At 45.5% G+C, this 72089-nt stretch overlaps 3 protein-coding genes across 3 annotated transcripts; all 3 read right to left on the bottom strand.

Moving 5' to 3' along the window:
• Positions 1-35163: 35163 nt before the first annotated feature.
• On the bottom strand, positions 35164-35982 carry LOC124263963 (leucine-rich repeat extensin-like protein 3). The gene has a single exon (XM_046698690.1). The coding sequence runs from the start codon at positions 35980-35982 to the stop codon at positions 35164-35166; it is 819 nt and encodes a 272-aa protein (XP_046554646.1).
• An 18479-nt stretch (positions 35983-54461) lies between these two features.
• LOC124263962 (splicing factor 3A subunit 2-like) lies at positions 54462-55094 on the bottom strand. The gene has a single exon (XM_046698689.1). The coding sequence runs from the start codon at positions 55092-55094 to the stop codon at positions 54462-54464; it is 633 nt and encodes a 210-aa protein (XP_046554645.1).
• A 1630-nt stretch (positions 55095-56724) lies between these two features.
• Positions 56725-58388, bottom strand: LOC124263961 (vegetative cell wall protein gp1-like). The gene is made up of 2 exons (XM_046698688.1): positions 58383-58388; positions 56725-58008 (listed from the first exon to the last, which is right to left on the bottom strand). The coding sequence occupies exons 1-2, from the start codon at positions 58386-58388 to the stop codon at positions 56725-56727; spliced, it is 1290 nt and encodes a 429-aa protein (XP_046554644.1).
• Between the last annotated feature and the right edge of the window lie 13701 nt (positions 58389-72089).

The raw sequence follows: 72089 nt of genomic DNA, 5'->3' as shown, positions 1-72089 counted from the left end.
CAAAACTTCATCAGACACAGTACATCAGTCTCTACACTTCATCACGTACAGTACATCAGTCTCCACACTTCATCACGTACAGTACATCAGTTTCCACACTTCATCACGTACAGTACATCAGTCTCCACACTTCATCACGTACAGTACATCAGTCTCCACACTTCATCACGTACAGTACATCAGTCTCCACACTTCATCACGTACAGTACATCAGTCTCCACACTTCATCACGTACAGTACATCAGTCTCCACACTTCATCACGTACGTACAGTACATCAGTCTCATCAGTCTCCACACTTCATCACGTACAGTACATCAGTCTCCACACTTCATCACGTACAGTACATCAGTCTCCACACTTCATCACGTACAGTACATCAGTCTCCACACTTCATCACGTACAGTACATCAGTCTCCACACTTCATCACGTACAGTACATCAGTCTCCACACTTCATCACGTACAGTACATCAGTCTCCAGTACAGTCATCAGTCTCCACACTTCATCACGTACAGTACATCAGTCTCCACACTTCATCACGTACAGTACATCAGTCTCACTTCACACTTACATCATCATCACGTACAGTACATCAGTCTCCACACTTCATCACGTACAGTACATCAGTCTCCCACACTTCATCACGTACAGTACATCAGTCTCCACACTTCATCACGTACAGTACATCAGTCTCCACACTTCATCACAGTTTCCACACTATCACACAGTACATCAGTCTCCACACTTCATCACGTACAGTACATCAGTCTCCACACTTCATCACGTACAGTACATCAGTTCATCACGTACACTTCATCACGTACAGTACATCAGTCTCTACACTTCATCACGTACAGTACATCAGTCTCCACACTTCATCACGTACAGTACATCCAGTCTCATCACGTACAGTACACACTTCATCATCGTATCACAGTACATCAGTACTCCACACTTCATCACGTCACGTCATCACCACACTTCATCACGTACAGTACATCAGTCTCCACACTTCATCACGTACAGTACATCAGTCTCCACACTTCATCACGTACAGTACATCAGTCTCCACACTTCATCACGTACAGTACATCAGTCTCCACACTTCATCACGTACAGTACATCAGTCTCCACACTTCATCACGTACAGTACATCAGTTTCCACACTTCATCACGTACAGTACATCAGTCTCCACACTTCATCACGTACAGTACATCAGTCTCCACACTTCATCACGTACAGTACATCAGTCTCCACTTCATCACGTACAGTACATCAGTCTCTACACTTCATCACGTACAGTACATCAGTCTCCACACTTCATCACGTACAGTACATCAGTCTCCACACTTCATCACGTACAGTACATCAGTCTCCACACTTCATCACGTACAGTACATCAGTCTCCACACTTCATCACGTACAGTACATCAGTCTCCACACTTCATCACGTACAGTACATCAGTCTCCACACTTCATCACGTACAGTACATCAGTCTCTTTACGTCTACATCACTTATTACTATCCCAATCCCAGTAGCGTAAATCGATGCTAATGCAGTTGATCACAGGGTTGTCTGGTCCAGGCTCGATTATTTACGAGACAACAGCCACATATGGAATATTGCTGAGTGCGGCGTTAAACAACAAACAAACAAACAAATAATACGTCCCTTATATCTTATTACATTTACATTCTATCACCTTACATCACTTCATCACCTATAGTGTGTCGGTCCCCATACATCACACCATGACTTACCTACCCACGGTAAGGTGTACAGTACATATAAAAGCACAACAGGTGCCCAATTTCACACTGTGTTGGCCCCAACACGTCAGGAAAGTGCCGAATCAGTTAAATTTCTCTATTTAAATGAAGACGGTTGTATACATTGTGTGCCTGGATGGTACACGTGCTTGACATACATCATTCATATCTCGTATAACTGTTTATTTGCACGGTGTGCACACAATGGTATAGATGTGTGACCTCGCATGTATGCAAACAAACAGAAGCAAACAATTAAACAAGTGCACTCGACACCTTGCTTCCACTGTGCATGCTTTCTCATAGCAGAATTCAAAAATGCTAGAATAAGAATTCACATACTCTACACTTCCCGGCATGTGCCTAGTAACATCTGCATGTAATATGGACACGAGGAGAAACTAACAACTGACAAGTTGTCAGATGACTTCTGTTTAGTTTACTCATGTTTTCCTGACAACAAGACAAAATAAAGCATTATTAGCGGACCTGAGGTGGACACCGAGCGTGCCCCATATATGGAGAGGACTGCAATACACTTGACGTTGTAAGTCGTGGCAGACAGGTGCTGAGTCATCAGATTCCATACCCAGTTCTCTCAGATGTTAATAATGGATTACTTGGGTGTGAGAATTCTTCTGCATATAACTTTAAACAAGTTGTGGAGCACATTGTAATGATTTCTGTCCGGGCACACCGCCATGCCCCCGTCCTGCACCTAGTGGTGATTGATACAACTTGACTTGTCACGGGCAGCCAGGAACCATTGGAAACAGCTGGTCAGCACGGTGTTTAGCAATGATAATGCAACACTCTAATGGTGGTGAAATGTGAGGCGATTGACGCAAATTATGCTTGCATTAGTTTGTGACTTGTTGACTTTAAATTTGAAGGGGGTTCTGTGGCTCATACGGGCCAGTCTATGACAACAGATGTGGTAAAGACAAGCATATGATTCCAGCTTGTCAAAAGTCTGCCTGTCGGTAGCGGTGACCCGTTCCCAGAACGGGCTCACCATAGAGCCATGAAGTTAATCAAAAACACAGGCTCTTGTTTGCTTTCAATAAAGACGGTGATACAAGATTAGCTATATCAAAAAGAATGATATCTTAATGCATATTAAACACAAAAGTCATGTATCCTACAGCAAAAACACAATAGCCGCATGTTTACACAGATATTGGAGTGATTTGTGTACAGACAAGGCACGTTGTGTAACGAGTGATGATGTGTCAATGGGTGCACTGGAACACGTATTTTTCAAATTAAAAAAAAGTTTAAATGAACAGACACCTTAGAGATCATACTGCTTCAACGTAAGGATAACGGACCAGTGGAAAGATGATTAGAATTATTGTAGTCAGTGAATACGCTTTAAGTAGAAAAGAGTTAATAAAATGAAACAAACTCTTGCACAACCTCACTATATAAACACCCATGTGGTAACTCAGACGGACCTCCCGATAGTTGTTCGCGAAGTGAGTGAGTGAGCGGGTGGGTTTAAGACCACTAGTTTGGCCTGTCGTCCAGTTATTGACGGCCTGACAGGTTCGTGTAGGGGGAAAGCCCCAGGTGATGTGTGTATTAGAGGGTACCACTTTGGTGAAAGCAACGATCTCTGTTTTGATGCTGGTAAACCTATACGGTAAGTAATCAGGGCGATAGAAGATTTAACACACAGTGATACTACTCTGAAAACACGTTTGTGGCGCCTACGGCTTGGTCTAGTACACGTTGTGCCATCAGCTCAGCTGTGAAGAGACTGCTCAAATGAGGTGTATTTGCAAAACATTAAGTAAAAATATTAGTGGCTTCTATACTCCACACAGTCGTTATTACGAGCGACGTACCTAGAGTGTGTGCTACTCGGGTCGTACTGGGACGGAAGTGTCTAAGGTCTTGCTCACAGGCACCTCTCTGCCTACACACACTCAAGCCTTTTACAAATTTATTGAGTCAGATATAAATAGCAATGAAAAAACATACACCTGGTATCAATTTCATGGGGTCTTATCTCAATATACACCGGTTCCTTACATTTCCCTGCCCTTAGGTGCGGTCCTTGCTTTTTTGTTGCCGTTTGAAAACTGGGGCCAAATTTCACCCGAACATAAGAAACCAATGCCATCGCTTCCTGAGTTGACCGGAAATGTCGTGACGTCACAACCTCTTTTCCTGAAAGCGAGGCTGGGGTTAATGTCTGTGTTGGCAATTGTTATGAATGCAAACAATGTTTTGTGTCGAAACAATTGTGCACTTTCAGGCATAGAAAGTTAAACTTACTGTTTTTATTGCTAGATTGTTAGAACAAATATTTCATAGGCTACTTCAGAAAGCAAGATGGAACATGGCACCTAATGTGTTTCAGAAGTTGTATGCATCTCAACACAGTTCCCAGAAAATCGGGCAGGATGACTTTATCCCGCAGTCTGGGACAGTCGCTCAGTGTTTCAAGTGTTTTATATAACATGATGCAATATTGAGAAGGACCATTTTCTAGCGTCACAGCTTCATTAAAATAATAATTTAAGTTTATCAACACACAGGCATTATTGAAAAACATGTGATACATGTGTTTAGCTTCACGACTTTGACTCTGCCGTTGTTTCGATTAGAGTTTCAGTTGTATCACTGTGTGTCAGTTAGGTATCATTGTGTCAGTTAGGTATTACTGTGTGTCAGTTAGATATCACCGTGTGTCAGTTAGATATCATTGTGTCAGTTAGGTATTACTGTGTGTCAGTTAGATATCGCCGTTTGTCAGTTAGATATCATTGTGTCAGTTAGATATCACCGTGTGTCAGTTAGGTATTACTGTGTGTCAGTTAGGTATTACTGTGTGTCAGTTAGATATCACCGTGTGTCAGTTAGATATCATTGTGTCAGTTAGGTATTACTGTGTGTCAGTTAGGTATTACTGTGTGTCAGTTAGATATCACCGTGTGTCAGTTAGATATCATTGTGTCAGTTAGGTATTACTGTGTGTCAGTTAGATATCACCGTTTGTCAGTTAGATATCATTGTGTCAGTTAGATATCACCGTTTGTCAGTTAGATATCATTGTGTCAGTTAGGTATTACTGTGTGTCAGTTAGATATCACCGTTTGTCAGTTAGATATCATTGTGTCAGTTAGATATCACCGTTTGTCAGTTAGATATCATTGTGTCAGTTAGGTATTACTGTGTGTCAGTTAGATATCACCGTTTGTCAGTTAGATATCATTGTGTCAGTTAGGTATTACTGTGTGTCAGTTAGGTATCACCGTTTGTCAGTTAGATATCATTGTGTCAGGTATTACTGTGTGTCAGTTAGATATCACCGTGTGTCAGTTAGATATCACCGTGTGCCAGTTAGATATGGAAGGAAAGCTTGTAACCTGTGGTGTGTGTCGTCGTCAAGTTGTTTGATATGTACTTGTTTCACCATTTTGTAACCTCACACGTTGTGGTGAGCATCTCGCACCTTCATGTGTCATTTACTAATCTTGTATTTTGTGACAGCAGTTTGTGTGGCACTGACCAATGTCCCCTTGTCACAGCTACACTGCTCAGTAATAGGTATAGGAGTTGAGATAGTATATGTGTACAATGTGACGGTACACACAACTGATAAACTATTGTGGCTTAAATGGACCAGCCGCTTAAGAGTGTAATAACAGTGTCGGGATAAATTGTTAATCTTTGCGATGAGAAATTGCAGATCAGCTAAAGGTTTTCGCCATATTGTATATTGAGAATGGTATTGCAGAAAGGGTGGTGTTTTCTCGTAACCTGAGCAATTTTGCGTACACATTTAACATACGAAGAGAATTATGTAAATCTTACTGTACCTAGACTAACAACTAATCTCTGAAATGAACATTTTTTCAAAAAAAAGCTCATAGTTAAAAAATGAAATATAATGAAAAGGAGCCCTGAGACTTTTTTCATTTTCAGAAGCTGTGGAAATCTAGACTTGCCACATTTGCCTCGTCTTTCTTGGATATATTTGCTATACTGTTCCCTGTGGGATTATTTACGTATCCCTTAGGTTTCAAAACTCGATTGTCTTTCACTCTTTGTGATAACGTCTCTCCTTAGGATGGAATGGCTTACCGATTATTTCATCATTAACATTTCCTTCTTTCTGATTATGTGACGTGTCGATCTACCGTAATATATTCCGTGTTGATGCTGAGCACTGGTCTCAGGTTAAAGGAAGGATAATATTTATGGTGTGATTACTGCTACGCGTTGATTTTAAAATTGAAATAATTCATCCACAAAGGATACATCCACAAAGGATACATCCTCAAAGGATGCATCCACAAAGGATTTCATTGCGATAGCAACAAACAACATTACATCGTATACAAAAACTGCTATGTAATTAAAACGACATTACAACTAGAGCTGTAGGGGAGAACCAGACCAGGACTAGATATCAAGGGTGAAAGTAACGATCTATACACAGCAGCTCAACTAGACTTCGAGCTTGTCCCCTAGTGAAAATACCTTCCAAAATGTTACATCCTATTGTGAATTTGCCTATAGTTGTTTTAGAACATTCTTGATTAAACACTTATGGTGTCTTCATAATCATTAATAACTTCCACATCACCTCCTTTATCAAATAGTAATACATTCGTGAAAACGAATTATTGTACCGAGCATTGACTAAAACAATGAAAGGCATTACAACATCGTTTGGTAATACATTAGACAGCCATATAACACATGTAGTTGTCTTAAACTTAAGATATTCTGGCTTACGATGTGTTATGACTGACTGAAGGTATCCTAGTACACCTGGTGAACAGTTCTCAGCAAGACAACATTAAAGTCTCCCGTAGTGAAGAAGACATGGCGATACATAGGTGTCGCCACCCAGTGGACTTTATTGAATTAATGATAATCGAAACGAAGTGTCTGTTTTATTCGTCGTCAGGTTGATACACCAGCCGATCCTGACACGCTGGTGTCAGTCGAGTTTCCCCATGGACACCATGCCTCAATAGTCAGCTCTAGGCCCAGCTATGGTAGTGAAAGTCTGTGATAAGCCGCTATGGTTGTGAAAGTCAGTGACAAGCTGCTATGGTAGTGAATGTCTGCAATAAGCAGCTATGGTAGTGAAAGTCTGCAATAAGCCGCTGTGTTAGTGAAAGTCAGTGACAAGCAGCTATGGTAGTGAAAGTCAGTGACAAGCAGCTATGGTAGGGAAAGTATCCTGATCCGCTGTTATCTGCTCCCCTCCCTACACACACATGCACACGCACGCACGCACGCACCCACACACACATTGTGCCTACAGGCACAGGTGAATGAGCATACGTGTTATTCAACATATGTTATCAAAACGACATTCCACACAACTGGTCCACAGCAATCAATAAACTCCGTGTCCTGCTCAGTAGTAAATATGTAATCAGTCTTATTCCATTTAAGTTACAGGCGAGACTTTGCCACGAGTAAATTCCATCGAAAGTGCTGGCAATATATTACACGTGTTTATAGAGGATGTGCGTAGCTTCCGGGACGTCACGTGGTACACATTCAGAGCGCTGGGCCAGCCGATTAATTGTCTCCTTATACTTGTTGCTTGGGTTGGAATTCTCGAATCACTCGGGTCAAATGAGCAGACTGATTGCTTTCATATGAACCGGAATAATAGCTGCATGTGGCGTGTAACTTGGGCTGTTATAACACTGCTCACAGCGCTACGTGGAACAATGTCAAGAATTTCCGATAAAGTGCTGATTTGCCGTTCTAGGAAAACTTTTAGTCATAAATTGCTATAAATTGTAAATTCGGAAGGGTGATAAGTTAGATTTACACGTGAAGCGGAAAGTATTGTTGAGTTAAACTTGATCATGATAAGTATAGCGTTAAAACATGTGCCGAGGGTGTTCGGGAAACATCAGAAATTCATGCAGTTGCTTCTGTCGCTGTTCCCAAATAAAGCATCGTGTTGCCACGAGGACAGCACACACACAGCCATGGGAATGTCACCCATTTGTTTTCTAAGGGGGTAGTTAGTGCTTGAAGGGGTAGTTAGTGCAGGCAGGATGGGGTACACCTCCGGGAGTAATCGATACTTGAGGAGATAGTCAGTGCCTGAAAGGGTAGTTAACGTTTGAGATGGTAGCTAGTGCCCGAGGAAGTAGAATGTGCCTTCTCAAATGGGGTGTCTCAAAGGAAGCGCTGCCCAGAACCACCATAAGTTTCCGAGTAAGTACTATGGTAAAGACGTCGTCAGTCGTAGTTGTTGTTACACCATTGCAAGGATATGTCCCTTCACCGTAACTGCCCACATGGTGTCAATGGATACCTGGCAGGACCAATATACGATATACGCATCCAGCAGGTGATAGCTGGGTCAAAACAGCCTGAGGAGGTTGCTAGAGCCTAAGGGGGTAGCTGTGCCTGAGAGAGTAGCTCGAGCCCGAGAGGGTAGCTGTGCCTGAGAGAGTAGCCTGTGTTTGAGGGGGTAGCTGTGCCTGAGAGAGTAGCCTGTGCCTAAGGGGGTAGCTGTGCCTGAGAGAGTAGCTCGAGCCCGAGAGAGTAACTAGTGCCTGAGGGGGTAGCTGTGCCTGAGAGAGTAGCTCGAGCCCGAGAGAGTAACTAGTGCCTAAGGGGGTAGCTGTGTGCCTGAGAGAGTAGCCTGGGGGGTGGCTGTGCCTGAGAGAGTAACTAGAGCCTGAGGGGTAGCTGTGCCTGAGAGAGTAGCTCGAGCCCGAGAGAGTAACTAGTGCCTAAGGGGTAGCTGTGCCTGAGAGAGTAGCTCGAGCCCGAGAGAGAGTAACTAGAGCCCAAGGGGGTAGCTCTACCTGAGAGAGTGGCTCGAGCCCGGAGGTAACTGTGCCTAAGGGGGGTAGCTGTGCCTGAGAGAGTGGCTCGAGCCCGAGAGAGTAACTAGAGCCTAAGGGGGTAGCTGTGCCTGAGAGGTAGCTCGAGCCCGAGAGGTAACTAGAGCCTGAGGGGTAGCTCTGCCTGAGAGAGTGGCTCGAGCCCGAGAGAGTAACCTGAGGTGCTTAAGGGGTAGCTGTGCCTGAGAGAGTAGCTCGAGCCCGAGAGAGGTAACTAGAGCCCTAAGGGGGTAGCTGTGCCTGAGAGAGTAGCTCGAGCCCGAGAGGAGTAACTGGTGCCTAAGGGGTAGCTGTGCCTGAGAGGTAGCTCGAGGCCCGAGAGAGTAACTAGAGCCTAAGGGGTAGCTGTGCCTGAGGAGAGTAGCTCGAGCCCGAGAGAGAGTAACTAGAGCCTGAGGGGTAGCTGTGCCTGAGAGAGAGCCTGGCTAGAGCCCTAAAGGGGGTAGCTGGTGCCTGAGAGAGTAGCTCGAGGCCCGAGAGAGTAACTAGTGCCTAAGGGGGTAGCTGTGCCTGAGAGTAGCTCGAGCCCGAGAGAGTAACTAGAGCCTAAGGGGGTAGCTGTGCCTGAGAGAGTAGCTCGAGCCCGAGAGAGTAACTAGAGCCTGAGGGGGTAGCTGTGCCTGAGAGAGTAGCTCGAGCCTAAAGGGGTAGCTGTGCCTGAGAGAGTAGCTCGAGCCCGAGAGAGTAACTAGAGCCTAAGGGGGTAGCTGTGCCTGAGAGAGTAGCTCGAGCTCGAGCCCTAAGGGGTAGCTGTGCCTGAGAGAACTCGAGCCCGAGCCTAAGGGGGTAGCTGTGCCTGAGAGAGTAGCTCGAGCCCGAGAGAGTAACTAGAGCCTAAGGGGGTAGCTGTGCCTGAGAGAGTAGCTCGAGCCCGAGAGAGTAACTAGAGCCTAAGGGGGTAGCTGTGCCTGAGAGAGTAGCTCGAGCCCGAGAGAGTAACTAGAGCCTGAGGGGGTAGCTGTGCCTGAGAGAGTAGCTCGAGCCCGAGAGAGTAACTAGAGCCTAAGGGGGTAGCTGTGCCTGAGAGAGTAGCTCGAGCCCGAGAGAGTAACTAGAGCCTAAGGGGGCTAGCTGTGCCTGAGAGAGTAGCTCGAGCCCGAGAGAGTAACTAGAGCCTGGGGGTAGCTGTGCCTGAGAGAGTAGCTCGAGCCCGAGAGGTAACTGGGAGCCTAAGGGGTGTAGCTGTGCCTGAGAGGAGTAGCTCGAGCCCGAGAGGTAACTAGAGCCCTAAGGGGTAGCTGTGCCTGAGAGAGTAGCTCGAGCCCGAGAGGTAACTGGAGCCCTAAGGGGGTAGCTGTGCCTGGGAGAGTAGCTCGAGCTGAGAGTAGTAGCCCTAAGGGGTGGCTGTGCCTGAGAGAGTAGCTCGAGCCCGAGAGAGTAACTAGAGCCTAAGGGGGGTAGCTGTGCCTGAGAGGGGTAGCTGTGCCTGAGCTCGAGCCTAAAGGGGTAGCTGTGCCTGAGAGAGTAGCTCGAGCCCGAGAGAGTAACTAGAGCCTAAGGGGGTAGCTGTGCCTGAGAGAGTAGCTCGAGCCCGAGAGAGTAACTAGAGCCTAAGGGGGTAGCTGTGCCTGAGAGAGTAGCTCGAGCCCGAGAGAGTAACTAGTGCCTAAGGGGGTAGCTGTGCCTGAGAGAGTAGCTCGAGCCCGAGAGAGTAACTAGAGCCTAAGGGGGTAGCTGTGCCTGAGAGAGTAGCTCGAGCCCGAGAGAGTAACTAGTGCCTAAGGGGGTAGCTGTGCCTGAGAGAGTAGCTCGAGCCCGAGAGAGTAACTAGTGCCTGAGGAGGTAGCTGGTGTCTGAGAAAAGAAAGTCGATAGTTTCTGAGCGAGAAGCCAATGCCTGGGAGAGTAGATCGAGCCCGAGAGAGTAGCCAGTGCCTGAGGGGGTAACTGGTGCCTGAGAGGGTAGCCTGTGTCTGAGGGGGTAGCTGGTGCCCGAGAGAGTAGCCAGTGTATGAGGGGGTAGCTGGTGCCTGAGAGGGTAGCCTGTGTCTGAGGGGGTAACTGGTGCCTGAGAGGGTAGCCTGTGTCTGAGGGTGTAGCTAGTGCCCGAGAGAGTAGCCTGTGTCTGAGGGGGTAACTGGTGCCTGAGAGGGTAGCCTGTGTCTGAGGGTGTAGCTAGTGCCCGAGAGAGTAGCCAGTGTCTGAGGGGGTAGCTGGTGTCTGAGAGGGTAGCCTGTGTCTGAGGGGGTAGCTAGTGCCCGAGAGGGTAGCCTGTGTCTGAGGGGGTAGATAGTGCCCGAGAGGGTAGCCTGTGTCTGAGGGGGTAGATAGTGCCCGAGAGAGTAGCAAGAGCCTGAAGGGGTAGCTAGTGGCTGAGATAGTGGCTAGCCCCTGAAAAGTAGCTAGTGCCCGAGAGAGTATCTAGTGCCCCAGGAGCTAGTGCCCTTCAGGGTGACCAGTGCCTGAGGAAGTAGCTATCGGGAATTCCCGTAGTTAGGCCCACGCGAAATTTAGACCATGGGCTAAAATACGGGATTTTTTTCCGTATTTAAGCCCATGGGCTTAAATTTGGATTTAATTCTTTGATGTTTAGAGTGACGTCCCCATTAGTAGTGCCTCTGCGAGGTTATCACGTTTACAGAACATTTGGACACGGTTACAGGGCAGTTATTAGAGACAAATTGATCATCTTAACCCTTATGATGTACATGCAGTTGCAGTTAAACTGAACCATGTGGTCATTCAATTTTGAATGAATAGACCAGTTTCCTGATAAAATAGTTTTTAAAAAACACGATTCTTTATATTGTAGCCCTGGGCTTAAATATGGTTAAAATATTTCATCACTAGAACAGTGATTTTCCGTATTTAAGCCCCAGGCTTAAATATGGGAATTCCCGGTAGTGCGTAAGGTGGTAGCCAGTTAATCTCTTGGCTGAACCACCAGCACGGAAGTCTTTCTTATTCGTTGGCTGAACCTCCAACACTGCACGGAAGTCTTTCTTATTCTCGTTGGCTGAACCTCCGATACTGCACGGAAGTCTTTCTTATTCTCGTCTGAAACTCCAATACTGTACGGAAGTCTTTCTTATTCTCGTTGTCTGAAACTCCAACACTGCACGGAAGTCTTTCTTATTCTCGTTGGCTGAACCTCCGATACTGCACGGAAGTCTTTCTTATTCTCGTTGTCTGAAACTCCAACACCGCACGGAAGTCTTTCTTATTCTCGTTGGCTGAACCTCCGATGCTGCACGGAAGTCTTTCTTATTCTCGTTGTCTGAACCTCCGATACTGCACGGAAGTCTTTCTTATTCTCGTTGTCTGAACCTCCAATACTGTACGGAAGTCTTTCTTATTCTCGTTGTCTGAAACTCCAATACTGTACGGAAGCCTTTCTTATTCTCGTTGTCTGAAACTCCAATACTGCACAGAAGTCTTACTTATTCTCGTTGTCTGAAACTCCAATACTGCACGGAAGCCTTTCTTATTCTCGTTGTCTGAAACTCCAATACTGCACGGAAGTCTTACTTATTCTCGTTGTCTGAAACTTCAATACTGCACGGAAGCCTTTCTTATTCTCGTTGTCTGAACTCCTCCAATACTGAACCTCCAATACTGCACGGAAGTCTTTCTTATTCTCGTTGTCTGAAACTTCAATACTGCACGGAAGCCTTTCTTATTCTCGTTGGCTTAACATCCAATACTGTACGGAAGTCCTTGTTATTCTCGTTGGCTGAACCTCAAATACTGCACGGAAGTCTTTCTTATTCTCTTTGACTGAGTAATCTATTCAGTAGTGACAGCAAGAGCAATATGTCGTAGAGCCTGGATCTGTGTCAGTCGACCCTGTATTCTCGTCGTCGAATGCAACAAAGTAAATCACAGAGCGATGTCAAGCAGAACCAGAAGGGCCTGCAGAAATATTGACCCACGGACAATCGTCGTTATCTTACCTCACACATAAATGTCGATTTCTGATTGGCTGATCCAATGTACCCCACTTACAAGCGAGTAACATTTTCTATGTTACCCGCTTATTCGTTTGGTTCGTGACAGTTCGTGGCCTAACCCCGGTACTCCTTATTATGATCCAATGCCCGTGCTTCAAACAGTTCAAAATCAACATTGAAGTGTTCGGTAAAAAGTCTCACGAAAGGGTTGTGTGACCACTCCAGACAAGCATTTGACCAGTGCCATGACCAATGATCTACATCGATGGGTACGTCTGCAACACAGACAACATGTAAAAGAGTATATCACAAAGGAATGATATTTTGACCTTCTCTATTTATGGAAACATCCAGCAGCAGGTCCGTCCCGGTGGTCGGCGAAATCCTTGGGTCAGAATGACCTGACACATTGCAGGACAGGAATGAGACAAAAAGAAATTTGACATTCGTCATATTCATATCGATCTGAAGTGGAAGCAGTGTACAGTAGACTCCAAAAGAAACGTTACCTTCCTACCTTTATGAATTACCGAAAACCTTTCAAAGATGTGTTAGAAGGTTTTAGTTTACAAGAAAGCTTAACAACACAGCTTTATGCAAATCACGAAACAAAATTCTCAATTGCATTCATATTTAGGTGAAATGAATCTTTTTCAAAAGAGTTAAATTGTCCTATATTCGTCTATGCCGAAATAAACCAATAACAGTGATTTTGATGTCCACAAGAAAGGTTGAAATAAATTTCTGTTTTGGGACAATGATAAACCATTGAAAGTCACCATTTTTCAACTATTAAAACAAGAAACAACTGTTGTAGAGTGTGTAAAATTGTAAAATAATCATTCCTATGATTTCAGTCTTTTTAAACATTTTCTGCTGATTTGCATTAGTGAAAACAAGTCAAACGTGTCTTTGATATTGTGAACAAATGTTTAGGAACAACTAAAATTATCTTTGTTGTTTGCAAAGTAACATTTTTCCATTTTTTGTTTACGCATAGCAATATCAATCGTCAAAACGCAGTAATGAAGGGAGCCTAGAATACATGATATGATACACAAGTACGACAAATATGCCACGATTAACAGCTGAAGACAGAGATAAGGGCACTGGGATGGTGCAGATGGGGTCGACATACAATGCTGTTGCCAACGCCCTCGGATTCGACCGTATCTCGGTTATAAGACTTATAGGGCTTCAGACAGACTGGGGTCACCCTGGACAGACCCAAGAAGTGGACGTCCACGCATCACAACGCCAGCTGAAGATAGGTACATCCGTCATTAAGGAAGGAGGGTAATGTTTCTTTTGGCGTTTAGTGCATTCTATAGGGCTCTGGATTTAAATATGCATGTTCAATCAGAGAATCTTTCATTGGCGTGACAGTATTTTGGTAACTTAACTTTCTACTGAAGTACTGATAACATATCTACGCTATAACCCGGGGAATACTAAATACTGATGTTCAACAATAAATTTACAAACGTTGTACACCTTCGTTGTCATTGAACTACAGCTAGTGTGCTGTTGCATTGAACTACAGCTGGTGTGCTGTTGTTTTTCAACTAAAGCTGGTGTGCTGTTGTCTTTAAACTACAGCTGGTGTGTTGTTGTCTTTGAACTACAGCTGGTGTGCTGTTGTCCTTGAACTACAGCTGGTGTGCTGTTGCATTGAACTACAGCTGGTGTGCTGTTGTTTTTCAACTAAAGCTGGTGTGCTGTTGTCTTTAAACTACAGCTGGTGTGTTGTTGTCTTTGAACTACAGCTGGTGTGCTGTTGTCCTTGAACTACAGCTGGTGTGTTGTTGTTTTTGAACTACAGCTGGTGTGCTGTTGTCCTTAAACTACAGCTGGTGTGTTGTTGTCTTTGAACTACAGCTGGTGTGCTGTTGTCCTTGAACTACAGCTGGTGTGCCGTTGTCCTTGAACTACAGCTGGTGTGCCGTTGTCCTTGAACTACAGCTGACGTGCTGTTGTCCTTGAACTACAGCTGGTGTGCTGTTGTCCTTGAACTACAGCTGGTGTGCCGTTGTCCTTGAACTACAGCTGGTGTGCTGTTGTCCTTGAACTACAGCTGGTGTGCCGTTGTCCTTGAACTACAGCTGGTGTGTTGTTGTCCTTGAACTACAGCTGACAAGACGTGTCCTTGATCTACAGCTGGTGTGCCGTTGTCCTTGAACTACAGCTGGTGTGCTGTTGTCCTTGAATTACAACTGGTGTGCCGTTGTCCTTGAACTACAGCTGGTGTGCTGTTGTCCTTGAACTACAACTGACAAGACGTGTCCTTGAACTACAGCTGGTGTGCTGTTGTCCTTGAACTATAGCTGGTGTGCCGTTGTCCTTGAACTACAGCTGGTGTGCTGTTGTCTTTGAACTACAACTGACAAGACGTGTCCTTGAACTACAGCTGGTGTGCTGTTGCCCTTGAACTACAGCTGGTGTGCCGTTGTCCTTGAACTACAACTGGTGTGCCGTTGTCCTTGAACTACAGCTTGTGTCCTGTTGTCCTTGAACTACAGCTGACAAGACGTGTCCTTGAACTACAGCTGGTGTGCTGTTGTCCTTGAACTACAGCTGGTGTGCCGTTGTCCTTGAACTACAGCTGGTGTGCTGTTGTCCTTGAGTTACAGCTGGTGTGCCGTTGTCCTTGAACTACAGCTGGTGTGCTGTTGTCTTTGAACCACAGCTGGTGTGCTGTTGTCCTTGAACTACAACTGACAAGACATGTCCTTGAACTACAGCTGGCGTGCCGTTGTCCTTGATCTACAGCTGGTGTCCTGTTGTCCTTGAACTACAGCTGGTGTCCTGTTGTCTGTAAACTACAGCTGACAAGACGTGTCCTTGAACTACAGCTGGTGTACTGTTGTCCTTGAACTACAGCTGGTGTGCTGTTGTCTTTGAACAACAACTGACAAGACGTTGTCTTTGAACAAAAGCTGGTGTGCTGTTGTCTTTGAACTACAGATGAAGTAGTCGCTTCTACGACAAACATGGGTAACTGAAGGTTCATTCTAACCCGGACCTTCACGGGTTAACAATGTTTGGGTGTGAAGTTCAGTTATGTGCATTGTCGAAGTAATGTTGGAAATACACCAATTACATACATTATTTGAAGACATATGTATAAACGGTTTGAACAAATGGTTCGCATCATGTTAATATTCACTTTGAACAATGCACATTATTCGGCGTGGGATGTCTGGTCTGACAGTGTTTATATCAGCTGCACATTGGGGAGAAGGTGACATTGCTTATAAACCAACGAACTGCGTCTCCGTCAGCGCCAATTAGCAATATGGCGTGTTGAGGTGTATCACATTATTCACATAACATGATAGCACTATCTGGGCATTGTGTGAAAGTTAAACATGTCCGACTGTGTATTATAGTAAACCGGGTTCGTTTATGATTGTAGGACACTGTTGTGTCAGTGTACGGTGTACGGCACATGTTGATGGTGTACAGTGTTAAGTTTGCTGTGTTGTGTATGGTGTACGTTGATGGTGTACAGTGTTAAGTTTGCTGTGTTGTGTATGGTGTACGTTGATGGTGTACAGTGTTAAGTTTGCTGTTTTGTGTATGGTGTACGTTGATGGTGTACAGTGTTAAGTTTGCTGTGTTGTGTATGGTGTACGTTGATGGTGTACAGTGTTAAGTTTGCTGTGTTGTGTATGGTGTACGTTGATGGTGTACAGTGTTAAGTTTGCTGTGTTGTGTGTACGTATGGTGTACGTTGATGGTGTACAGTGTTAAGTTTGCTGTGTTGTGTATGGTGTACGTTGATGGTGTACAGTGTTAAGTTTGCTGTGTTGTGTATGGTGTACGTTGATGGTATACAGTGTTAATTTTGCTGTTTTGTGTACGGTGTACGTTGATGGTGTACAGTGTTAAGTTTGCTGTGCTGTGTACGGTGTACGTTGATGGTGTACAGTGTTAAGTTTGCTGTGTTGTGTATGGTGTACGTTGATGGTATACAGTGTTAATTTTGCTGTGTTGTGTATGGTGTACGACGTACGTTAATGGTATACAGTGTTAATTTTGCTGCGTTGTCTACGGTGTACGTTGATGATGTACAGTGTTAAGTTTGCTGTGTTGTCTACGGTGTATGTGGTTGAGCTGGCAAACACACGATCCAGCATATAGCAGAGTCAAACAATGTCTATGGTTGACCTCACAAATACACGATCCAGCATGTAGCGGAGCGAATGGTTGACCCTTAAAAGGACTCGTTATGCATATAATGGCTGAACATGATGCGCACTCTGACATTTTGGAAGAAGTCTTGACTTTCTCGATACAAATCCCCAGACTCATCGGAATGGTTGAACCTTAGAAACTTGATGAATCAGACCTGAAGAACATTGGCTAAACTGGTGATCATGTCAACATGCACTAGGTACGTACAGAGGGTGGTTTTACTCTCACTGATATATCTGATGTTTACATCCACGTAGACGGAATATACATATCCTAATCTATGAATGTCAAAATATCCGACCAACAAAAACACCGAACCTGTATAATGCTGAGTTGTAAGAGAACCATTCCCGCCATCCACAGGGAGGGTATCTGTGACTCATGCTAATTCCTGAACAGTTTCAAACTGAAACTTCTCTCTCGGAAGAAATGGTATGTTAAAGTGTGTGAGGATGGATAGGTATGTTTGATACCACGAACATGTTCTCAGAGGTCTAGCGTGGTAATGTATTTACAAATTTCCTACCACCGATCAGAGGTTACGTGCTTATGTGAGAACACAATGTATCAACATATATACATCCTTGTGTATATACAGGAGAGGTGTAGCGTGCTTATGTGAGAACACAATGTATCAACATATATACCCCTAGGTATACAGGAGAGGTGTAGCGTGATTATGTGAGAACACAATGTATCAACATATATACCTCCCTAGGTATACAGGAGAGGTGTAGCGTGCTTATGTGAGAACACAATGTATCAACATATATACCTCCCTAGGTATACAGAGAGGTGTAGCGTGCTTATGTGAGAACACAATGTATCAACATATATACATCCTTGGGTATACAGGAGAGGTGTAGAGTGCTTATGTGAGAACACAATGTATCAACATATATACTTCCCTAGGTATACAGGAGAGGTGTAGCGTGCTTATGTGAGAACACAATGTATCAACATATATACCTCCCTAGGTATACAGGAGAGGTGTAGCGTGCTTATGTGAGAACACAATGTATCAACATATACACTTCCCTAGGTATACAGAGGAGGTCTATCGTGCTTATGTGAGAACACAATGTATCAACATATATACATCCTTGGGTATACAGAAGAGGTGTAGTGTGCTTATGTGAGAACACAATGTATCAACATATATACCTCCCTAGGTATACAGGAGAGGTGTAGCGTGCTTATGTGAGAACACAATGTATCAACATATATACATCCCTAGGTATACAGGAGAGGTGTAGCGTGCTTATGTGAGAACACAATGTATCAACATATATACTTCCCTAGGTATACAGAGGAGGTCTAGTGTGCTTATGTGAGAACACAATGTATCAACATATATACATCCTTGGGTATACAGGAGAGGTGTAGTGTGCTTATGTGAGAATACAATGTATCAACATATATACTCCCCTAGGTATACAGGAGAGGTGTAGCGTGCTTATGTGAGAACACAATGTATCAACATATATACTTCCCTAGGTATACAGAGGAGGTCTAGCGTGCTTATGTGAGAACACAATGTATCAACATATATACATCCTTGGGTATACAGAGGAGGTCCATCGTGCTTATGTGAGAACACAATGTATCAACATATATACCTCCCTAGGTATACAGGAGAGGTGTAGAGTGCTTATGTGAGAACACAATGTATCAATATATATACTTCCCTAGGTATACAGAGGAGGTCTAGCGTGCTTATGTGAGAACGCAATGTATCAACATATATACATCCTTGGGTATACAGGAGAGGTGTAGTGTGCTTATGTGAGAATACAATGTATCAACATATATACCCCCTAGGTATACAGGAGAGGTGTAGCGTGCTTATGTGAGAACACAATGTATCAACATATATACTTCCCTAGGTATACAGAGGAGGTGTAGTGTGCTTATGTGAGAACACAATGTATCAACATATATACCCCCTAGGTATACAGGAGAGGTGTAGCGTGCTTATGTGAGAACACAATGTATCAACATATATACTTCCCTAGGTATACAGAGGAGGTCTAGCGTGCTTATGTGAGAACACAATGTATCAACATATATACATCCTTGGGTATACAGGAGAGGTGTAGTGTGCTTATGTGAGAACACAATGTATCAACATATATACCTCCCTAGGTATACAGGAGAGGTGTAGAGTGCTTATGTGAGAACACAATGTATCAACATATATACTTCCCTAGGTATACAGGAGGAGGTCTATCGTGCTTATGTGAGAACACAATGTATCAACATATATACATCCTTGGGTATACAGGAGAGGTGTAGTGTGCTTATGTGAGAACACAATGTATCAACATATATACTTCCCTAGGTATACAGGAGAGGTGTAGAGTGCTTATGTGAGAACACAATGTATCAACATATATACTTCCCTAGGTATACAGAGGAGGTCTAGCGTGCTTATGTGAGAACACAATGTATCAACATATATACCTCCCTAGGTATACAGGAGAGGTGTAGTGTGCTTATGTGAGAACACAATGTATCAACATATATACATCCCTAGGTATACAGGAGAGGTGTAGCGTGCTTATGTGAGAACACAATGTATCAACATATATACCTCCCTAGGTATACAGGAGAGGTGTAGCGTGCTTATGTGAGAACACAGTGTATCAACATATATACATCCTTGTGTATATACAGGAGAGGTCTAGCGAGCTTATGTGAGAACACAATGTATCAACATATATACCCCCCTAGGTATACAGGAGAGGTGCAGCGTGCTTATGTGAGAACACAATGTATCAACATATATACATCCTTGGGTATACAGAAGAGGTGTAGTGTGCTTATGTGAGAACACAATGTATCAACATATATACATCCCTAGGTATACAGGAGAGGTGTAGCGTGCTTATGTGAGAACACAATGTATCAACATATATACTTCCCTAGGTATACAGAGGAGGTCTAGCGTGCTTATGTGAGAACACAATGTATCAACATATATACATCCTTGGGTATACAGGAGAGGTGTAGTGTGCTTATGTGAGAACACAATGTATCAACATATATACCTCCCTAGGTATACAGGAGAGGTGTAGAGTGCTTATGTGAGAACACAATGTATCAACATATATACTTCCCTAGGTATACAGAGGAGGTCTATCGTGCTTATGTGAGAACACAATGTATCAACATATATACATCCTTGGGTATACAGGAGAGGTGTAGTGTGCTTATGTGAGAACACAGTGTATCAACGTATATACCTCCCTAGGTATACAGGAGAGGTGTAGAGTGCTTATGTGAGAACACAATGTATCAACATATATACTTCCCTAGGTATACAGAGGAGGTCTAGTGTGCTTATGTGAGAACACAATGTATCAACATATATACCTCCCTAGGTATACAGGAGAGGTGTAGCGTGCTTATGTGAGAACACAATGTATCAACATATATACTTCCCTAGGTGTACAGAGGAGGTCTATCGTGCTTATGTGAGAACGCAATGTATCAACATATATACATCCTTGGGTATACAGAAGAGGTGTAGTGTGCTTATGTGAGAACACAATGTATCAACATATATACCTCCCTAGGTATACAGGAGAGGTGTAGCGTGCTTATGTGAGAACACAATGTATCAACATATATACATTCCTAGGTATACAGGAGAGGTGTAGCGTGCTTATGTGAGAACACAATGTATCAACATATATACTTCCCTAGGTATACAGGAGAGGTGTAGTGTGCTTATGTGAGAACGCAATGTATCAACATATATACATCCCTGGGTATACAGGAGAGGTGTAGTGTGCTTATGTGAGAACACAATGTATCAACATATATACTCCCTAGGTATACAGGAGAGGTGTAGCGTGCTTATGTGAGAACACAATGTATCAACATATATACTTCCCTAGGTATACAGAGGAGGTCTATCGTGCTTATGTGAGAACACAATGTATCAACATATATACCTCCCTAGGTATACAGGAGAGGTGTAGAGTGCTTATGTGAGAACACAATGTATCAACATATATACTTCCCTAGGTATACAGAGGAGGTCTATCGTGCTTATGTGAGAACACAATGTATCAACATATATACATCCTTGGGTATACAGGAGAGGTGTAGTGTGCTTATGTGAGAACACAATGTATCAACATATATACTTCCCTAGGTATACAGGAGAGGTGTAGAGTGCTTATGTGAGAACACAATGTATCAACATATATACTTCCCTAGGTATACAGAGGAGGTCTAGCGTGCTTATGTGAGAACACAATGTATCAACATATATACCTCCCTAGGTATACAGGAGAGGTGTAGTGTGCTTATGTGAGAACACAATGTATCAACATATATTCAATCCTAGGTATACCGGAGAGGTGTAGAGTGCTTATGTGAGAACACAGTGTATCAACATATATACCTCACTAGGTATACAGGAGAGGTGTAGCGTGCTTATGTGAGAACACAGTGTATCAACATATATACATCCTTGTGTATATACAGGAGAGGTCTAGCGAGCTTATGTGAGAACACAATGTATCAACATATATACCCCCTAGGTATACAGGAGAGGTGCAGCGTGCTTATGTGAGAACACAATGTATCAACATATATACATCCTAGGTATACAGGAGTATACAGTGAGAACACAATGTATCAGTATGCTCCTATGTGAGAACACAATGTATCAACATATATACATCCCTAGGTATACAGGAGAGGTGTAGCGTGCTTATGTGAGAACACAATGTATCAACATATATACTTCCCTAGGTATACAGAGGAGGTCTAGCGTGCTTATGTGAGAACACAATGTATCAACATATATACATCCTTGAGTATACAGGATACAGAGAGGTGTAGTGTGCTTATGTGAGAACACAATGTATCAACATATATACCTCCCTAGGTATACAGGAGAGGTGTAGAGTGCTTATGTGAGAACACAATGTATCAACATATATACTTCCCTAGGTATACAGAGGAGGTCTATCGTGCTTATGTGAGAACACAATGTATCAACATATATACATCCTTGGGTATACAGGAGAGGTGTAGTGTGCTTATGTGAGAACACAATGTATCAACATATATACCTCCCTAGGTATACAGGAGAGGTGTAGAGTGCTTATGTGAGAACACAATGTATCAACATATATACATCCCTAGGTATACAGGAGAGGTGTAGTGTGCTTATGTGAGAACACAATGTATCAACATATATACTTCCCTAGGTATACAGGAGAGGTGTAGAATACAATGTGCTTATGTGAGAACACAATGTATCAACATATATACCTCCCTAGGTATACAGGAGAGGTGCTTATGTGAGAACACAATGTATCAACATGGTATACAGGAGAGGTGTATGTGATGTGAGAACACAATGTATCAACATATATACTTCCCTAGGTATACAGAGGAGGTCTAGTGTGCTTATGTGAGAACGCAATGTATCAACATATATACATCCTTGGGTATACAGGAGAGGTGTAGTGTGCTTATGTGAGAATACAATGTATCAACATATATACCCCCTAGGTATACAGGAGAGGTGTAGCGTGCTTATGTGAGAACACAATGTATCAACATATATACTTCCCTAGGTATACAGAGGAGGTCTAGTGTGCTTATGTGAGAACACAATGTATCAACATATATACCTCCCTAGGTATACAGGAGAGGTGTAGAGTGCTTATGTGAGAACACAATGTATCAACATATATACTTCCCTAGGTATACAGGGGAGGTCTAGCGTGCTTATGTGAGAACACAATGTATCAACATATATACATCCTTGGGCATACAGGAGAGGTGTAGTGTGCTTATGTGAGAATACAATGTATCAACATATATACCCCCCTAGGTATACAGGAGAGGTGTAGCGTGCTTATGTGAGAACACAATGTATCAACATATATACTTCCCTAGGTATACAGAGGAGGTCTAGCGTGCTTATGTGAGAACACAATGTATCAACATATATACATCCTTGGGTATACAGGAGAGGTGTAGTGTGCTTATGTGAGAACACAATGTATCAACATATATACCTCCCTAGGTATACAGGAGAGGTGTAGAGTGCTTATGTGAGAACACAATGTATCAACATATATACTTCCCTAGGTATACAGAGGAGGTCTAGCGTGCTTATGTGAGAACACAATGTATCAACATATATACATCCTTGGGTATACAGGAGAGGTGTAGTGTGCTTATGTGAGAACACAGTGTATCAACGTATATACCTCCCTAGGTATACAGGAGAGGTGTAGAGTGCTTATGTGAGAACACAATGTATCAACATATATACTTCCTTAGGTATACAGACGAGGTGTAGTGTGCTTATGTGAGAACACAATGTATCAACATATATACCTCCCTAGGTATACAGGAGAGGTGTAGAGTGCTTATGTGAGAACACAATGTATCAACATATATACTTCCCTAGGTATACAGAGGAGGTCTATCGTGCTTATGTGAGAACGCAATGTATCAACATATATACTTCCTTGGGTATACAGACGAGGTGTAGTGTGCTTATGTGAGAACACAATGTATCAACATATATACCTCCCTAGGTATACAGGAGAGGTGTAGCGTGCTTATGTGAGAACACAATGTATCAACATATATACATTCCTATGTATACAGGAGAGGCGTAGCGTGCTTATGTGAGAACACAATGTATCAACATATATACTTCCCTAGGTATACAGAGGAGGTCTAGTGTGCTTATGTGAGAACACAATGTATCAACATATATACATCCCTAGGTATACAGGAGAGGTGTAGCGTGCTTATGTGAGAGCACAATGTATCAACATATATACATCCTAAGTATACAGGAGAGGTGTAGCGTGCTTATGTGAGAGCACAATGTATCAACATATATACCTCCCTAGGTATACAGGAGAGGTGTAGCAGGCAGACAGGCAGGCAGACAGGTTTTATTCCGTAATGTAGGCACAGTGGCCCATAGTACAGTTGAATTTTCATTTTAACAAATATTGGTCACGTGACACGAAATTATGGTTTTACATGTGATTTAAGGATGGACATCAAATGTTTTATGAAAATGGCAGCTGATTTAATAGTGTCATCGTTATTAGAATTAAGTATTTTATATATCGTTTGTGGGGCATCATTAAAGCATTTTAGATACTTCTTTCGGCCAGCAGAGAATGCCTCACAGTCTAATAATAAGTGACGTTCGTCTTCAGTTTTACCAGAAGAACAATGAGAACATGATAAATCTTCCAATGTATATTTATCTTTTTCTCTATAACGCTGTATTTTTAAAGGCATGTAGAGAGATTCTAAATTTACAAAAATTTCTTAAAAGGGACTTATCATTAAGGACCCTAATATATTTTTTCAGGTCCGAACATCGATTTACATTGTGAATAATGACTTAGAAAACTCGATGAATTTACTGATGCGTGCCAATTCTGAATATATATATCTTTTATTCGTTGCTTAAAAGTTAACAAAAACATTTTATATCACCAACATCTTGCTTAAACCAAACATAAGAAAACCCGCTTGAAAATAACACATTTCGGACACCAGAAGCCCAAGAATACTTTCCACGTTTGTCTAGGGATAATAATAATTGATAGCTTTGATAGGGGTAGCGATAATCAGGCATTCTTATAAGTTTAATCCAGTATCTGATAGCTCTCATTTGACTCTCAATATGCATGCTATAGCGGCCTGTATCGCCAAGTACGGCTTTGTTGGAAGCAAATTTACCTACAGTAAGAAATCTTTTAATATATGATGCATGCATTTTCTATAGCTTCGAAATAGTTTACTCCCCAAATTTCAGATCCATATAACAATATTGGTGCTATTTTAGTGTCAAAAAGTAAGCAAGCTGAGTCAAATGAAATAAACTTATTAGGCCTTAAACAGTTTAAAATAGGAAATAATGCCTTCTTAGCTTGTGCTGCAAGGGTTTTAGATGCCATGGACCAATTTAATCGGCTGGAAAATAGAAGACCCAAATATTTATAATATGAAACAACATTAATACTTTTGCCACGGAATAACCATTTTTCAGAATGTGCCACTATACCCCATTTCTAAAGACAACTATGTTAGATTTTTCCATATTCAACTCTAGTCCCCATGTGTCACAAAATGTTTGAAGAATATTTATCTGTCTCTGCAGTCCTTTTACCATGAATGAAAACGTAACAATATCATCTGCAAAGAGAAGCAAAAGTAAATCTTTGATTTGGGGAGTAACAAATATTCCATTATTACACGATTTATACATATCATCTACAAGTTCATTAATAAAGAAGATGAAGAGTACGGGGCTTATTACACAGCCTTGTCGCACACCAACGGAAGTGTTAAACGGAGAGGTGTAGCGTGCTTATGTGAGAACACATTCGAAGGTATGTGGTCAGATCCAGCTTGTGTCCTCGATACATTGTTTAGCAATATAATACCTGATTAAATATATTTCAGCTAAGTTGTTGCTAAATACGTATATTTGTATGTCATTTGATCAATTTAATAACGATAACTTTAATCTCCAAAATGTCTCTAGATCCCCAATGGCCAATTCTGATTCGATCGTCTCCAGCAAGGGCGGTGCCAAGTTTGTAAACACGGAAGGTAGCGCCCACCTGACCTGTTATGTCTGCATAATTATCCTGACAGCATCCCGTGGTTAACGTCTTGAACGTTGACGTCAGAACGTATGTATGGTAAACAAAGATAATACGTGAGTATACATATATAATCAACAACGTACACAAGTGGGTTTACACAATACATGTAGCACCTCCAACCCAAACACATACACACGCACAAACAACACACGCACACGCACGCACGCACGCATGCACACACTAACACACAAGCAACACGCACACACAAACGAACAAACGACAGACACTAGCACACACACACATACGAGTGCGCGCACTCACGCACGCACACACGCGCGCGCGCAAACGCAGGAACACACACACTACCCCAGTGCACTGCCCCCCCAACCAGCGGTCACACGTGATGCGACTATAGAAAATTGGCCTAGGCGTGACGTTGATTCTCTAACATTACCAGTACTTGCCGTCAACAGGCAACATGGCCGCCACAACGTGACAGGAACAAACGTGTGTGGCTTACTTCACAATGCTCGGAGTCAGGGCACTTCTTTCAGTCACTCCAGGTTTGTGTATCTCATACGCTCTTTGCCACAATGTTATCCCCTGCCACAATGAATCGCTGTGCTTTATAGTATTTGAATAACACAGCAACAGTCACACTCAAATTCAGTTTTCACAAATTGAACAAAAGAAAATAAATTAGTGTAAAATGCGTACTAGGTTTCCTTTGGCTAAAGTTGTAATGAGTTTCTGGGCATGGAATGCCAGGCTTGCTGGGGTCAGTTTGTTTCATTGTGAGGGACTGAGGAGCAAGGAATGCACACTGTAGACTGTAACCTGTATAAAGTAAGTATCATGTGTATTTTGTGGGTACAAATCCCAAAACTTAAAGGAGGTTAACGCGCGGCCATGGATCACACGATGGTGGCGGCAAAGATTGCACTGAGTCAACAGGCGAGTGTGCTGGGTGGCAGGGATGTACCTAGGCAGAACAGAAGCAGATATTGGTGCACGTTATACGTCGGGTCAGGGGAAGAGTGTGATGGTAGGCAGGGATGTACCCAGCAGGGACAGAAGCAGATATTGGTGCACGTTATACGTCGGGTCAGGGGAAGAGTGTGATGGTAGGCAGGGATGTACCCAGCAGGGACAGAAGCAGATATTGGTGCACGTTATACGTCGGGTCAGGGGAAGAGTGTGATGGTAGGCAGGGATGTACCTAGCAGGAACAGAAGCAGATATTGGTGCACGTTATACGTCGGGTCAGGGGAAGAGTGTGATGGTAGGCAGGGATGTACCCAGCAGGGACAGAAGCAGATATTGGTGCACGTTATACGTCGGGTCAGGGGAAGAGTGTGATGGTGGCAGGGATGTACCCAGCAGGGACAGAGGCAGATATTGGTGCACGTTATACGTCGGGTCAGGGAAGAGTGTGATGGTAGGCAGGGATGTACCCAGCAGGGACAGAAGGCAGATATTGGTGCACGTTATACGTCGGGTCAGGATGGTAGAGTGTGATGGGTGGCAGGGAAGAGAGATGTACCCAGCAGGGACAGAGGCAGATATTGGTGCACGTTATACGTCGGGTCAGGTAGGCAGGGAAGAGGGACAGAAGCAGATATGCACGTTATACGTCGGGTCAGGGAAGAGTATGATGGTAGGGGCAGGGATGTACCCAGCAGGGACAGAAGCAGATATTGGTGCACGTTATACGTCGGGTCAGGGGAAGAGTGTGATGGTAGGCAGGGATGTACCCAGCAGGGACAGAAGCAGATATTGGTGCACGTTATACGTCGGGTCAGGGGAAGAGTATGATGGTAGGCAGGGATGTACCCAGCAGGGACAGAGGCAGATATTGGTGCACGTTATACGTCGGGTCAGGGGAAGAGTATGATGGTAGGCAGGGATGTACCCAGCAGGGACAGAGGCAGATGCTGGTGCACGTTATGTGTCGGGTCAGGGGAAGAGTGTGATGGTAGGCAGGGATGTACCAAGTATTGAAGTATACACAGGTCAATGTAAATGTATTTGACTGTCCATAGGTTATGCTGGAGGTGTTGTGATGTACATAGGAAGTTAATTTGGATTTATGTCGAGAAATCGTCTCTTTACTCTGTAAATATGTTTTATTTGGACTTAACAATAGCCTATGAATAATGCATAATAATTTTCACCCACCAACTGGATCTTAACTTCACTTTGTGTGTCAACTGTGTTTCTAACCACGCTGCTCAACGCCACGTGTCAAAATCCGATATTTGGAAGAAACATTTATCGTATACGGCCAATGGGAAACGGAACATTCGACTTATGCGGAAAACTACTGGAGAACGTTCGGTAATGTTCTTTGGTTGTGTTTGGTGATTTAAGATCTAATTTCTGTCGTCTGCTCCCCCCTTTTACACATACTGGACTCTTTATCAGAACTCCTGATATGAAATGTACATGCTAATCTCGACTTTGTTTTGTGCCTTCTTTTGCTTGTACAGGGAATGGCAACATTATCTCTTCACCTTTTTAGAAAATTGCGGAGAGGTGCTTTTGTGGTCAACGCTTGGGTTTTCAGTCTTCGATGGAAGCAGTTTGGAGTTAGTGGTGCCTCAGTTTGAAGGAGGGTGTAAGAGATCAGGGCTTCGGCTCCTGCTGTTGCTGTTACAGGATCCAGTTCCATGTCACCTTTGTTGTGGATGGACCCGTTAGAATATTGATCTTCAGTTACCCATGCTTGTCGTAAGAGGCGACTAACGGGATCGGGTGGTCAGGCTCGCTGACTTGGTTGACACATGTCATCGGTTCCCAGTTGCACAGATCGATGTTCATGCTGTTGATCACTGGATTGTCTGGTCCAGACCCGATTATTTACAGACTGCCGTCATATAGCTGCAAAATTGATGAGTGCAGCATAAACCTAAACTCACTCACTCACTCATTTGTTGTGGATGACATAGGTACCACGATTTCCTTCTTGGTTACTTGGAGTTACACTTGGAGAATTGGAGAAATCTATATTCTGAGGTTGCAGAAACCGGAGTAGTTCATGTTGTCACAAAGGCAGCCTTCCAACAATGTTTCTATGTTCAGTGATGTAAGAAAAGTTCTTCCGATTATTTTCAGTGTCAGACAAAACCTTATGTTTACTCCATATTCCTGTACGATTGTCTCTTTCGTAGAATGAGCTTTCATGCGATTATTTTGTCCGTGTTTAGCACGAACTTTCACATTTTTGTCAGATGCCATATGCGTCCTCTTCATCTTCATTTGACCCTGGATAACAGCCAGGCAGGGTGACAACAAGATCCATCTTTTAACGTGTTTTGGTGTGACGGATCCTGTGATGGAACCACTGAACACCTCAAAACAGAACATCCATATCTGATTTACAAATTTGAAAGACATTAGCGGAATTTGTGAATTTTGACTTAGATGGCATGTGGCACCAGATGAAGGAATTCCATCGCAGGATCAATCGGAACGACCATAACCCCCGGCTGCCAATACACATATCCCCAACACACACACGAGAACTATGCGGTCAGTGCACATGGTTGTTCGGCACGTGAAAGGACAATGAATGGGGCCAGCGAAAGTGGATCTCGGTTTGTCAAAACGTTTGATATGCAACTGTACAACTGTGAAGTGTTCATGAATCAGACATGTTGAAAACAAGCGTTCCTTCCGACACCCGGTGTCGAATTTTCTACACTTAAGGTCACCGACCGCATGAATTCTATTAAACGTTGTTTTACTTGAACAGCTAACAATGTCAACAAATAATCTAGTTGTGGTGTTTGGAACAGTGTAAATCGTTGCCGCCTTCTTCATAAGGGCAGCCACGTGGCAGGTCAGTATCCCCAGCTCTACCTACACACCATCTAACACCTCCGTTCTTGATCCAGGAACCTGTCACAGCACGGCTCAATCCTCCCACGCTGTGCATACCGTCCAGATCAGTGGGGCGAACCGAGGTCTCTAACTTCCTCAAGGACGGCATTGCAACTGTACATAACTACCTCACAGATGACGCCGAAACTGTAACTACTTCAAAGACGATACTACAACTGTAACTACCTCAAAGATGACGCCGAAACTGTAACCTTAAGTACGACACTGCAACTGTAACTGACTCAAGGACGACATTGCAACTGTAACTGACTCAAAGACGACACTGAAACTGTAACTACCTCAAAGATGACATTGCAACTGTAACTGTCTCAAAGGCGACATTGCAACTGTAACTGCCTCACAGATGACACCTAAACTGAAACTACCTCAAAGATGACACTGCAACTGAAACTACCTCACAGATGACACTGCAACTGTAACTACCTCAAAGACGACACTGCAACTGAAACTACCTCAAAGACGACACTGCAACTGTAACTACCTCACAGATGACACCTCAACTGAAACTACCTCAAGATGACACCTGACTGACTGACAACTGTAGCTGACTCAAAGACGACATTGCAACTGTAACTGCCTCAAAGACGACACTGCAACTGTAACTGCCTCAAAGACGACACTGCAACTGTAACTACCTCACTGCATGACTCAAGGACGACATTGCAACTGTAACTGACCTCAAAGACGACACTTCAAAGACGACACTGAAACTGTAACTACCTCAAAGACGACACTGCAACTGTAACTACCTCAAAGACGACACTGCAACTGTAACTACCTCACAGATGACACTGCAACTGTAACTGCCTCAAGGACGACACTGCAACTGTAACTGACTCAAAGACGACACTGCAACTGTAACGACATTGCCTCTAACTACCTGTAACGACTCACAGACGACACTGCAACTGTAACTACCTCACAGATGACACTGCAACTGTAACTGACTCAAGGACGACATTGCAACTGTAACTGACTCAAAGACGACACTGAAACTGTAACTACCTCAAAGACGACACTGCAACTGTAACTACCTCAAAGACGACACTGCAACTGTAACTACCTCACAGATGACACCTCAACTGAAACTACCTCAAAGACGACATTGCAACTGTAACTGCCTCACAGATGACACCTCAACTGAAACTACCTCAAAGATGACACTGCAACTGTAGCTGACTCAAAGACGACATTGCAACTGTAACTGCCTCAAAGACGACACTGCAACTGTAACTGCCTCAAAGACGACACTGCAACTGTAACTACCTCAAAGACGACACTGCAACTGTAACTGCCTCAAAGATGACACTGCAACTGTAACTAACTCAAAGATGACACTGCAACTGTAACTGCCTCACAAATGACACCGCAACTGTAACTGCTGCAAAGACGAAACTGCCACTGTAACTACCTCAACGAAGACACTGCAAATTTGTTAGCCTAACAAATATCACTGCAATTGTAACTGCTAACAGATTTCTCTGTGGCTGCACTTTGATAACACTTTACCATATAATGAATTGTTGGTTTCAGTTTTTGAACTGCAAATTGAGCGTATAGTTCGTTATGCCACAATTTTGAAATACAGTGTGGGTGCATTGTGTACCACACTGTGGACGTTTAGTACTCTGTGCCACAACTGTGTACCACTCTCTGGACGTATTTTACGCTATGCCACAATTGTGTACCACACTTTGGATGTAATGTACGCTGTGCCACAACTGTGAAATGCACTGTGGACGTATTTACGCTTTGCCACAATTGTGTACCACACTGTGGACGTTTTGTACTCTGTGCCACAACTGTGTACCACTCTCTGGACGCATTATTGTACGCTATGTCACAATTGTGTACCATGAAGATGAAAAGTTGTGCCATGTTTACTGGGAATGTAGTGAAACTAAGAAGTTTTGGAAGGATCTTAACACTTATTTGATACAAAAAGTCAATTTGACAAAATATTTGGTGTATTTTGGCTCCTTAAGTAAAAACCCATTACTTAATCATATAATCATTTCAGCAAAAGGCAGATCTATGTCTCTTCTTTGAAAAACAACATTCCAAAATGCGATAACTTTATAAAGACTTTAAAAGATATTTTTTCTGTTGAAAGCTTTATTGCCAAAAGGAAGAATAAAATGAAGAAATTTGCTAATAAATGGCATCCATTATTCCCAGTATTCAAACCTGACCTGTGTATGCAGCAACCGCTTCTTTTGTAAAATCTTGATCTGTTTCCCCTTTTGAAAAATTATCTTTGTTTTAGTTATATATTGACTAGTTAGTTAATGGCACTGGTGTAACTTTGGGAACACATATTATAGGTTGGATATATGACACAATATACAACACAATAACTCGGATGTTGCGGAATATATAACACAACACATTGGATGTGACACAAGACACAGCATGACATGTCAGAATAATTGTGGCACTATATACAACATATGTTAGATAAGACATATTTACAATGTATATCAGATAATACACTATGTACAACACGATAGATTGGCCGTGACACTATATACAATATGCTATGTCGGGTGTTGCACTATATACAGTATGATATGTCAGATGTGGTGCTATAAACAATATGATATGTTCATATATGATGCTATTTACAACATGACATATGGGATGTAATACTATATACTTATGATATATCAGATATGACATTATATACAACTTATTTTGGAAGTTGCGAAATATACAACATATGTTGGTTGTGACCCATATACAACATGCTATGTCTGATATGAGGCCATATACAACACTGAACACAGCATGCTGCGCACGTTGATAAAACATGATATGTTGGATGTGGCACTACACACAACACCCTATACACCATTATATATCGGAGGTTTAACTGTGTCACAGCCTGATATGTTGGATGTGGCGCTACACACAACACCCTATACACCATTATATATCGGAGGTTTAACTGTGTCACAGCCTGATATGTTGGATGTGGCACTACACACAACACCCTATACACCATTATATATCGGAGGTTTAACTGTGTCACAGCCTGATATGTTGGATGTGGCACTACACACAACACCCTATACACCATTATATATCGGAGGTTTAACTGTGTCACAGCCTGATATGTTGGATGTGGCACTACACACAACACCCTATACACCATTATATATCGGAGGTTTAACTGTGTCACAGCCTGATATGTTGGATGTGGCACTACACACAACACCCTATACACCATTATATATCGGAGGTTTAACTGTGTCACAGCCTGATATGTTGGATGTGGCACTACACACAACACCCTATACACCATTATATATCGGAGGTTTAACTGTGTCACAGCCTGATATGTTGGATGTGGCACTACACACAACACCCTATACACCATTATATATCGGAGGTTTAACTGTGTCACAGCCTGATATGTTGGATGTGGCACTACACACAACACCCTATACACCATTATATATCGGAGGTTTAACTGTGTCACAGCCTGATATGTTGGATGTGGCACTACACACAACACCCTATACACATACAGGTTTAACCACAGCCTATACACCATTATATATATCGGAGGTTTAACTGTGTCACAGCCTGATATGTTGGATGTGGCACTACACACAACACCCTATACACCATTATATATCGGAGGTTTAACTGTGTCACAGCCTGATATGTTGGATGTGGCACTACACACAACACCCTATACACCATTATATATCGGAGGTTTAACTGTGTCACAGCCTGATATGTTGGATGTGGCACTACACACAACACCCTATACACCATTATATATCGGAGGTTTAACTGTGTCACAGCCTGATATGTTGGATGTGGCACTACACACAACACCCTATACACCATTATATATCGGAGGTTTAACTGTGTCACAGCCTGATATGTTGGATGTGGCACTACACACAACACCCTATACACCATTATATATCGGAGGTTTAACTGTGTCACAGCCTGATATGTTGGATGTGGCACTACACACAACACCCTATACACCATTATATATCGGAGGTTTAACTGTGTCACAGCCTGATATGTTGGATGTGGCACTACACACAACACCCTATACACCATTATATATCGGAGGTTTAACTGTGTCACAGCCTGATATGTTGGATATACACACAACACCCTATACACCATTATATATCGGAGGTTTAACTGTGTCACAGCCTGATATGTTGGATGATATATTCATGTATATTGTATGTGTCATTATGTAACGAATGTTATGATGGAAGACTTTATTTTTTCATGAAAAAAAAAATAAGAAAAAATTAATTATTTGTTTTTAAATTGTGTACCACACCTTGAACATACTGTAGGCTATGCCACAATTGTGTACCACTCTGTGGACGTTTAGTACTCTGTTCCACAATTGTGTACCACTCTCTGGACGTATTGTATGCCATGCCACAATTGTGTACTACACCGTGAACATACTGTACGCCATGCCACAATTGTGTACCACTCTCTGGACGTATTGTACGCTATGCCACAATTGTGTACTATACCGTGAACATACTGTACGCCATGCCACAATTGTGTACCACTCTGTGGACGTTTTGTACTCTGTGCCACAAGTGTGTACAACTCTCTGACGTATTGTACGCTATGCCACAATTGTGTACTACACCGTGAACATACTGTACGCTATGCCACAATTGTGTACCACTCTGTGGACGTTTTGTACTCTGTGCCACAATTGTGTACCACACCCTGAACATACTGTACGCTATGCCACAATTGTGTACCACACTGCAGACGACTGTACGCCATACATGATACAGCTGTGCACTATACTTTGGGCGTGTGGTACACTATTTGGTTACTCTTGCTAACGATTGCTTGTGGTTTGAGTACATCCAAATACCGGTTCCAGCAGCATTAAGGCACACACACGTGCGCCCTACTTCTCCACACATGGCGGCTTTGTCCTGACACGCTGAATGACTCTACTCTCCCGGACAGGGTAGGATTTCTTGATCTACCCCCGACCTGGTTAATCCCCAAACATATATCGGCATTTATTACTGTCATTACATGACCTGATTGACTGTATCTAGGTCTCGGCACAACATTCCGTGTTTTGGTACACCTGGGCGGGGTGCCCTTTGAAGTTACCGCCAGGTGAGGCTGTGTCACGTGCACCATGTGGGGTCATGACCCCCGAACACTTGTGTTATCACTGCTCACCGTAACTCTTAGCTTTTTATCCTGTAAATCTCTCTGTTTGAGCTCTCGCCACAACTGACGAATGTTTGTTTAAATAACCCTCCATCTGGATGAGAGAGGAGACCCGGCGGAACAGACTATCAGCAGCAGCACGCTACAGGGGCAGCTTGCCTTTTATATCAAATAATTCTATATATACTCTACGGGAAAAACAACACAAGGCACGCCAATGGCGCCGAGGCACATCTCTGGATTTTAATCCAATCTATGACTTATCAGTTCACAGTTTCCATATACAACTAGCATCCCTCTCCAATATTCACTGTAATATATTCTGGCTCTTATCTTATTGCTATTTTCGTCGCCGTCCGACCTTTTGCTGAATCAGAAAAATGAAGTGGGCGATGTCGTTACATTGTCTGTATCATTTGGAGACAGATGCTATTTTACTTCCGCTTCGCAGACATCACCGACGGGCTGGGATGATGAACATGTGGACGTGGGCATTAGTAGGGGCTTGGGGAAGGTGCAGTAGGGGTGGGGAAGGTGCAGTAGGGGCGTGGGGAAGGTGCAGTAGGGGTCGGGGAAGGTGCAGTAGGGGTGGGGAAGGTGCAGTAGGGTGGGGGAAGGTGCAGTAGGGGTGGGGAAGGTGCAGTAGGGTGGGGAAGGTGCAGTAGGGGTGGGGAAGGTCAGTAGGGGTGGGGGAAGGTGCAGTAGGGGTGGGGGAAGGTGCAGTAGGGGTGGGGAAGGTTAAATAGGGGTGGGGATGGTGCAGTAGGGGCGTGGGGAAGGTGCAGTAGGGGCGTGAGGAAGCTGCAGTGGGGGGTGCAGTAGGGGTGGGGGGAAGGTGCAGTAGGGGGTGGGGGGGAGGTGCAGTAGGTGGGGAAAGGTTAAATGGGGGGGGGAGGTGCAGTAGGGGCGTGGGGAAGGTGCAGTAGGGGTGTGGGGAAGGTGCAGGGGGTGTGGGGGAAGGTGCAGTAGGGGTGGGGGGAAGGTGCAGTAGGGGTGGAGGGAAGGTGCAGTAGGGGTGGGGGAAGGTGCAGTAGGGTGGGGGAAGGTGCAGTAGGGGTGGGGAAGGTGCAGTAGGGGTGGGGAAGGTGCAGTAGGGGCAGGGGAAGGGTGCAGTAGGGGCTTAGGAAGGTGCAGTAGGGGTGTGGGGGAAGGTGCAGTAGGGGTGGGGGGAAAGGTGCAGTAGGGGTGGGGGGAAGGTGCAGTAGGGGTGGGGGAAAGGTGCAGTAGGGGTCGGGGAAGGTGCAGTAGGGGTCGGGGAAGGTGCAGTAGGGGCTTGGGGAAGGTGCAGTAGGGGTGGGGAAGGTGCAGTAGGGTGGGGAAAGGTGCAGTAGGGGTGGGGGAGGTTAAATAGAGGTGGGGGAAGGTGCAGTAGGGGTGGGGAAGGTTAAATAGGGGTGGGGGATGGTGCAGTAGGGGCGTGGGGAAGGTGCAATAGGGGTGGGTACAGGGGTAGTGGGGGTACGGCAGAGTGTGTAGGGATGGTAGAGCAGTGGTGGACAGAGATCGTAGGGGGCGGAGCAGAAACGTTAGACACGGGGGTAGGGGAACAGGGTGCATGAGGGATTGAGAAAAGGGTGAGGGGTGTTAAGCAGTGAGTGAGTGAGTTTAGTTTTACGCCGCTTTTAGTAGTATTCAAGCAATATCAACACTACAAATGGGCTTCACACATTATACCCATGTCTGGATCGAACCCGGACCTTCGGCATGACGAGCGAACGCTTTAACTAGGCTATCTCACCGCCCCGGGGCGTAAAGTAGGCGTGGAGGGAGGGTCGCATACAGATGGGTCTGTCAGGTGACGTACACCTGGGACTACAAATGGTCGGTGATACCTGAAGAGGTAGACAAGCGGGTAAAGAAGCAGACGAGTGAGTGAACGTACACAGGTATGCCTATTTGAGTGAGTTTTATGTGCGTACAACTTGCCCACAGTTGGTGAGAACATTCACCGTTTCTGCCTAATTATCAAAAGCCCACAGATGAGGCATTCACTGGTTTCTACCTGACGAATAACAACACTTGCCCCTCTTCAGACCCATCCGTAAATACAGGACGAACAGTCTACATATACCGTGTACCATCAGTTAACCTTACATTACTGTCATGTTGAAGGTTCGCTGTGGCTTAACACGCCACATCACTGCCTGAACACCTCGCCAACAGGTGCCCCTCTGGGTGATACAGCATCCCTATCCACTGGCGGTTAGAGTTTTCGGCATGATACACAGGCCACATCACCCCCTGAACACCTCGCCAACAGGTGCCCCTCTGGGTGATTCAGCATCCCTATCCACTGGCGGTTAGAGATGTCGGCATGATACACAGGCCACATCACCCCCTGAACACCTCGCCAACAGGTGCCCCTCTGGGTGATACAGCATCCCTATCCACTGGCGGTTAGAGATGTCGGCATGATACACAGGCCAGATCACCCCTGAACACCTCGCCAACAGGTGCCCTCTGGGTGATACAGCATCCCTATCCACTGGCGGTTAGAGTTTTCGGCATGATACACAGGCCACATCACCCCTGAACACCTCGCCAACAGGTGCCCTCTGGGTGATTCAGCATCCCTATCCACTGGCGGTTAGAGATGTCGGCATGATACACAGGCCACATCACCCCCTGAACGCCTCGCCAACAGGTGCCCCTCTGGGTGATACAGCATCCCTATCCACTGGCGGTTAGAGATGTCGGCATGATACACAGGCCACATCACCCCCTGAACACCTCGCCAACAGGTGCCCCTCTGGGTGATTCAGCATCCCTATCCACTGGCGGTTAGAGATGTCGGCATGATACACAGGCCACATCACCCCCTGAACACCTCGCCAACAGGTGCCCCTCTGGGTGATACAGCATCCCTATCCACTGGCGGTTAGAGATGTCGGCATGATACACAGGCCAGATCACCCCCTGAACACCTCGCCAACAGGTGCCCCTCTGGGTGATACAGCATCCCTATCCACTGGCGGTTAGAGTTTTCGGCATGATACACAGGCCACATCACCCCCTGAACACCTCGCCAACAGGTGCCCCTCTGGGTGATTCAGCATCCCTATCCACTGGCGGTTAGAGATGTCGGCATGATACACAGGCCACATCACCCCCTGAACGCCTCGCCAACAGGTGCCCCTCTGGGTGATACAGCATCCCTATCCACTGGCGGTTAGAGATGTCGGCATGATACACAGGCCACATCACCCCCTGAACACCTCGCCAACAGGTGCCCCTCTGGGTGATACAGCATCCCTATCCACTGGCGGTTAGAGTTTTCGGCATGATACACAGGCCACATCACCCCCTGAACACCTCGCCAACAGGTGCCCCTCTGGGTGATACAGCATCCCTATCCACTGGCGGTTAGAGTTTTCGGCATGATACACAGGCCACATCACCCCCTGAACGCCTCGCCAACAGGTGCCCCTCTGGGTGATACAGCATCCCTATCCACTGGCGGTTAGAGTTTTCGGCATGATACACAGGCCACATCACCCCGTGAACACCTCGCCAACAGGTGACCCTCTGGGTGATACAGCATCCCTATCCACTGGCGGTTAGAGATGTCGGCATGATACACAGGCCAGATCAGTCCCATTCAGCAGAATATGGGCGGCTATGCAGATATCCTCCCCTATAGACTCACATCTAGTCGCTGACATGAACATATGTTACAGAAAAACACTGTTCATAGAATATGATCGTAAAATATGATGAAAAGAAGCCATAGACTGAAACTGGAAATTCCCACATATTCTAGACTTGCATGGGCTTTCTTGGATATATTTGTTTCAGTGTCTGTATGACAACAAACTAATTCCAGTGTAATTTTTGAAGCAGATAATTTTTATTTTCCCTCCTCTGAAGCATAATTATTTTGATTTTAAATCTCAGACACCCTACAGTCACCCATTTGACACAAAATGAACTGTAATCACATTTAAACTAAAAAAACTCTTAGTGACTGGTCATATATTTATAGGGGTGAGTTTGCTGGAAGGAACTGTATGACATTTTACTGACAAATAGTAATCTTGTTAAATGATATGGTCTATTTTAAGATGTATTTTGAACTCAAGCAGTGCCTCCGTTTCGCTTGATTCTTCTTCTTCATCTTCAGTGGAAGATTGTCTTGCAAGATGTAACATCGGATCGTATTGATACGGTCTAACATCCATTTCAGAAATGACACCAGGAACAGCTTTTACTGCTTCAGAATCCACGGACACTGTTATGATGTGAGGTAAAAGCAAAGAGGAAGTATCAGCAACAGGCACATATGACGTCATGTCACGTGATACCCCCTCTGCTCATTAACTGTCGGGTGTTTCCGTAATAGGCGGTAATACGAGTACGTTTTTGTGTTTTTATTGCTATTTTACAAACTTTTTGTTCAATTTTAATCACGGAATGTGACTTTTTGAATATCCTTTACAATATATCAAAAGTTTTGTTTTCGTTCGTATTCTCCTTTAAGCGAACCGGGCCAACATATCACCCCATGTATTCACACCACTGCATGGAAAAAACACCTTGTGCTGTAGCAGCTGTATAACATATACCGTCTTCCTCTCTTCAATGTTCGATGCTCCAGGAGATGGGGCAGGAAGACTGCTACACGCGGTCTGCTCGTGAAAAGAAGAACGTTCTTCTAGAGCAGCATACTACCAATCATGCAACACTGTCATTTGCCGCTTGTGTCTGCTATGAGCACCGGTATGGATGGAAGTGAAGTCCAGCTGGGCACATCACTGACACAAGCAGCCATGTAGCTTCACTACACGGTGACATCTCACCTGATTCCTGACTTCATGTCTGAAGTGTAACCCTGGCAAGGTACACCAAATTACGTAACAATGCAACACAAACGTTGCCTAATGTCGGCATGCTGTACTTGTCTCCCATTAACATCACTGGGAATCTCTCGAACACCGACAGATAACAATAGTGGCGTGTACATGGGTGTGGCGGGAGACATGTGACCCCCTTCCTCCTTCAGTAGCTCCAGATGGAGGTGTTATCGAGGAGGGGGCGGGTTGACGAGGGGGTGGGATGTAACAACTGTATAGAAACACCTGCTGTACCTTCACCAGTGTTATGTCTACGTATTTGTTGTATGGGCCTGGGGCCTTAAAATTTGAATAAATTTTGTCTGTCTGTCAGTAACATGGAGACCTAAGTATTGTGACAGAATACTGATTCTCATATGCCGCAGAGAGAGGTTGGTCAGCCCTATTATATTAGACGTGTTACAAGAACATAAACGTTGTAATACTTTCTTTAAACGCCCACCCTTTCCGTGTGAGAAGAGATTTATACGGCATGTTCCAGACATGTTCAATATGCTGTGTGTGAGTGGTGCTGGACATACATTGCTCCTTATATGTATTCCAACAAAAGAAATGCATGATAACAGATGTACATGTTAGCATTATGTTTCAGATTTTGTATTTGGTCGTGTTCCAGTAGTGTAGACGATCTATATACGACCCACGCTCCTTGCATTGCTATGCATTCGATTGATACTTGACTTGGACTCTTGCAAGCTTGTGTGAATTTTCCGACGTAGAAGTATTCTATTACTCTGAGGACATCAGATAGCCGTTACTGAACAGGGAATAGGGGTTAACTCCATAACAATCGGTTTCCATTGCGTCACCTGTCACGTGTGTGGGTTCCGAGTGAAACTGGAAAGAACTGCTATGCGATGAACTGTAGTTGAGAGTTATGTGCCCTTGGCAATAAATATACACAGACAGTGAAACAACAAACACGGTACGTGGTGGCTAACACACAACAGTGGTGTCTGTATGCGCAGCCACTGGGGAAATGCTTGTGGTTTTGAGGACCTATATTCTCGTGGATGGCACTTCCGGCGGATGTGTGAACCGTCTTTGTCGACATGTGCACATCCGCTGTAAAAAAATGCGTTGCAAAATGCCATTAGACGACAAGTGCTCAGCGTTGGCGACTTGTAGCAAAGTTGTTGAACTATAGTCACAAATAAATACAGTGAAATTAAACCTGCTGCATGGTTGCAACTTAATTAGGACCAAGCCGCTTGAATGCCAAGCAGGTATTGTTATATTGTTTTTACTCTCATCTGGGAGAATTTTACGGAAAAAGATAAAGCAAAATTCATGAAAGAGAAAAACGCTCAACTGACTGTCCTACAATGTCACGTGCGTAGAAGAAAATATAACACATGTCCTTTGGGAGAGAACAGTATTGTGAGGAGATTATCATGTGTTTATTCAGTCATCATGGACTCAATCAGACCTGAGGCACAGCGAGATAATGGCGTCCTACCTGTGTATGCATGTTCTGTAGCACGTGACGGAGACGTATATATATGTAGGTCTTATTTACCCAACAAGTAACAAGCTTGTCTCAAAATATTTTGCCCTATTCTGATATTGACCTCGTCCAAAACATCTGCAAGTATATATACGTTCAGGTTTTATTTATCCGTACAATGTATGAAGCCCATTTCTGGTGTCAGCCGCCGTGATATTGCTGGAATATTGCTAAAAGCGGCGTAGAACTATGCTCACTCACACACTTATTCATGGTTGTTATTCAGTTGTTTTCCTACGAATATAATGATTAATAATTAAAGTATTTATGGTCTGATGCCTTCGCCTCGACAAAGTGTGGTCGACAACGAGGGGTTGCATGACACCTTAATGGATCTACATGCACATTGTAATAACCTTACCCACAACCTGGCTTGTCTCAGTCTTCACACACTACATGAACTGCTTCTAACACAAGCACAACGTACATTGACCGTGTTTGTGCAAGTGGTTTGTCGGCGTCTGTCTTGCAATGTTTGAGAGATATTGCGCGAAACATTAGTCTACGGAACTGATGGGAGGAGTTCTTTGTCTTGGGTAAATAAACCCAGAACAGGAACGACAATAATTCGTCAGTTTTGCATTAAAATCACATTTTGTAATGTTCAAAAAACGTATTCCTTTAGTAAGATACACAATATCATGTTGATAAAAATAATTTAATTTCCCGAGCAGGCACCTACACTTCAGGAATGAAGTATCTCCCGGTTGAAGGTATTTACATATCTAAAACGAGGCTCATGTCCCTATTTGGGGTTACGTTGATGTTAAACATAACCACGTGACCAGAGCGGCATATTCAGGATTCCGGCCTATTGTCTTCTCAGCGGCCACGATGCTGATTCCATTAAATGAGTGAGTGAGTTAGTGTTTGAATGAGTGAATGTATTTCGTGGTCCAGCAGGCGTCGTGTGATGACGGAAGACAGTCTTTGTATATTTTACCTCGTTAGGAATACAAACCAGATCTTTTTACATCAACCTATAACATGAGTAACATATGCTATATATTGGGATTACACTTTCTTAGTAAAGTACAGATTCTAGTACTTTGGGGGCTGAATCCCATCCGGGATTCGAACCCACACCCTCAGAGTCAGGCACCTAATCGCCAGCAAACAAAGTCAGCCGCCTAACCCGCTCAGCCACCGCGACTTCCACAAACATGGAAGTCGGACTGGTGGTAGTCTAGACTGCTGACTTTGTGTACCCCTCTGATAAGTGTTAATTGGCATTAGTGTGATCTCCGTAGATTCCCCGAGGACCCCTTTACACAACGGCGATTTCAGCGTTACGGCTGAAGTAAGCCTTTGTTACAGCACGGCGGTCGTCTTGCTGGTGAGACCCCTTGGTAGCATGGAGAAGGCCCAGGCCATAGAGAAGGACGATGGAGATGAACAGTTTACCCCGTTCTACTTGCTTACCTTGTTGTTTTGTATACAGTTAATTTAGCTAATGTTTTAGTTTTGTTTTATTCAAGAACGTGTTAGTGCCATTTTACCTGGGTAAATCACTGCACCACATGGACCTATTTAACGCTGGGTAAATCACTACACCACATTGACCTATTTAACGCTTGGGTAAATCACTGCACTACATGGACCTATTTAACGCTGGGTAAACCACTTCTCCACATTGACCTATTTAACGCGGGGTAAACCACTACTCCACATAGACCTATTTAACGCTGGGTAAAACCACTAAGCCACATTGACCTATTTAACGCCACTGGGTACATTGACCTATTTAACGCTGGGTAAACCCCTTCTCCGCATTGACCTATTTAACGCTATGTAAACCACTACTCCACATTGACCTATTTAATGCTGGGTAAACCACTACTCCACATTGACCTATTTAACGCTATGTAAACCACTACTCCACATTGACCTATTTAATGCTGGGTAAACCACTTCTCCACATTGACCTATTTAACGCTGGGTAAACCACTACGCCACATTGACCTATTTAACGCTGGGTAAATCACTGCACCAAATGGACCTATTTAACGCTTGGGTAAATCACTGCACCACATTGACCTATTTAACGCTGGGTAAACCACTACTCCACATTGACCTACTTAAAGCCGGGTAAACCACTACATCACATTGACCAATTTAACGCTGGGGTAAACCACTACACCCCAATGACCTATTTAACAGTGGGTAAACCACTTCTCCACATTGACCTATTTAACGCGGGGTAAACCACTATTCCACATTGACCTATTTAACGCTGGGTAAACCACTACTCCACATTGACCTATTTAATGCTGGGTAAACCACTTCTCCACATTGACCTATTTAACGCTGGGTAAACCACTACGCCACATTGACCTGTTTAACGCTGGGTAAACCACTACTCCACATTGACCTATTTAACGCCGGGTAAACCACTTCTCCACATTGACCTATTTAACACTGGGTAAACCACTACATCACATTGACCTATTTAACGCCGGTAAACCACTTCTCCACATTGACCTATTTAACGCTATGTAAACCACTACTCCACATTGACCTACTTAAAGCCGGGTAAACCACTACTCAACATTGACCTATTTAACGCTGGGTAAACCACTAAGCCACATTGACCTATTTAACGCTTGATAAACCACTACACCACATTGACCTTTTTAACGCTTGGGTAAACCACTGCACCACATTGACCTATTTAACGCTAGGTAAACCACTACTCCACATTGACCTATTTAACGCTGGGTAAGCCACATTGACCTATTTAACGCTGGGTAAACCTCTACGCCACATTGACCTATTTACCGCGGGGTAAACCACTACTCCACATTGACCTATTTAATGCTGGGTAAACCACTACTCCACATTGACCTATTTAACGCTGGGTAAACCACTACTCAACATTGACCTATTTAACGCTGGGTAAACCACTAAGCCACATTGACCTATTTAACGCTGGATAAACCACTACACCACATTGACCTTTTTAACGCTTGGGTAAACCACTGCACCACATTGACCTATTTAACGCTGGGTAAACCACTACTCCACATTGACCTATTTAACGCTGGGTAAGCCACATTGACCTATTTAACGCTGGGTAAACCACTGCTCCACATTGACCTATTTAACGCTATGTAAACCACTACTCCATATTGACCTATTTAACGCTGGGAAAACCACTACATCACATTGACCTATTTAACGCGGGTAAACCACTTCTCCACATTGACCTATTTAACGCTATGTAAACCACTACTCCACATTGACCTACTTAAAGCCGGGTAAACCACTACATCACATTGACCAATTTAACGCTGGGTAAACCATTACACCCTAATGACCTATTTAACGCTTGGTAAACCACTTCTCCACATTGACCTATTTAACGCTGGGTAAACCACTACACCACATTGACCTATTTAACGGTTGGGTAAACCACTTCTCCACATTGACCTTTTTAACGCTGGGTAAACCACTACATCTCCTCAAACTCTTCTGCAATTGTTAATGAAGCTGTCAAAACACGATAACAAGGATGAAAGGATTTAGTTAATTAAACCAATTAGTCCTTGTTCAGCCAATTAATCATCAATGAAACATCAAAGGGAATTAAGCGTTCATTGATGGTTACCCCACTGAATTCTTTAAGTTCTTTTGGAAAGATTTAAGCCCTTGGGTTTATAGATTTATAAAAGAAACCTTTACAAATAATGAATTAACTATTACAATGAACAGGGGAATTATTACTTGTTTACCTAAACCAAATAGAGACAGAAAATTCCTAAAAAACTGGCGACCTATTTCATTACTAATTTCTCTTTACAAAATAATAAGCACATGTATAGCAAACAGGTTTTAATAGCATCTTTCCCTTAAGTCATCTGTACTTTCTAGGTTCTAATGCTGTTGATTGCTTATCTAGCAATGATAATCCTTATTAGAGAGATGTTTTATCTGCTTGGAGAGCATTTTATAAAAAAAAGCACCTTTGACAGCGATGACTTAGACCAAATCTTGGCTCAGCCACTTTGGTTAAATCATTTCTTTAAATCTTCATACATGATAAGAAATTGGTTTAATTGCGGTATACATTATGTCAGCGATATTGTAATGAAAATGGATTTCTCAGTTTTGAAGATGTAAAACAGAGGTACAAAATAAGAGGAACCTTCTTAGATTATCATCATTTGTTACATAACATTCCAGTGAACTGGAGACAACTTGTGGGAAACAGAACTCACTGCTTAAATCAATTAAACATTAATAGAACTTACCACGATATGATCTCAAATGTTAAAGGTTCAAGGATATTCTATGATAGATTGATTAAGAACAACAATACCCCTAAGGTACTAGAGTATTGGAAAACTGTCTTTCAGCAGGATATAATGAGGAGAGATGTATTCAGATATTACAGGACATGTACAAATGATTGTAAGCTGTTAGATTTTCAGTACAGATTTATTTACAGAATAATCTATACAAAGAAAGAACTACTGAGGATGAAGCTAGTTGATAATGATACTTGTACGTTTTGTAAAAATACCTCAGAAGACATATTGCATGCATTTTTTACTGTGATTTAGTTAAAAACGTTTGGCAAAATGTAGAACCATTTCTAAATACCCACCTCCAGTGTAATGTCACATTTACAAAATTCACTGTCATGTTTGGAGTGTTCTCAAACAATAAAGTACTAAATCATATTATACTTTTTGCCAAAAGATTCATTTATGTTTCAAGTATAAAACAACAAGCACTTTCCCTTGAGTGGTTTCTTAAGTTATTAAAAGATATATGTACAACTGAAAAATATATAGCTAGGAAAAACAATAGCTTAGATCCCTTTGTAAGGAAGAAGAAACATTTATATACCTTACTATGTGCTAAGCATTGAACTCTACTTATTATATCAGTTGTATTTCCAGACCCCACTTACTACAATCACACTATTCAACCTTATCCCTCCAATTTTATATTTTATGTGCCCTCTACAGAAACTTTAATAATATCTTATGTACCTATATCTTTGTTATAACCTTACAAAACACCATTGATGTTATATATAAATTGTCTTTTATGTCATATGTATTTCATGTGAGACTTGAAATGGAATAAAAAAGAAAAGAAAAAAAGTGTTCATCAAAGATCAGCAGAACCTTTCATCTGAGGCTAAAGGTGGCGTGATTTTGTCCGTTTCTATGTTAAGGATGGCGGGATGGGGTTTGTCCTGGATTCATCACAATGACCTACTTCATGCTGGGTAAACCACTACACCACAGTGATCCACTTCATTCTGGGAAAACACCTTGATATAGCATCTCGGTGACATTGGATTCCATATAAGGGGCGGATTCAGTGTGTGAGATATAGAATCTAGGTGACATTAGTTTTCACATTACGGGTGGATACAATGTGAGATATAGAATCTAGCTGACATTAGTTTTCACATTACCGATGGATGCAGTGTGAGATATAGAATCTGGGTGACATTAGTTTCACATTACGAGTGGATGCAGTGTGAGATATAGAATCTGGGTGACATTAGTTTCACATTACGGGTGGATGCAATGTGAGATATAGAATCTAGGTGACATTAGTTTTCACATTACCGGTGGATGCAGTGTGAGATATAGAATCTAGGTGAAATTAGTTTTACACATTACGGGTGGATGCAATGTGAGACATAGAATCTAGGTGCCATTAGTTTTACACTTTACGGGTGGATGCAATGTGAGATATGGAATCTGGGTGATATTAGTTTTACACATTACGGGTGGATACAATGTGAGATATAGAATCTGGGTGATATTAGTTTTCACATTATGGGTGGATGCAGTGTGAGATATGAATCTGGGTGACATTAGTTTCACATTACGGGTGGATGTTGTGTGTGAGAAGGACAGCCCGATTACTGTCAGTTCAAGAAGCTGTATGGGATATTTGTGTTCGTGTTAGAGACCATCAAGATACACAGTAGGATAAAGCCGCACGTCATTTGTAACGGCCCTTGACACCCTGCTGGTAATGGCAAACTAAGTATTTGTCATGTCGTCAAGTAGTTCACTGAGAGTCGGCGTCAAAGGGGCACCTGTCATGAGGAACATGAAAGATGCGAGCAAGGGCTATTACCAGTGACAGGTCAGCCCACCCCCTCGCTACCCTCCTTCAAAGCCGGATGTCCTTGGCTTGAGACGCTGCTGCTCTCATTGGACTGAAGTGCTTACTACACCCAGTCTCAGAGTGGCTGATTTAGTGTGTTGGGATGTGGAATATAGCGGCGCAAGAGGTGTTGATACTGATGATTTTTACTGTGATAATTTTGCACAACCGATTCAAGACCCTGACTTAGGCTGCATTTACCAAAGATAGCCCATCCTGTTGCAGGTGCCTCTGTTGACCATTAAGTTTGAAAACAGATTGATAGAGATGAATCTGAAGAACAGAGCCTACATCGCAACCGTGATTCTGGATGACAAATCAGAGTATAGAAATTAAAACTGTCAATACTCCCTTCTGCACTAGAATTGTGAGATGATACTTGTTTTAATATATGGAATTTGCAAGCAACTACATTCACTGCTCCCAACGACCAAGGTCGACCACCAGCTATATTGTCCCACTGCGAGGCTAGAACTCTGCATATGTTTGTCTCCAGCTGGATGACAGTGAGAGAAGTTACGCCAACACATCAGTTCCCCAAGTTGCATATTGTAGTGTGACACAGGATGCCAAGTTGACCCCATTGTGACGTCACAATGTCGACGTCATAGTATGGAATGTATCTCAGCAATACATTTAAGTTTTAGACTCTGAGACTATGTAAGATTTACAGTAACAGTGAAGATCACCTCTCCATGTCACGTGACAACAATGATACAATAATGTCTACTTGCAGTATAAAATATTGGAAGTTTAGGGATTCCAGTTGTTGCAACACACGGATCTGGGTGGTCTGGCGCTCAATGTGTTACAGCTTAGAGAGCTGACAGCCTGTGTGTGATGGCGAGTCGCGCGTTGTGTCGGTGCATGTGTCTGCCGTGTTACACAGTGCGCCGTCATCACTGGAAATACCACGAGTCAACACTTGAATCCTACCTCTAACACCTCGCTAACACACCCCTTGTATCAGCTTAAACTATGCAGATTGATCCTATTTTCGTTGTAAAAGGAATGCACGTTTCTGTTTGTGTATGAACGAAGAGACCTGATTGACAAACTTATCGTTCATGGGAGATGAAGTTCAGAAGACAATCTCCGTCCAACAGGAACATCAGAGTTCTGCTGTGTCAGGGATTCTACTCCACATATGGTCAAGGGAAAGAGGGGTGACCTCGGCTGAATGCGTACATTATTGTACACAGTGTAGTGCATTTACTATATAGCAACATGGAAATATCCCCAAAACGTAACAGGTAAAATCACCAACTCTTAGAAATATTCTGGCGTTCTCTGTTGTGAACAGAACAACCTTTCAAGCCCGTGTAGATCCGGGTTAGAATTGGTCTTCAGCGACCCATGCTTGTCGTAAAAGGCGACTAAAGGGATCGGGTGGTCAGGCTGACACAAGTCATCGTACCCCAGTTGTGTAGATCGATGATCATGCACTTGATCGCTGGATTATCTGATCCTGACTCGATTATTTACAGACCACTGGAAAATTGCTGAGTGAGGCGTTAAACAACAAACAAACAAACAAACAACCGCCCCTTGATCATTTGAATAGTCAGTACACCTACTGAGTTGATAGGCATATATGATGCCATTGTGACCAGGAAACAATTGTTAGGATAACAATATAACAATAAAACAATATAACAATATACCAATAGAGGTGTTCAACTGCGGGTAGGTGTTTGTTTTCAGCGTGGAAGAGGTGCGTGGAGGAGAACTGGGGTTTAACTGTGGGTCTGTGTGTCTATGTTTCTATTTATGACGGGATTGTTTCTTCACACTTCCTCCTTTGTCAGTGATTGATGTTGGAATCGAGAAGTTTGAGTTGCTGCCATTATTGACGAGGTGTTCTAAAGAGCTAATTTCATGTCAGACTTTCCAACAGAGGTCGTGTGTTAATATATATCCTGGTGGTAATGAGGCGCGAATACTTCCAAATTCTTCTCAACTGTTGCGCGTGATCTCATTTACACATCCCCCTTGTATTTGGGGCTAACTGGATGGGACCTTTAACATTAATCATGTATCTCAATGCCTTGTGGGAGGGCAGGGTGTTTGTGAGGGGCCTGATCGGGCGTCTTTATGGAATGCTGGTCTGGAATTGGACTCGTTCTGCTCTTTATTAACTATAATAATCGTGTATGTACTAGATGTTTGGAACAGCCAGTGAAGGTGATGGATAGTCGAATAAAGGAGAAAAGGAATAATCAGGTAATGGCGATCAGAAGCATTGACATGGTGATAAAAAAACAGAGTAGACGTATTCTGGTGATGACAGCAGGAGAACATAATAGACGTATTCTGGTGATGACAGCAGGAGAAGAGAGGAGACGTATTCTGGTGATGACAGTAGGAGAACATAATAGACGTATTCTGGTGATGCAGTGGGAGACGAGGGGAGACGTATTCTGGTGATGACAGCAGGAGAAGAGAGGAGACGTATTCTGGTGATGACAGTAGGATTATGGTGTGTATGAAACTCAAAGAAGGGCAAGTTATGTTATGTAAGGAGGAATACGTGTGCCATGTTCACGGCCAAAGACTAGTGGTGTAACAAATATAAGAATTGATAGAAGGAAGAGGTAAATACGGTGTTATATAGTACACACAAGTTTAATGTATATACGGTAGGCAGATACAATACGTACACAGGGTGTTTACATCATCTACAAATGTGCCTCCAATAGGAACTAGTGTGTAGACGGGAAGCAAAACAAGTTACATCCTGAGGGACGTAAGATTGTATTCTTTATATAAAAGGACTGAAATACAGACAGGTCATGTTATTAAAGTAGCCACCATTACACTTCACAATTATGTGACTTTACAGGACACACGTATTTCCTGAAAGGACCTTTGTGATGGATTATCGGGGTGCCTCGACCCCTAGAGTTGTCGGTGAAGATATAACACTAGGGTCCTACATGACTTAACAGGACACACGTATTTCCTAAAAGGACCTCTGTGATGGATTATCGGAGTGCCTCGACCCCTAGTGTTGTCGGTGAAGATATAACACTAGGGTCCTACATGACTTTACATGACACACGTGTTTCCTGAAAGGACCTCTGTGATGGATTATCGGGGTACCCTGGCCCCTAGAGTTGTCGGTCAAGATATAACACTAGGGTCCTACATGACGTCAGTACCAGCAAGCCGTGCCAGTATATGCTTTAATTAGTCAGACATGTTCGCACAAAGTGCAGTCTTTCTGTATTATACTGGCAGACAGTCAAAACATGCAAGGCAATATCAGTATTTGAGCAAAGACTACCAATGTCTCGCCGATTTAAGAGAAAGAAAACTTGTAAGTTCCATGTATAAATCTGAAGCATCACAATACAAACATTGGCTACTGAAAATGTCTGTCGTATATTGGTCGAGGTCCCTTCCTGTACCCAGCGAACCCTCTAATGAGCAAATATAACTTATCTTAATTTACCTATGTAGTAATTCCACGGCTAGTAATTCCACGGCTAAACGCTAACACGGGATACAATTTGAAGTATGTATGATTGTTCCGTATGTCTGTTTGCCTAGGGATCGGTAGATTTCCTGAACTAGCCGCAAGTTTGCACATTTGTATGGAAATAAGTCACACGGAAAGTGTGATGTGTTTATTGTTGTTTGTAGTAGCCGGTGTGATGAAACTTGATTCATGGAGACTGGTGATCCCGGAGATAGAGCTGGCTCAACGGAGACGTGTTTGAAGTGGTGAGTGCAAACACCAGCCACGGAAACAGTCGTAGGCAAAACCTGGATCTCGTTGTGTACAACTGTTTAATTCCGATGTAAAAGAATGTGTTATCTAAAGTGTATAAACATTGGTAGTGATGTCACACCTAGGAGTGAGAAATGTACTCCCTGTGTTTAGACTTCTTTGTAGTAAGCTAAGCTGATATTTGAACGGGCCTATCAGTTAATTATGCCAATTACAGGGGGTTAGGGATATGTTCCATGATAATACTCAGTAAAAAGGAGTCTTTTTCGGCATTGCAACATTCCTGAAGTGCAAGCGTTAAGCGATGTTCAGTTTGTAAGACAAATCCGTACTAATGGCTAAAAATATGGTTTTACATAAACGGTACTGGTCCGTCAGCCGCATCAGGTGCATGGTCACGTGTGCTCCAGTCTCTAATCGTTATCGGTTTGAGCTGATGTTCACGAGGACTGCAACCTGTTTCTCTCCGCGAGGCTTGTGTCCGATTCCTGTATTCTTGATTTCAGTCCGGGACTTAAGAGGTTGTCAGTGCCACATGTCTGTCTTCTTGTTGTCAGTCCGGGACTTAAGAGGTTGTCAGTGCCCCATGTCTGTCTTCTTGTCTGTCAGTCCGGGACTTAAGAGGTTGTCAGTGCCCCATGTCTGTCTTCTTGCTGTCAGTCCGGGACTTAAGAGGTTGTCAGTGCCCCATGTCTGTCTTCTTGTTGTCAGTCCGGGACTTAAGAGGTTGTCAGTGTCCCCTGTCTGTCTTCTTGCTTCTTTGTCTGCAGTCCGGTCAGTCCGGGACTTAAGAGGGACTTAAGAGGTTGTCAGTGTCCAATGTCTGTCTTCTTGTGATCAAGTCCGGGACTTAAGAGGTTGTCAGTGCCCCATGTCTGTCTTCTTGTGATCAAGTCCGGGTCTGAAGAGGTTGTCAGTGCCCCATGTCTGTCTTCTTGTGATCAAGTCCGGGACTGAAGAGGTTGTCAGTGTCCCCATGTCTGTCTTCTTGTGATCAAGTCCGGGTCTGAAGAGGTTGTCAGTGCCCCATGTCTGTCTTCTTGTGATCAAGTCCGGGACTTAAGAGGTTGTCAGTGCCCCATGTCTGTCTTCTTGTGATCAAGTCCGGGGTTGTCAGTGATCAAGTCCGGGTCTGAAGAGGTTGTCAGTGCCCCATGTCTGTCTTCTTGTGATCAAGTCCGGGACTGAAGAGGTTGTCATGTCTGTCTTCTTGTGATCAAGTCCGGGTCTTAAGAGGTTGTCAGTGTGTCTGTCTTCTTGTGATCAAGTCCGGGTCTGAAGAGGTTGTCTGTCCCCATGTCTGTCTTCTTGTGATCAAGTCCGGGACTTAAGAGGTTGTCAGTGCCCCATGTCTGTCTTCTTGTGATCAAGTCCGGGTCTGAAGAGGTTGTCAGTGCCCCATGTCTGTCTTCTTGTGATCAAGTCCGGGTCTGAAGAGGTTGTCAGTGCCCCATGTCTGTCTTCTTGTGATCAAGTCCGGGACTGAAGAGGTTGTCAGTGTCCCATGTCTGTCTTCTTGTGATCAAGTCCGGGAAGAGGTTGTCAGGTTGTCAGTGCCCTTGTGTCTTCTTGTGATCAATGTCTCCGGGACTCGGGTAAGAGGTTGTCAGTGCCCCATGTCTGTCTTCTTGTGATCAAGTCCGGGACTGAAGAGGTTGTCAGTGTCCCATGTCTGTCTTCTTGTGATCAAGTCCGGGACTTAAGAGGTTGTCAGTGTCCCCATGTCTGTCTTCTTGTGATCAAGTCCGGGACTTAAGAGGTTGTCAGTGCCCCATGTCTGTCTTCTTGTGATCAAGTCCGGGACTTAAGAGGTTGTCAGTGTCCCATGTCTGTCTTCTTGTGATCAAGTCCGGGACTGAAGAGGTTGTCAGTGCCCCATGTCTGTCTTCTTGTGATCAAGTCCGGGTCTGAAGAGGTTGTCAGTGTCCAATGTCTGTCTTCTTGTGATCAAGTCCGGGACTGAAGAGGTTGTCAGTGCCCCATGTCTGTCTTCTTGTGATCAAGTCCGGGTCTGAAGAGGTTGTCAGTGCCCCATGTCTGTCTTCTTGTGATCAAGTCCGGGTCTGAAGAGGTTGTCAGTGCCCCATGTCTGTCTTCTTGTGATCAAGTCCGGGTCTGAAGAGGTTGTCAGTGTCCCATGTCTGTCTTCTTGTGATCAAGTCCGTGACTCCGGGTCTGAAAGAGGTTGTCAGTGTCCCATGTCTGTCTTCTTGTGATCAAGTCCGGGTCTGAAGAGGTTGTCAGTGTCCCCTGTCTGTCTTCTTGTGATCAAGTCCGGGACTTAAGAGGTTGTCAGTGTCCCATGTCTGTCTTCTTGTGATCAGTCCGGGACTTAAGAGGTTGTCAGTGTCCATGTCTGTCTTCTTGTGATCAAGTCCGGGACTTAAGAGGTTGTCAGTGCCCCATGTCTGTCTTCTTGTGATCAAGTCCGGGTCTGAAGAGGTTGTCAGTGCCACATGTCTGTCTTCTTGTGATCAAGTCCGGGTCTGAAGAGGTTGTCAGTGCACTAAGGCTGTCTTCTTGTGATCAAGTCCGGGTCTGAAGAGGTTGTCAGTGTCCAATGTCTGTCTTCTTGTGATCAAGTCCGGGTCTGAAATGGTTGTCAGTGCCACATGTCTGTCTTCTTGTGATCAAGTCCGGGTCTGAAGAGGTTGTCAGTGCCCCATGTCTGTCTTCTTGTGATCAAGTCCGGGACTTAAGAGGTTGTCAGTGCCCCATGTCTGTCTTCTTGTGATCAAGTCCGGGACTTAAGAGGTTGTCAGTGCCCCATGTCTGTCTTCTTGTGATCAGTCCGGGACTTAAGAGGTCTGGTACCAGTCTAGATTTTGACATTACAGTGTTCAGTTAAACGTGACTCCCCTGCAAAGAGTTTATGTCTTACTTTTCCATATCCCCACAGGAATGTAATTTGTTTCTACTCCTGGCAGCGCGCGCAGGTCAGACCAACCTTCCGGGGTTTCGTCGATCTGATGGGTCATCATCATCCCAGACACCGGAAGATGGCGGAACTGGGATTCCTGAGATACTGCAACATTTGTTTGGTGATGAAGTCCCACACACAGATAACGCCGGCTGCAACCCAATGCGCCCTATGCACGGCCCCTAGGTACATTATATCTTAGCATGTGCGTGGCCTTCAACCTGCTGTGAGTGTGGGTGCTCGGAGATAAACCACCTGTGTACATACTTTTGACAAATGCGTCTCTTCTACATCTTCTTATGCTTACATGTCCATCCTTTTATCGTATCAGTATATGGGTAAGTCATTGTCAACAAATGTTTTTGAAATACTGTTCTTGTATAGGGCGGGGCTGGAGGGGGAAGTGAGATGAGGGTGGGGATGGAGAGGGACGTGAGAAGGGGGTGGGGATGGAGGGGGACATGTGATGGGGATGAAAGGGTACGTGAGGTGAGGTGGGGATGAAGGGAACTTGCGATGGAGTCAGGGATGGAGGGACATGAGATGTGGGTGGGGATGGAGGGGGAAGTGGGATGCGGATGGGGATGGAGGGGAAGTGAGATGAGGGTGAGGGATGGAGGGACGTGAGGATGAGGGGTGGGGATGGAGGGAAGTGAGATGAGGGTGATGAGGGGACGTGAGATGAGGGAGGGGAGGGAGGGACGTGGGATGGGGATGGGGATGAAGGGTTAAGTGAGAGATAAGGGTGGGGATGAAGGTTAAGAAGAGATGAGGGGTGTGGATGATGAGGGGAGGAGGGGATGGAGGGACGGAGAGATGAGGGTGGGGATGGAGGGGACGTGAGATGAGGGTGGATGGGGTTACGTGAGATGAGGGTGGACGATGGTTCTAGGGACGTGAGATGAGGGGAGGGATGGAGGGGAAGTGAGATGAGGGTGGGGACATGGAGGGACGTAGAGATGGAGGGATAGGGGATGGAGGAAGGGACGTAGAGATGGGGTGGGGATGAAGGGAAGTGAGATAAGGGTGGGTGATGGGAAGGTTAAGAGAGATGAGGGTGTGGATGAAGGGATGGAGGTGGATGAGATGAGGGTGGGGATGGATGGACGGAGATGAGGGTGGGGAGGGAGGGGATGATGGGTGGGGATGAAGGGTTAAAGTGAGATGAGGGTGGGGATGAAGGGTTAAGAGAGATGAGGGTGTGGATGAAGGGTTAAGTGAGATGAGGGTGGGATGGAGGGGTACGGATGAGGATGGGGGAGGGGAGGGGACGTGAGATGAGGGGTGTGGATGAAGGGTTAAGTGAGATGAGGGGTGCGGATGAAGGTTAAGAGACATGAGGGTGGGGGATGGAGGGACGGAGATGAGGGTGGGGACGGAGGGACGTGAGATGAGGATGGGGATGGAGGGACGAGCTGGGGGAATGGGATGGAGGATGAGGAGAGGGTGATGGGAGGGACGGAGAGATGAGGGGTGGGGATGAAGGGTTAAGTGAGATGAGGGTGGGGATGGAGGGGACATGACATGAGGATAGGGATGAAGGGAGAAGTGAGATGAGGGTGGGGATGGAGGGAGAAGTGAGATGAGGGTGGGGATGAAGGGCACGTGAGATGAGGGTGGGGATGAAGGGTTAAGTGAGATGAGGGTGTGGATGAAGGGTTAAGTGAGATGAGGGTCTGGATGAAGGGCACGTGAGATGAGGGTGTGGATGAAGGGTTAAGTGAGATGAGGATGGGGATGAAGGGTTAAGTGAGATAAGGGTAGGGATTGAGAGGACGTGAAATGTTGGTGGGGATGGAAGGTAAAGTGAGATTGGGGTGGGGAAGGAGGGTTAAGTGAGATGATCGTGGGGATGGAGGGAAGTAGAGATCAGGGTGGGGATGGAGGGTTAAGTGAGATGAGGGTGGGGATGGAGGGAAATAGAGATGAGGGTTGAGGGATGGAGGGACGTGAGATGAGGGTGGGGATGGAGGTTAAGAGGTGAGATGATGAATAGGGTGGGGAGGGAGGTTTAGAAGTGAGATGGGGGTGGAGATGAAGGGCATGGGAGATAAGGATGGGGATGGAGGGTTAAGTGAGATGAGGTTAGGGGATGAAGGGGTTAAAGTGAGATGAGGGTGGGGATGAAGGGGGAAGTAGGATAAGAGGTGGGGATGGAGAAATAGAGATGAGGGTGGGGATGGCAGGGACGTGAGATGAGGGTGGGGATGGAGGGTTAAAAGTGAGATGAGGAGAGGGATGGAGGGGACATGGGGGGTTGGGATGGAGGGAGGTGGATGAGGGGTGGGGAGGGAGGGTTAAGTGAGATGGAGGGTGAGATAGGGAAGGGCATGAGGTAAGGATGGGGATGGAGGGTTAAGTAAGATGAGGTTGACACATGGCCAAGTAGAGATGAGGGTGGGGATGAAGGGAAGTGAGATATGGGAAGTGGGGATGGAGGGGAAATTAGGATGAGGGATTAGGGATGGAGGGACGTAGAAATGTTAGTGGTGCTGGGATGGAGGGTTATCTAGATGAGTGGGATGGGGATGGAGGGATAAGAGTGAGATAAGGGTGTGGATGGAGGGGCACGTAGAGATAAAGGGTCAGGATGGAGGGACGTGGGGGACGAGGGGTGGGATGGAGGGGAGATGGAGATGAGGATGGGGATGGAGAGGAAATGAGATGAGGGTGGGGATGGGGAGGGGTTAAGTGAAGATAAAGGATTGGGATGGAGGGAGGAGTGAGATGAGGGATGGGGATGGAGGGGGACGTGAAGAAATGAGGTTGGGATGAAGGGTTCTAGGATGAGGTGGGGGATAGAGGAGATGGTGAGATAAGGGTGTGGATGAAAGGGAACGTGAGATAGGGGTGCTGGATGAAGCGGGACGTGAGATCGGGGGGTTGGGATGGAGGTAAGAGTAAGATAAGGGGTAAGGATCGGAGGGACGATGAGAGATAAGAGTGGGGATCTGGAGGGGACGATGAGATAGAGGATAAGGATCGGAGGGACATTATGAGATAGGTGTGGGGATAAAGTGGAAGTGAGGATCAAGGGTGGGGATAGAGGGACGTGAGATGGGGTGGGGATGGAGGGACGTGGATATGAGGATCGGGATGGAGGGACGTGGCTGAAGGGTGGGGTTGGTTTTACATACTTTTAGGGGTGGATTCAAGCAACAGGACGTGAGGGGTCCTGAGAATTGGGGATGGGAAGTGCCCATGAAGGGGATCCTAGGATAAGAATGGGGATTGAGCGTGACGTGCACGATGAAGTGGGGATGGAGCTACTGCTGGCCCCGGGGGTGGGGATGAGAGGGATGTAAAGTGGAGATGAGGGTAATGGATGGAGGGACGTGGGGATGAGGGTGGGGATGGAGGGACGTGAGATGAGGAGGATGGGGATGGAGGGACGTGAGATGAGGGTGGGGATGGAGGGACGTGAGATGAGGGTGGGGATGGAGGGACGTGACGTGAGATGGGGATGGAGGGGCAATGGGGATGGAGGGACGTGAGATGAGGGGTGGGGATGAAGGGGACGTGAGATGAGGGTGGGGATGGAGGGGACGTGAGATGGGACGTGGGGATGGAGGGAAGTGAGATGAGGGATGGATGGAGGGATGAAGGATAAGTGAGATGATGGAGGGGATGGGGATGGAGAGGGACGTGGAGATGAGGAGGTTGGGGATGGAGGGGACGTGAGATGAGGGTGGGGATGGAGGGACGTGAGATGAGGGGTGGGGATGGAGGAGGTGACGTGAGAGAGGGTGGGGATGGAGGGACGTGAGATGAGGGTGGGGATGGAGGGACGTGAGAGATGAGGGGTGGGGATGGAGGGACGTGATGAGATGAGGTGGGGATGGAGGGACGTGAGATGAGGGTGGGGATGGAGGGGACGTGAGATGAGGGGTGGGGATGGAGGGACGTGAGATGAGGGTGGGGATGGAGGGGACGTGAGATGAGGGTGGGGATGGAGGAGGACGTGAGATGAGGGGTGGGGATGGAGGGACGTGATGAGATGGGGGTGGGGATGGAGGGACGTGAGATGAGGGTGGGGATGGAGGGACGTGAGATGGGGGTGGGGATGGAGGGGACGTGAGATGAGGGTGGGGATGGAGAGGGACGTGAGATGAGGGAGTGGGGATGGAGGGACGTGAGATGAGGGGGGGATGGATGGAGGGACGTGAGATGAAGGTGGGGATGGTGGGGACGTGAGATGAGGAGGGTGGGGATGGAGGGTTAAGAGATGAGGGGTGGGGATGGATGGAGGGGCGTGAAATGGGGGTGGGGATGGAGGGACGTGAGATGAGGGGTGTAGAGAGGGATGAACGTGAGATGAGGGGTGGGGGGATGAAGTGTTAAGTGAGATGAGGGTGGGGATGGAGGGGACGTGAGATGAGGGCGGGTGTAGAAGGGGGATATGAGATGAGGGCGGAGCGGGAGGAGGTGTACCTCTCTGTATTTCGAATCGACATCCGCCAACGTACAAAAGCTAATAAAGCCCTGCATGTTACCTTCTGAGACATATTTTGCTTTTTTCAGTTTGTTTTGGTGACTAAGCGGTAAGTTTTGTATAACTAAACTCTGTTTGAATTATCTGGCAGGTCGTATTTCGAGCAAGTCAAATGAATCCACCCCTTTCTTTCTTGCACACAATGGTATTGTGGTTGAGTTTGACTAGAGATTGCAGCTCGGGAAACCAGGACCATGGTGCTCTCTGCTGGAACGCGGGGTCGGTCCAGGTTAATCAGGAGATTAGCCCTGTGCCAGCACCTTGGCCTCATATAGCGCTATCAGTACGGGCGTCTCAATGAAAGACGTGCTACGCACCTTCATCTGTCTAATTCCCACTCACTTGATACACTTACACCATGACGGATTTGCACGTGTTCGCTGAACAGCGGGAAGGGACGCTTCTACAACCTACCGCAAAAAATAGCCTTGAATTAACAGTCTACAGAAATACACTGAAACTGGGTGTAAGACAAGGTGATGCGAGTATCTATACAGAAATACACTAAAACTGGGTGTCGGACAAGGTGATGCGAGTATCTATACAGAAATACACTGAAACTAGGTGTAGGACAAGGTGATGCGAGTATCTATACAGAAATGCACTGAAATTGGGTGTCGGACAAGGTGATGCGAGTATCTGTACAGAAATACACTGAAACTGGGTGTCGGACAAGGTGATGCGAGTATCTATACAGAAATACACTGAAACTGGGTGTCGGACAAGGTGATGCGAGTATCTATACAGAAATACACTGAAACTGGGTGTCGGACAAGGTGATGCGAGTATCTATACAGAAATACACTGAAACTGGGTGTCGGACAAGGTGATGCGAGTATCTATACAGAAATACACTGAAACTGGGTGTCGGACAAGGTGATGCGAGTATCTATACAGAAATACACTGAAACTGGGTGTCGGACAAGGTGATGCGAGTATACAGAAATACTAAACTATGCAGAAATACACTGAAACTGGGTGTCGGACAAGGTGATGCGAGTATCTGAACAGAAATACTGGAAGCTGGGTGAAACAGGGTGATGCGGTACATACAGAAATGAACAAGGTGATGTTTTACCGAACCCCATAGTGTGACACCTATGGTATAGTGTTACCCCACCTTGTAGTGTCACACCTATGGTATAGTGTTACCCCATCCCGTAGTGTGACACCTATGGTAGAGTGTTACCCCACCCTGTAGTGTGACATCTATGGTATAGTGTTACCCCACCCCATAGTGTGACACCTATGGTATAGTGTTACCCCAGCCCATAGTGTGACACCTATGGTATAGTGTTACCCCACCCTGTAGTGTGACATCTATGGTATAGTGTTACCCCACCCCATAGTGTGACACCTATGGTATAGTGTTACCCCAGCCCATAGTGTGACTCCTATGGTATAGTGTAACCCCACCCTGTAGTGTGACACCTATGGTATTGTGTTACCCCACCGAGAAGTGTGACACCTGTGGTATAGTGTTTCCCCATCCAGCAGTGTGACACCTATGGTTTAGTGTTACCCCACCCTGTAGCATGACGCCTATGGTATGGTGTTACCCCATCGAGCAGTGTGACACCTGTGGTATAGTGTAACCCCACCCCATATTGTGACATCTTTGGAATAGTGTTACCCCACCCTGTAGTGTGACTTCTATGGTATAGTGTTACCCCACCGAGCAGTGTGACACCTGTGGTATGGTGTTACCCCACCGAGCAGTGTGACACCTGTGGTATAGTGTTTCCCCACCCAGTAGAGTGACACCTATGGTATGGTGTTACCCCACCCTGTAGTGTAACTCCCATGGTATGGTGTTACCCCACCCTGTAGTGTGACTCCTATGGTATGGTGTTACCCCACCCTGTAGTGTGACTCCTATGGTATGGTGTTACCCCACCATGTAGTGTGACACCTATGGTATGGTGTGACCCCACCCTGTAGTGTGACTCCTATGGTATAGTGTAACCCCACCCCATATTGTGACACCTATGGTATGGTGTTACCCCACCCTGTAGTCTGACTCCTATGGTATGGTGTTACCCCACCCTGTAGTGTGACTCCTATGGTATAGTGTAACCCCACCCCATATTGTGACACCTATGGTGTAGTGTAACCCCACCCCATATTGTGACACCTGTGGTATAGTGTTACCCCACCCAGTAGTGTGACTCCTATGGTATAGTGTTACCCCACCACATAGTGTGACTCCTATGGTGTGGTGTTACCCCACCCTGTAGTGTGACTCCTGTGGTATAGTGTAACCCCACCCTGTAGTATTGGTATAGTGTACACCTATTGGCATACTGTTACCCCACCCTGTAGTGTGACACCTATGGTATAGTGTAACCCCACCCCATATTGTGACATCTATGGCATAGTGTTACCCCACCACATATTGTGACTCCTATGGTGTGGTGTTACCCCACCCTGTAGTGTGACTCCTATGGTATAGTGTAACCCCACCCCATATTGTGACACCTATGGTATACTGTTACCCCACCCTGTAATGTGACACCTATGGTATAGTGTAACCCCACCCCATATTGTGACTCCTATGGTATAGTGTTACCCCACCACATAGTGTGACTCCTATGGTGTGGTGTTACCCCACCCTGTAGTGTGACTCCTATGGTATAGTGTAACCCCACCCCATATTGTGACACCTATGGCATACTGTTACCCCACCCTGTAGTGTGACACCTATGGTATAGTGTAACCCCACCCCATATTGTGACATCTATGGAATAGTGTTACCCCACCACATATTGTGACTCCTATGGTGTGGTGTTACCCCACCCTGTAGTGTGACTCCTATGGTATAGTGTTACCCCACCCTGTAGTTTGACTCCTATGGTATAGTGTAACCCCACCCCATATTGTGACACCTATGGTATGGTGTAACCCCACCCCATATTGTGACACCTATCGTATAGTGTAATCCCACCACATATTGTGACACCTATGGTATGGTGTTACCCCACCCTGTAGTGTGACTCCTATGGTATAGTGTAATCCCACCACATATTGTGACACCTGTGGTATGGTGTTACCCCACCCTGTAGTGTGACTCCTATGGTATAGTGTTATCCCACCCCATATTGTGACACCTGTGGTATGGTGTTACCCCACCCTGTAGTGTGACACCGTTTGCATGGTGTTACCCCACCCTGTAGCGTGACACCTGTGGTATGGTGTTACCCCTCCCAGTAGTGTGACTCCTATGGTATAGTGTTTCCCCATCCAGCTGTGTGACACCTGTGGTATAGTGTAACCCCACCCCATATTGTGACACCTATGGTATGGTGTTACCCCACCCAGTAGGGTGACACCTATGGTATGGTGTTACCCCACCCTGTAGTGTAACTCCTATCGTATAGTGTTACCCCACCCTATAGTGTGACACCTATGGTATCGTGTTACCCCACCCAGTAGAGTGACACCTATGGTATGGTGTTACCCCACCCTGTAGTGTGACTCCTATGGTATAGTGTAACCCCACCCCATATTGTTACACCTACGGTATGGTGTTACCCCACCCTGTAGTGTGACTCCTATGGTATAGTGTAACCCCACCCCATATTGTGACACCTATGGTATGGTGTTTCCCCATCCAGCAGTGTGACACCTATGGTATAGTGTTGCCCCATCCAGCAGTGTGACACCTATGGTATGGTGTTACCCCATCCAGCAGTTCGATACCAGTGATGAACTGCTACCCCGCCCCAGCAGTGGGACACCTACGATATACTGTTACCCCACCTTGAACAGATATGTCCGAGCTATCAGCGATACAGGTATTGATTCGGGTGAATGCAACAGGTGGTTAGGAAAATATCACGTGACCGATTATTTCATTGATCAATATTCCCCAGGTGTTACAACTTTGTGGGAACTGACGCCGTGGTCCTTGTCTCCAGGACGACTCCATTACCTGTGCATGGAAGGTAAGATGGACAAATGTCTTCGTGTTTGTCTCCTATATTGTGTCAGGACCACTGTGGTCTGTAATTATCTAAAACGGCCCTTTGATAGGCTGTCACTACACGTACACAATCACGGCATATCGGTGTCACGTGGTACACAGGCCGCTAGATGGTGTTGTCACTCAAGTAAAGCATGTCGTGGGGTAGCTGTCGTTACTGCCGTGTACCTGTCAAGGGGTACACCGTCACCCGAAACAATACTTCCCCTCCCACGTGACTGCACGTGTTGAGGTATGAATCATTCATACATTACTTGGCTGTGCTACGACAGCGACAAGTTTGTCAATATATTGAACTGTCGCCGAACTAGCCGACAACATAGGACTTATTTCTAATAACTTCAGGCAAATTGAGACCAATCCCTATTGAAGTATTTTATAAAATATTTGACAGCCAAATTGAGCCAATATATTTGTACGGGTCAGACGTTTGGGGGGTTGAAGATATGACAGCACTGAAAATTCTCTTCCTGGCATGTCTTAAAGGTCGGTGCTCAAACACCAAATAATATTATATATGGAGAATGTGTACGATTTCCAGTTTATATTAATTCCAATGTTCAGTCGATGAAATATTGGCTTAAGTAACGACGCATGGGCGTCTTAGATCCGTCATATCCTTTGCTCATAGACTTAAATGATGAAAATCACTTTTGGTTGAAATGTGTAGGTGTGTGTATGTGTGCGCGTGTGTATGTGCGCGCGTGTGTATGTGTATGTCCCTTGACCACCATTTGATTTTCCCCTATTGCTCATCGGAATCGGAATTTTTGCTCGGACTGCCCCAGTCAAGGCACGGTACTTCTATGTTTGACCTCAGCTGTTTCGTCTGATCTTGTACAATAACCTTCAAATAGCCAGTTCCCCTCCATCTGAACGAGTCTATACGAGTTACACAGTCTCACAGGGTCCATTTCCTGTCTGTAGGAGTTACACAGTCTCACGGGATCCATTTGCTATCTGTAGGAGTTACACAGTCTCACGGGGTCCATCTCCTATCTGTAGGAGTTACACAGTCTCACGGGGTCCATCTCCTATCTATACGAGTTATACAGTCTCACGGGGTCCATTTCCTATCTGTAGAAGTTACACAGTCTCACGGGCTTGATTTCCTATCTATACGAGTTATGCAGTCTCACGGGGTCCATTTCCTATCTGTAGAAGTTACACAGTCTCACGGGGTCCATTTCCTATCTATACGAGTTATATAGTTATAATATCTGTAAGAGTTATACAGCCTCACGGGGTCCATTTCCTATCTGCAGACGTTACACAGTCTCACGGGGTTCATTTCCTATCTATACGAGTTATACAGTCTCACGGGGTCCATTTCCTATCTGTAAGAGTTACACAGTCTCACGGGGTCCATTTCCTATCTGTAGGAGTTACACAGTCTCACGGGGTCCATCTCCTATCTGTAAGAGTTATACAGCCTCACGGGGTCCATTTCCTATCTGTAGACGTTACACAGTCTCACGGGGTTCATTTCCTATCTATACGAGTTATACAGTCTCACGGGGTCCATTTCCTATCTGTAGAAGTTACACAGTCTCAGGGGTCCATTTCCTATCTATACGAGTTATATAGTCTCACGGGGTCCATTTCCTATCTGTAAGAGTTACACAGTCTCACGGGGTCCAGTTCCTATCTGTAAGAGTTATACATTCTCACGGGGTTCATTTCCTATCTATACGACTTATACAGTCTCACGGGGTCCATTTCCTATCTATACGAGTAATACAGTCTCACAGGGTCCATTTCCTATCTGTAGGAGTTATACAGCCTCACGGGGTCCATTTCCTATCTGTAGAAGTTACACAGTCTCACGGGTCCATTTCCTATCTATACGAGTTATACAGCCTCACGGGGTCCATTTCCTATCTGTAGAAGTTACACTGTCTCACGGGGTCCATCTCCTATCTGTATAAGGTTACACAGTCTCACGGGGTCCATCTCCTATCTATAAGAGTTATACAGCCTCACGGGGTCCATTTCCTATCTATACGAGTTACACAGTCTCACGGGGTCCATCTCCTATCTGTAAGAGTTATACAGCCTCACGGGGTCCATTTCCTATCTGTAGAAGTTACACAGTCACACGGGGTCCATCTCCTATCTATACAAGTTATACAGCCTCACGGGGTCTCCTATCTGTAAGAGTTACACAGTCTCACGGGGTCCATCTCCTATCTGTAGGAGTTACACAGTCTCACGGGGTCCATTTCCTATCTATACGAGTTATACAGTCTCACGGGGTCCATTTCCTATCTGTAGAAGTTACACAGTCTCACGGGGTCCATTTCCTATCTGTAGGAGTTATACAGTCCTCACGGGGTCCATTTCCTATCTGTAAGAGTTACACAGTCTCACGGGGTCCATTTCCTATCTGTAAGAGTTATACAGTCTCACGGGGTCCATTTCCTATCTATACGAGTTATACAGTCTCACGGGGTCCATTTCCTATCTGTAAGAGTTACACAGTCTCACGGGGTCCATTTCCTATCTGTAGGAGTTACACAGTCTCACGGGGTCCATCTCCTATCTGTAAGAGTTATACAGCCTCACGGGGTCCATTTCCTATCTATACGAGTTACACAGTCTCACGGGGTCCATCTCCTATCTGTAAGAGTTATACAGCCTCACGGGGTCCATTTCCTATCTGTAGAAGTTACACTGTTTCACGGGGTTCATTTCCTATCTATACGAGTTATACAGTCTCACGGGGTCCATTTCCTATCTATACGAGTAATACAGTCTCACGGGGTCCATTTCCTATCTGTAGGAGTTATACAGTCTCACGGGGTCCATCTCCTATCTATACAAGTTATACAGCCTCACGGGGTCCATTTCCTATCTATACGAGTTACACAGTCTCACGGGGTCCATCTCCTATCTGTAAGAGTTATACAGCCTCACGGGGTCCATTTCCTATCTGTAGGAGTTACACAGTCACACGGGGTCCATCTCCTATCTATACAAGTTATACAGCCTCACGGGGTCCATTTCCTATCTGTAAGAGTTACACAGTCGCACGGGATCCATCTCCTATCTGTAGGAGTTACACAGTTGCACGGGGTCCATCTCCTATCTATACGAGTTACACAGTCTCACGGGGTCCATTTCCTATCTGTAGGAGTTACACAGTCTCACGGGGTCCATCTCCTATCTATACACAGTTATCCATCTCCTATCTGTAAGAGTTATAGTCTCACGGGGTCCATTTCCTATCTGTACAAGTTATACAGCCTCACGGGGTCCATTTCCTATCTGTAAGAGTAGTACACAGTCTCACAGTTGCACAGGGGTCCATCTCCTATCTATACAAGTTATACAGTCTCACATTTCCTATCTGTAATTACAGTAGCACGGGGTCCATTACACAAGTCTCACGGGGTCCATTTCCTATCTATCTGTAGACGTTACACAGTCTCACGGTCAATCTCCTATCTATACAAGTAACACAGTCTCACGGGGTCCATTTCCTATCTATACGAGTCAGTCTCACGGCGTCCATTTCCTATCTGTAGGAGTTACACAGTCTCACGGGGTCCATTTCCTATCTGTAGGAGTTATACAGTCTCAAGGGGTCCATCTCCTATCTATACAAGTAACACAGTCTTACAGGGTCCATTTCCTGTCTGTAGGAGTTACACAGTCTCACGGGGTCCATTTCCTATCTATGCAAGTAACACAGTCTCACGGTGTCCATTTCCTATCTGTAGAAGTTACACAGTCGCATGGGGTCCATCTTCTATCTATACAAGTAACACAGTCTCACGGTGTCCATTTCCTATCTGTAGGAGTTACACAGTCGCACGGGGTCCAGCTCCTTTCTATACGAGTTATACAGCCTCACGGGGTCCATTTCCTGTCTGTAGGAGTTACACAGTCGCATGGGGTCCATCTCCTATCTATTCAATTAACACAGTCTCACAGGGTCCATTTCCTATCTATACAAGTAACACAGTCTCACGGGGTCCAGTTCCTATCTGTAGGAGTTATACAGTCTCACGGGGTCCATCTCCTATCTATACAAATAACACAGTCTCACAGGGTCCATTTCCTGTCTGTAGGAGTTACACAGTCTCACGGGGTCCATTTGCTATCTGTAGATGTTACACAGTGTCACAGGGTCCATCTCCTATCTATACAAGTTGCACAGTGTCACGGGTCCATTTCCTATCTATACGAGTTATATAGTCTCACAGGGTCCATTTCCTATCTGTAGGAGTTACAGTCTCACGGGGTCCAGTTCATACATTCATTGTTGACATTAACGATATGCTTGTTTTATGACGAGGACTTCAAATGAATTACAAAACCTTCAATAGTTCCAAACACCTGTTTGTAAAGTTGACGACAAGAGAGATAGTCCAGAACCTTCAGCAGCAAGAGCGTTTGTCTTCAAACAACAAAATAGATGTCTATCCCCTGTTCCTCTCATCAGTATAAGTACCATGTAACAAAGTCATTTGTTCTCCTGGACGTTTAACAAAGACTCTCATTTAATAGGAATCAACCCGTTTCCATCGGTTCACTGCATGTGAGTGACCTCGGTGAGTGTTTGGGCGCAGGTGGGCCAGGCTTCTGTGATGGAAGTCAGGTACATGATCATTCTCCATTCTAAGACACACTCGCGGGTTCCTTTTATAATGTATCACCCGCCGCAGACTTAACTCGTCTTTCGTCTGTCTGCATGGCACACGGGGTACAGAACACTATCATCTGTCTACATGACACACGGGGCGTAGTCTACTATCATCTGTCTATATGGCGCACAGTGCGTAGACTACTACCATCTGTCTACATGACGCACAGTGCGTAGACTACTACCATCTGTCTACTTGACCATCTGTCTACAGCATCTGTCTACATGACGCACAGTGCGTAGACTACTACCATCTGTCTACATGACGCACAGGGCGCATATTACTACCATCTGTCTACATGACGCACAGGGCGTAGACTACTAGCATCTGTCTGCATGACGCACAGGGCGTAGTCTTCTGTCATCTGTCTACATGACACACGGCGTAGACTACTAGCATCTGTCTACATGACGCACAGTGCGTAGACTACTTCCATCTGTCTACATGACATACAGGGTGTAGATTACAACCATCTGTTTACATGACACACGGGGCGTAGACTACTACCATATCTCTACATGACGCACAGGGTGCAGATTACTACCATATGTCTACATGACACACGGGGCGTCGTCTACTACCATCTGTCTACATGACGCACAGGGCGTTGTCTACTAGCATCTGTCTACATGACGCACAGGGCGCAGACTACTAGCATCTGTCTACATGACGCACAGGGCGCAGACTACTACCATCTGTCTACATGACGCACAGGGCGCAGACTACTACCATCTGTCTACATGACGCACAGGGTAGACTACTTCCATCTGTCTAGACTACATACGGGGTCATCTCAGTCTACATGACACACGGGGCGTAGACTACTACCATATCTCTACATGACGCACGGGGTAGACTACTACCATCTGTCTACATGACGCACAGGGCGCAGACTTACTACCATCTGTCTACATGACGACACGGGGCGTCAGTCTACTACCATCTGTCTACATGACGCACAGGGCGTAGACTACTAGCATCTGTCTACATGACGCACAGGGCGTAGACTACTGTCATCTGTCTACATGACGCACAGGGCGTAGACTACTAGCATCTGTCTACATGACGCACAGGGCGTAGACTACTAGCATCTGTCTACATGACGCACAGGGCGCAGACTACTAGCATCTGTCTACATGACGCACAGGGCGTAGACTTCTGTCATCTGTCTACATGACACACGGCGTAGACTACTAGCATCTGTCTACATGACGCACGGGCGTAGACTACTACCATCTGTCTACATGACGCACAGGGCCTAGTCTTCTGTCATCTGTCTACATGACACACGGCGTAGACTACTAGCATCTGTCTACATGACGCACAGGGCGCAGACTTCTGTCATCTGTCTACATGACGCACAGGGCGTAGACTACTACCATCTGTCTACATGACGCACAGGGCGTAGACTACTAGCATCTGTCTACATGACGCACAGGGCGCAGACTACTAGCATCTGTCTACATGACGCACAGGGCGCAGACTACTACCATCTGTCTACATGACGCACAGGGCGCAGACTACTACCATCTGTCTACATGACGCACAGGGCGCAGACTACTAGCATCTGTCTACATGACGCACAGGGCGTAGACTACTAGCATCTGTCTACATGACGCACAGGGCGTAGACTACTACCATCTGTCTACATGACGCACAGGGCGCAGACTACTAGCATCTGTCTACATGACGCACAGGGCGCAGACTACTACCATCTGTCTACATGACGCACAGGGGCGCAGACTACTACCATCTGTCTACATGACGCACAGGGCGCAGACTACTACCATCTGTCTACATGACGCACAGGGCGCAGACTACTAGCATCTGTCTACATGACGCACAGGGCGCAGACTACTAGCATCTGTCTACATGACGCACAGGGCGCAGACTACTACCATCTGTCTACATGACGCACAGGGCGTAGACTACTACCATCTGTCTACATGACGCACAGGGCGCAGACTACTAGCATCTGTCTACATGACGCACAGGGCGTAGACTACTAGCATCTGTCTACATGACGCACAGGGCGCAGACTACTACCATCTGTCTACATGACGCACAGGGCGCAGACTACTAGCATCTGTCTACATGACGCACAGGGCGCAGACTACTACCATCTGTCTACATGACGCACAGGGCGCAGACTACTACCATCTGTCTACATGACGCACAGGGCGCAGACTACTAGCATCTGTCTACATGACGTACAGGGCGCAGACTACTAGCATCTGTCTACATGACACAGGGCGCAGACTACTAGCATCTGTCTACATGACGCACAGGGCGCAGACTACTACCATCTGTCTACATGACGCACAGGGCGCAGACTACTAGCATCTGTCTACATGACGCACAGGGCGCAGACTACTACCATCTGTCTACATGACGCACAGGGCGTAGACTACTAGCATCTGTCTACATGACGCACAGGGCGCAGACTACTACCATCTGTCTACATGACGCACAGGGCGCAGACTACTACCATCTGTCTACATGACGCACAGGGCGCAGACTACTAGCATCTGTCTACATGACGCACAGGGCGCAGACTACTAGCATCTGTCTACATGACGCACAGGGCGCAGACTACTACCATCTGTCTACATGACGCACAGGGCGCAGACTACTAGCATCTGTCTACATGACGCACAGGGCGCAGACTACTACCATCTGTCTACATGACGCACAGGGCGCAGACTACTACCATCTGTCTACATGACGCACAGGGCGCAGACTACTAGCATCTGTCTACATGACGCACAGGGCGCATACTGTCTGTCTACATGACGCACAGGGCGCAGACTACTACCATCTGTCTACATGACGCACAGGGCGCAGACTACTAGCATCTGTCTACATGACGCACAGGGCGCAGACTACTAGCATCTGTCTACATGACGCACAGGGCGCAGACTACTAGCATCTGTCTACATGACGCACAGGGCGCAGACTACTAGCATCTGTCTACATGACGCACAGGGCGCAGACTACTACCATCTGTCTACATGACGCACAGGGCGCAGACTACTACCATCTGTCTACATGACGCACAGGGCGCAGACTACTACCATCTGTCTACATGACGCACAGGGCGCAGACTACTAGCATCTGTCTACATGACGCACAGGGCGCAGACTACTAGCATCTGTCTACATGACGCACAGGGCGCAGACTACTAGACATCTCTGTCTACATGACGCACAGGGCGCAGACTACTAGCATCTGTCTACATGACGCACAGGGCGCAGACTACTAGCATCTGTCTACATGACGCACAGGGCGTAGACTACTAGCATCTGTCTACATGACGCACAGGGCGCAGACTACTACCATCTGTCTACATGACGCACAGGGCGCAGACTACTACCATCTGTCTACATGACGCACAGGGCGCAGACTACTAGCATCTGTCTACATGACGCACAGGGCGCAGACTACTAGCATCTGTCTACATGACGCACAGGGCGCAGACTACTAGCATCTGTCTACATGACGCACAGGGCGTAGACTACTAGCATCTGTCTACATGACGCACAGGGCGCAGACTACTAGCATCTGTCTACATGACGCACAGGGCGCAGACTACTACCATCTGTCTACATGACGCACAGGGCGCAGACTACTAGCATCTGTCTACATGACGCACAGGGCGCAGACTACTAGCATCTGTCTACATGACGCACAGGGCGCAGACTACTAGCATCTGTCTACATGACGCACAGGGCGCAGACTACTAGCATCTGTCTACATGACGCACAGGGCGCAGACTACTAGCATCTGTCTACATGACGCACACTACTAGCATCTGTCTACATGACTACTAGCATCTGTCTACATGACGCACAGGGCGCAGACTACTAGCATCTGTCTACATGACGCACAGGGCGCAGACTACTACCATCTGTCTACATGACACACGGCGTAGACTACTAGCATCTGTCTACATGACGCACAGGGCGCAGACTACTACCATCTGTCTACATGACGCACAGGGCGCAGACTACTAGCATCTGTCTACATGACGCACAGGGCGCAGACTACTACCATCTGTCTACATGACGCACAGGGCGCAGACTACTACCATCTGTCTACATGACGTCTACACACGCACAGCGCGCAGACTACTAGCATCTGTCTACATGACGCACACAGGCGCAGACTACTAGCATCTGTCTACATGACGCACAGGGCGTAGACTACTACCATCTGTCTACATGACGCACAGGGCGTAGACTACTAGCATCTGTCTACATGACGCACAGGGCGCAGACTACTACCATCTGTCTACATGACGCACAGGGCGCAGACTACTACCATCTGTCTACATGACGCACAGGGCGCAGACTACTAGCATCTGTCTACATGACGCACAGGGCGCAGAGACTACTAGCATCTGTCTACATGACGCACAGGGCGCAGACTACTAGCATCTGTCTACATGACGCACAGGGCGTAGACTACTAGCATCTGTCTACATGACGCACAGGGCGTAGACTACTAGCATCTGTCTACATGACGCACAGGGCGTAGACTACTAGCATCTGTCTACATGACGCACAGGGCGTAGACTACTACCATCTGTCTACATGACGCACAGGGCGCAGACTACTACCATCTGTCTACATGACGCACAGGGCGTAGACTACTAGCATCTGTCTACATGACGCACAGGGCGCAGACTACTAGCATCTGTCTACATGACGCACAGGGCGTAGACTACTAGCATCTGTCTACATGACGCACAGGGCGCAGACTACTAGCATCTGTCAATACATACATGACGCACAGGGCGCGCAGACTACTACCATCTGTCTACATGACGCACAGGGCGCAGACTACTACCATCTGTCTACATGACGCACAGGGCGCAGACTACTAGCATCTGTCTACATGACGCACAGGGCGCAGACTACTAGCATCTGTCTACATGACGCACAGGGCGCAGACTACTAGCATCTGTCTACATGACGCACAGGGCGCAGACTACTAGCATCTGTCTACATGACGCACAGGGCGCAGACTACTAGCATCTGTCTACATGACGCACAGGGCGTAGACTACTAGCATCTGTCTACATGACGCACAGGGCGCAGACTACTACCATCTGTCTACATGACGCACAGGGGCGCAGACTACTACCATCTGTCTACATGACGCACAGGGCGCAGACTACTAGCATCTGTCTACATGACGCACAGGGCGTAGACTACTAGCATCTGTCTACATGACGCACAGGGCGCAGACTACTAGCATCTGTCTACATGACGCACAGGGCGCAGACTACTACCATCTGTCTACATGACGCACAGGGCGCAGACTACTACCATCTGTCTACATGACGCACAGGGCGCAGACTACTAGCATCTGTCTACATGACGCACAGGGCG

The sequence above is a fragment of the Haliotis rubra genome, unplaced genomic scaffold, assembly GCF_003918875.1.
Source record: "Haliotis rubra isolate DU_JTF1 unplaced genomic scaffold, ASM391887v1 Scf90, whole genome shotgun sequence".
Lineage (NCBI taxonomy): Eukaryota > Metazoa > Mollusca > Gastropoda > Lepetellida > Haliotidae > Haliotis > Haliotis rubra.
Note: the sequence above shows the minus strand (reverse complement) of the source record. Positions and strands in the feature narration are given on the sequence as shown.

Coding starts and splice junctions, on each gene's coding strand:
- LOC124263963 (XM_046698690.1), bottom strand. CDS start 35,982: ATGCACCCTGTTCCCCTACCCCCGTGTCTAACGTTTCTGCTCCGCCCC.
- LOC124263962 (XM_046698689.1), bottom strand. CDS start 55,094: ATGTCCCCTCCATCCCCACCCTCATCTCACTTAACCCTTCATCCCCAC.